This window comes from Chanodichthys erythropterus, chromosome 4 (genome assembly GCF_024489055.1).
Source record: "Chanodichthys erythropterus isolate Z2021 chromosome 4, ASM2448905v1, whole genome shotgun sequence".
Lineage (NCBI taxonomy): Eukaryota > Metazoa > Chordata > Actinopteri > Cypriniformes > Xenocyprididae > Chanodichthys > Chanodichthys erythropterus.
Genome location: NC_090224.1, coordinates 31,678,437 through 31,750,525, shown reverse-complemented (window position 1 = coordinate 31,750,525; position 72,089 = coordinate 31,678,437). Strand labels below are relative to the sequence as shown.

Below are 72,089 nucleotides of genomic sequence, written 5' to 3'. Positions count from 1 at the left end.
ACTAAAGTTAAATATTAGTATAAACATATTTATACTAGGGATAGTTCACATAAAATGATCATATTTTTTCCCAAACCTGTAAAATGTGGTGGTGGAGAGATGCAAAAAACTGTTGAGAAACCGCAGATGAGTCAGCTTTGAATATAGGCCTTCTCTCGAGATTATTGGGTAGATCATTTCATTTCATTTTCTTTATAAACATTCTAAATGTTACAAACAAACTTTGTTAATAAAATTATTTAAACCACTGTGTCATTTCGACATACACCTATAAAACAACCTATATTATTATTATTATTAACAATATTTTATTGTTATTTAATATTTTGCTATCCCTCTGATACACATCTTTACAAATATAATTTGGGAATGATATCAATAGTAATTATATGGATGTGTTTCTTAAAAGAAACAAATATTTTCATAATTTGTTTATCAAGATATTGAAATTCTTTACCAACACATAGATTATGTCTAAAAAAAAACCTGTAAACTTAAAACAGAACATCAAGTTAATATGGTCCTTTGTGTTAAGTATTTCAAAGTATTCCAAAGTATTTAGATTAAGTTACTAAACTTGAGTAATGTAACAAAATATGTTACTGATTACTTTTTAAAGCATGTATTTTGTAATCTGTAGTGAAATACATTCTAAAAGTAACCTTCCCAACCATATTATATATATATATATATATATATATATATATATATATATATATATATATATATATATATATATATATATATACAGAGTTAGTAATTCTTTCACAAATAATCTGCAGTAACATATTGAATTTACAACTTCAAAAAAAACATTTTTTTACTCTCACATATGCAGTTCTTGAACTTACAGTCCAACAGTAATGATAAATTGGCATTGGTCCATACTCTTATTGAAAAATGAAGATTTGTGCTCCAGAGATCTGAGACAATCATGAAAAAGTGTCAGACACCAAAATATAACATACTTGATTGTATGAGAAAAGTATTTTTGTTCACTGTGGAAATAAGAGTCATTAGACGAGTTTAGGGTTTAGATATAGATTTGTTCTGACAAAGTAATGGAGAACTACCTGAACATTAGAACTGAATTTGGTATTTCAGGCAGATAAATTATATGTCTCAGTGCAGAATCAAAATTATAGGTGGGTGCTAGAGAGATACAGCAATTACTGGTGTTTTAGAGAAGTCTGCTTTTAAAAAAGCCATTCTATTTAGATGCCATGATATTGTTTGACATCTAATTTGAGAGTTTATAGTTCTGTATGTGCCGCCTGGAATCATCGTCCAAATAAATAGACAGAAGGATGACAGACTGACCAACTGACCGACCGGCAGTATGTAGTCAGCCGGATGCCCAGTCATCCACTTCACATGCAATAAAAAAAACAGAGTAGGGGAACATTCTGATGAATTCAACAGCTGGCCATCTCCCTAAGTGTCAGGGAGGGAGGGAGTAGAGACCCCTCAATGAAAACACTGCATTTAGAGCATATCTGAACACTGGCGCCTTGCCAAATGTGAAAGCAATGGATGGAATGCACATCTAACATTATATGGGTATACTTTATAGTTCAATTTTAGAATCCCCCAAATTAAGTCAGGGGTATTCTGATGAGTGTTTGTGACAGGATCAGCTTTTAATATGTGCACCACAACTTGATGTCTAAGCAAGTTAATTACACTGTAAAATGTAAAATTAAAAAAAAAAAAAAAAGGACACCCTATTGAATTCTATGGTTATGCGTATCAGGACATCATCTGGTCATTAGCAGGTCTTAAAATTAGGTAAATACAACTTTAAATGAACAACAACACATGACTTATTATACCATGTCATTATTTACTTAACAAAAATAAAGCCGAGATAGAGAAGCCATGGGTGACTAAGTATGCCATATGATTCAATTGCTTGTAGAGCCACTTTTATATGTCACGATCTCAGAGACTTAGGTTAAGTAAAGAATCCTAAAAAGTGACCCCCAATAAGAATCACTAGCTGAAGTGTTGTGAAATACAGACAGATTAAAAGTGACTTTTGAAGGAACAGCACCACATACTCTTCTACCACTGTTTGAAGAGCATATTTTCCAGAATCTGGCAGTAAGTTTTGGGAGTTCATTTTTAGTCCATCTCTACAAAACAGACTTCAGGGTAGGAGATGGACTAAAAATGAACTCCCAAAACGTGCTGCCAGATTCTGGAAGATCATTCTTAACCTAAGTCTCTGAGATCTTGACACCTTGCACTTCTGGAGACTCCAGGCAGGTTGCAGTTCTGGAAAATGGTGGCACAGGAGACTAAAGGGTTCCTGATGGTTTCATACTTAATTCTTCACCTTAATTCTTAATTATTTTGCAGTTAACGTGTATTTTCTTCTCCACCTGTTTTTGTCTTACCCTGCTGACCCAATGAGCATTTCACTGTCCAATTGTCATGCCTTAACTGCAATTTCTAGCATTGCATTAGTACTGCATCCTTCTGATGAGCATTTAATAATTTTTGACTTTTCAGTTTAAGTTAAATGTCTTTTTTGGCTCATTTTATCTGTAAAAGAAAACAAACCTAATAATTATGCACACCTGAATATAAGATGTTTTTCATTTCCAGCCTTTATGAACAATTATATATCACTTATAAAAGATTAAAAATAAATAAATAAATAAATAAATAAATAAATAAATAAATAAATAAATAAATAAATAAATAAATAAATAAATAAATAAATAAATAAATAAATAAATAAAAATAGTCGTTATTAAGATTATTGTGGTTTGCAATCGGTAAGATGTGCCTGGGGGAAAAAAAAATGATCAGAAAATCAATGTACCTAATAATTCTGCACTTTATCAGTCTCTCACGTCATTTTGGAGGAATTTTGGATCACTCTTCTTTACAATGTCGCATCAGTTCATTGAGGTTTGTGGGCATCTGTTTATGCACAGCTTTTTTAAAGTCCCGCCACATCATTTCAATTGTGTTGAGGACTAGACTTTGACTGGGCCATTGCAACACCTTCCTTGATTCTTTTCTTTTTCAGTCATTCTGTTGTAGATTTGCTGGTGTGATTTGGATCATTGTTCTGTTGCAAGACCCAATTTCGGCCAAACTTTAGCTGTCGGACAGAAATCCTCACATTTCACTCTAGAATACTTTTGTATAGAGTGGAGTTCATGGTCGACTCAAGTACTGCAAGATGCCCCAGTCGGTATGTTGGTATGAGGTCTTTGTGCTGATAGGCTGTTTGGTTTTCTTTGGAAAAAGAAGGGGTTATCCTTAAACTGTTCCCACAAAGTTGGGAGCATGAAATTGTCCAAAATGTCATGCTGAAGCATTAATGCTGTATTCACACCAAACGCGAATAGAGCGTCTGGCGCGAATGATTTCAATGTTAAGTCAATGTAAAGACGCGTTTACGCGCGTCTGGAGGTCTCGCGGCGCGAATGAGGCGTTTAGCGCGGCGCGGAAGACGCGAATTCGCCTCATTCGCGCGTCTAGTTCGCGCGAATGTTGCTTTTTGTGCATTTAGCGTTTGACGCGAATTCGCGTCTGACGCCCGAGTTGAAAAATTTGAACTTTGGCCTAAATTCGCGCCGCGTTAACCAATCAGGAGCCTGCTTGCTGCTGTGGCGGCAGGCCCGCCCGGAGTCACTCATTCAAAATGGAGGAACGACTGATATTATCAGTGAGCAGTCACCCAGAGATTTATGACACAAGTTCATACTTCAGACAGGAATAAAAAGGAGCTCGCTTGGAAGAGTGTCGGTGAGGAGATTGGGCTACCTGGTAAGTTGTAAATACACATTTCACTTTTAAATCACGTTACACGTTTATCGACCCGCGGCCTTCCCGCGACGCTGACTCCTACGCCGCTGTTCTGCTCTCCAGAGTAAATACAAAGCAGTGGCTCTCTCGATGAACGCACGATCAACATCAGCCATCTTGCAAACAGACAACCGCCTAGCACTTGCCCCTCCCACTCGCCTCGGACGCGCGTCAATTTCGCTTCAAACTCTTGTTTTTTACACACGTCTATTTCGCTCTAAATGCGCGAATGCATTCAAAATGTTCAAGCGGCAAACTAGGCGCGGTAGACGCGAATTTGACGCTCTATTCGCGTTTGGTGTGAACGCAGCATAAGAGTTCCTTTCACTGGAACTAAGGGGCCAACCCCAACCCCTGAAAAACAACCACACACCATAACCCCCCCTCCACCAAACTTTTCACTTGGCACAATGCAGTCAGGTAAGTACTGTTCTCCTGGCAACCGCCAAACCCAGACTCGTCCATCGGATTGTCAGACAGAAAAGTGTGATTCGTCACTCCAGAGAACACGTCTCCACTGCTCTAGAGTCCAGTGGCGGCGTGCTTTACACCACTGCATCCGATGCTTTGCGTTGCATTTGGTGATGTAAGGCTTGGATGCAGCTGCTCAGCCATGGAAACCCATTCCATGAAGCTCTCGCACTGTTCTTGAGCTAATCTGAAGGCCACATGAAGTTTGGAGGTCTGTAGCTATTGACTCTGGAGAAAGTTAGTGACTTCTGCGCACTGCGTCTCAGCATGCACTGACCCCGCTCTGTGATTTTACGTGGCCCGTTCAAAAGATTTGCTAATGTTTTTGAAATAATTCTTGTATGGTCACCAAGACCAAAAACAAAGAAAAATATAACTGTTTAATATAACTGTTCTCTATTTTATCAGCATCATTACTCCAGTGTTGAGTGTCACGTGATCCTTCAAATATCATTCTAATATTATAATTTAATAATCAAGAAACTTTTCTCATTATTGATGTACAGTTGAGCTTAAAGTTATCTTAAAAGTAAAAATGTAAAACAAACAAATAAATAAAATCCTTCTGACCCCAAACTTTAAAATGGTAGTGTATATTTATGATTTTAAAATGTATGTAGAAATTTGTCTGGCAAAAAACAGAGCATCTGCTGGGCTCTCTTGGAAAAGAAGATAAAGGGTGGAAACTAGATCAGCCGTGTTTGTATTATTACCTAATTTGCCTAATTCCAGAATGATTCTGGTGCTAAAACAACACATGCAAAAAATCTATTAACTTACACAATTCCTTCTGGAGAATTCCCTTCTAAGAGAGAAAAACTAGGGCATGGAGTGTGTAAATGGTGTATTGAGGAGTTTCTATAATCATGGTGTGTTTACACAGGATTAACTCTGGAAGTTCCAGGTAGTGGAAAACTCAGTCTGCTCCAGAGTTAATAAACACGCAGGGGTTCGGCTAAGCCATTTGTGAACAGCTCTTTTGTTCAAAGAAAGACAAAAAGGAACCCCAGACCCATTCAACTGCAATAAAGTTTGCCAGCATCCATTAGGAGCAGCAGGAGGCCATGAGAGCTGCTACATTGGAGCATGGAGCTGAAGGCCGACAGGAAGTGCAGATGATATAGGTTGTCTTATGTAATAGTTGTTAAAGCTGTGCACAGGTAGATCAGAATGAGGGCGGTTTGTGATTAAGTGATCATATTAAACCATCATGAGTCATCTCCGCTCCACAGACAGAGACCTGAGGGACACCACAATTCTTTGTAAGGTATTACTTAGGGCCAAACCATGCAAGTATGGGAATGCAAGCCTTTTTTTCTTTTTTTTACTTGCAATGTGTTGGCCTTTAGATTATGTTTCTGGCCTAAGTCTACACATATACAGGATTTTTGTGAGAATACACAGGTCTATAATTATGAAAGAAGTTTGTGTTGCAAAATGCAGAGTATCTGCAGGGCTCTCTTGTAGAGGAAGATAAAGGGTGGGAAACTAGATCAGCTTACACACCTGAACCAGATCAGGTGACCTGGAGGAAACAAATTCCAATAGTCAAAGATACTAACAGAACAAAAGGGACTTTCCTAATATGTTTTCTTCTTTGCATATACACACTAAGCAAGATGAGAAAAGATACTGGAGGAAAATGAACAGAATTTAAGCAGATTTGCTACTTTGCAACTTAAAAGCAAGTTTTCGATTCAGTCATAAAAGCTGACAAAAGCACATTCAATTAAATTTACTTCAATTAAATTAATTTTATTATTAAATTTACTTTCATGTGTGTATGTTCTTCAATTCAATATCAATATATATATTCAATATCCTTTATTTTTCACCTGTAGTTTAAATACATTAAATACCTTTCCAGAACATATGATATAAAAATAAAGGGAATGCTGGGTTGAAAATGGAGAAACTCATCGATTGGGTTGTTTTAACCCTTCAGTTGGGTTAAATGTTTGCACAACCTGCTGGGTAGCTTTATTTAACTCATCTATTGTTTAAAAATTACTGTATTGCTTGCTTAAAATGAACTCCAAAAAACTTCCAAAAATGTTGGAAATTAACATTTATTAACGAGTTTAATGAATATACAACCCAAATTCCAGAAATGTTGGGACATTTTTTTAAACTTTAATTAAATTAAAACTAAAAGACTTTCAAAATCACATGAGCCAATATTTTATTCACATCAGAACATAGATAACATAAATGTTTAAACTAAGAAATTTTACAATTTATGCAAAAAAAAAAAAAAAAAAAAAAAAAATTCAAATTTGATGCCTGCTACAGGTATCAAAATAGTTGGCATAGGCGCATGTTTACCACGGTGTAGCATGTCCTTTTCTTTTCAAAACAGTTTGAAGACATCTGGGCATCAAGGTTATGAGTTTCTGAGTTTTGGTGTTGAAATTTGGTCCCATTCTTGCCTGAAATAGGTTTCCAACTGCTGAAGAGTTTGTGGTCATCTTTGATTTATTTTTCATTTAATGATGCACCAAATGTTCTCTATAAGTGAAAGATTTGAACTGAACGCTGATAACACGCTGGAAGGTCTCACTCCTTTTTAGCCCGAGGGACACGGCGTCCGTGATTTCCAACAAGAATGTCAAATTTGGACTCATCTGACCATAAAACACTTTTCCACTTTGAAACAGCCTATTTTAAATTAGCCTTGGCCCACATAACATGACAGAGCTTCTGGACCATGTTCACATATGGCTTCCTTTTTGCATGATAGAGATTTAGTTGGCATCTGCAGATGGCACGGTGGATTGGGTTTACCGACAGTGGTTTCTGAAAGTATTCCTGGGCCCATTTAGTAATGTCACTAACACAATCATGCTGATGAGTGATGCAATGCCGTCTGAGGGCCCGAAGACCACGGGCACCAATGAAGGTCTTTGAAAGACCTGTAGAAAGAGCTGTAGCAGCCATCAAATTTCAAATGATCTCATTTAGTGGATAAAAAGAGTACAATTTCTCAGTTTAAACATTTGTTATGTTATCTATGTTCTGTTGTGAATAAAATATTGGCTCATGTGATTTGAAAGTCTTTTCGTTTTTATTTCATTCAAATTTAAAACAAACGTCCCAACATTTATGGAATTCAAGTTGTAATTAAACTATAAACATTTATAAAATAGCTTTTTAAATGTTCACCTTTCGATTATTGTTGCCTTTTATGTGCCTGATTTTTCATTTCCAACTTATTTTTTGTTCATTTTAAGCCAGCCATATAGTAATTTTTAAACAACAGTTGGGACAGGACATTGGGCAAACATGTAACCCAACTGCTAGGTTAAAACAACCCAATCGTTGGGTTTGTCCACTTTCAAACTAGCTTGGGTTGTTTTTAACCCAGTTTTTTTAGAGTGAATAATTACTATAAATATCATAGAAGTAGCACACCAGTTGAAGGGAACATTTCAAGCACATGAAGCACTTGATTTTTTTTTTTTTTTTTTTTTTTTCTCATGTGCAAAAGAATATAGAGTCAAACCATTCCATGTTACATTGTATTCAATGAAATGTTAGATTATGGAATTACGCCTTTAATACGAGGTTTCCTGAATATTTGAAATGTTTTTCATGACTCAAAAGTCAAGGGACATGCTTGTCATCATATTTTGTGAATGGTCTCTCTCTTTCCTCTTTATATTTCCACAGTTTTTATTACATTAACAAATATCAGATTCTCTAAATAGATGGGAGCCATGGAAAGGTCAGTGGCGTTATTAATTCACTGTATGGCCCGTCTGTGCCCATAGAGACAAAGCTGCAGTGTTACTATACCAGTTTTAGACACACAATCCACTCTCCCCGGGGCCGGGAGCATCTATAAATATTTCAGTGACTCAAATGGATGCCATTTAGATCCGATGCAGCCTTGGCATCCACAGGTGGAGAGCAGACCTGCTGGCCTCTCCATACAGGCAACGTGGCTTATTTATGGAGACGGAAGGATTGAATCAATACCCCAACAGGGAGAGTTTTAAATCAAATAAAGATGATTTGTGGTGTACTGTAGTATGAAGAGGTTTTAAAGTGACTAGATTTAATTGTACTCAGAGCAATGCTCAATGAAACTGAAGCTGACAATGAACTTTATGCCTTTTTTTAGGGTGTTTTCACATCTAGTTGAAGCGTCTCAAGCTGAAAGGTTTTCCTTCAGTTTTCCATAACAATAGAAGCTTAAAGGGGTTTAAAGCAGTGAGAAGTGATGAAACAAACAAAACAAAACAAAAGAAATCACTAATATTCCAATAATATATTAATACCAAGAAGATGAATAATTAAAAAAGAACATTTAATATAATATTCTAGTTAAAATCTCAAAATTGTCTGGTATATTTATTGTTACAGTGCTGCTTACTCCAAAAGCTTTTGACGTTCTTCATGTTCTGTTCAATGGTTAGTTCACAGCAGTGAGAGAAATGAACTTGTCCAATAAGTTTATTTTTATTTTATTTTATTTTTTTCTGACCTAAATATCACCTAAATAACTGACCTAAATGACCTAAATAATTTTTTTGAAGTCAAATTGCTCGAATATGATATAAATATAAAAGACAAAAACTTTTTTTTTTTTTTCCCCATTCATTTATTCATTCAAGTTTCAAAACACTGGTTAAAATCATGAAAGTAAATCACAATTATTTTGCTTATTTTTAACAGATTTTAATATATTTTAATGTATTTTTTTTTATACTTTAATACTTTTTGCTTTAAGTACAGTGACAATGTAAAAGTAAAATACATTTTTGGAAACAACATGTTTTTTATATCACACATACTATTTTAGTATACAATATAAATTTCTTCAGACATGGAAATATGTATGTGCTATTATTTATAAATGTATACATGTGTGTGTATGTGTATGTGTACACTCTAAAAAATGCTGGGATGTTTCAACCCAAATTTAGGACAAATATGGACAAACCCAACCATTGAGTTAAAGGGTTAGTTCACCCCCAAAAAAGTTCTGTTCTGACATAGAACCTGGAAGCACTGAAAGTAAACAGCGTACGAGAATGACACATAAAGAGAGATATTGTTGAATAAAGTCAATATTTTTGTTTTGTTTTTGCGCGCGAAAAGTATTCTTGTCACTTCATAAAATTAACATTTAACCCTTGCAGTTACGTGGACTACTTTAACAATGTCTTTAGTACCTTTCTGGACCTTGAAAGTGGTGGTTAAATTGCTGTCTATGAGGAGTCAGAAACCTTGCAGGTTATCAAAAATATCTTAATTTGTGTTTTGAAGATGAACGAAGGTCTTACGGGTTTAGAACAACATGAGGGTGAGTAATTAATGACAGAAATTTCATTTTTGGGTGAACTAACCCTTTAAAAATGTAATTTAATAATTCAACCCAGCGGTTGGGTTTGTCCTTTTGACCCAAACTTTCTGAATGATTATGTAGAGTATGTAGTTTTATTTATGCAGTTAGTTAGTTTTAGTTAGTTTGGTAGTCGTTTGTTTATGGGGTTTTAAATTTGCCATGAACAACATATCTTCCAACCAAAACGCCCATAGGTTGTTTGTCAGGTCCCTGAAATACGACCCACAGGGGCGTTTACTAAAGTTGCACCCCTATCGACAACAGGACACTTTCATTTTAATGCATTTTACCCTTTTATCTGCATCATATTTCGGGTTTTGCATAGCTCAATTGGTAGAGCATTGCAATATACAACAATATGCAATCATGTGATCATGCGATCGTAAGTTCAGGGAACACATGTGCTCATTAAGTGTATATGCACTATAAATCACTAAGGGTAGGTTTAGGGTTGGGGTAGGTGTAGTTGTTAATAAAAAATGGAAATAGGACAAATGGCGGGTAAGGGACCATGTAAAAAGTCCACACATTGCACTTAAATGAACACGCATTTTGATTGTTAATGACGGTCATACGTTATTTCATGATGACAGACGTAACACGACACTCATTATTTTTACGCTAGCTAGTGGGCGCATGAAATTTAAACATAAATATAGGTCATAATAAAGTGCTTGAACAATTATCTATAGGGTCGTTTTTTGGAGGGCAGTCTCCAATTATGCGTGGCTTTAAAAAAAAAAAAAAAAGCAGTCTTAAAAGCAGAAAAGTCCCTACATCATTCATACATACACATCTGATGCTGAGCATTTGTTGATTGAATCACTCCTTAAAGGTGCCCTAGATTCAAAAATTGAATTTACCTCGGCATAGTCAAATAACAAGAGTTCAGTACATTGAAATGACATACAGTGAGTCTCAAACTCCATTGTTTCCTCCTCCTTATATAAATATCATTTGTTTAAAAGACCTCCAAAAAACAGGCGAATCTCAACATAACACTGACTGTTACGTAACAGTCGGGGTGTACGCCCCCAATATTTGCATATGCCAGCCCATGTTCCCAACATTATGAAAGGCATTTAGACAAGGGCAGCCAGTATTAACGTCTGGATCTGTGCACAGCTGAATCATCAGACTAGGTAAGCAAGCAAGGACAATAGCCAAAAATGGCAGATGGAGCAATAATAACTGACATGATTCATGATAACATAATATTTTTAGTGATATTTGTAAATTGTCTTTCTAAATGTTTCGTTAGCATGTTGCTAATGTGCTGTTTAATGTGGTTAAATATTGTATTCACGGAGACAATAGAGCCGTCACTATTTTTCATTTTTAAACACTTGCAGTCTGTATAATGCATAAACACAACTTCATTCTTTATAAATCTCTCCTACAGTGTAGCATTAGCCGTTAGCCACGGAGAATAGCCTCAAACTTATTCAGAATCAATGTAAACATCAAAATAAACACTGTACTTACGCGATTAGACATGCTGCATGACGAACACTTTGTAAAGATCCATTTTGAGGGTTATATTAGCTGTTTGAACATTTTTTATGTTGTTTAAGGCAAGCGCGAGCTCTTGGGGCGTGGAGCATGAGATTTAAAGGGCCACACACCCTAAATCGGCTCATTTCTAATTATGCCCCAAAATAGGCAGTTAAAAAAATGAATTAAAAAAAAAAAAATCTATGGGGTATTTTGAGCTGAAACTTCACAGAAACATTCAGGGGACACTTTAGACTTATATTACATCTTTTTAAAAAAAAGTTCTAGGGCACCTTTAATGATTTTAATACCAGAGACGAGAGCGAGAGAGAAAACAGGGAAAAATATGCCTGAGTTTGGTTCTTTAAAAGAAGACTCAAGTATGTTAACATCCTAAATTTTTTTTTTTTAAAGATGTCATTTAACTCGACAGGATTTACTCGTCATTTTTCTCTCTATTAATTCAGCGCTGTGGGTGGCGAGAGGCTTTTTTAAAGTCTGAATCTGTAGCAGCAGGATTTTATTAATACAGTAGCTGTTCTGACTCTGTCTTATTAGCATGATGATCCCTGACTTCCACACGCTGAATAGATCTCTCAAAAGAAGGCATGCAGAGGGAAGGACGTGTGTGTGCGAACACAAGTCAGTGTATCCACGTTATCGCTGTATCACTATGTCTTATTTCAAACCCTGTCTGGGTAGTTTATGGTTGGGTGAATGAATGCAGGCTCCTGTTTAATCTGATGAGCGTAATTCCTGTTACACAAGGAAACTGTACAGCAAAGCAACGACAGAACAAGAGTGAAAGGTTCGGGTGTGGACAGAAGAGGTATAAGAAGAGCTGTTTTCCTTTTCAGCAGTGTGCCCTGAACAAGTTTACGTTGTACCCAGGCCATATGTCCTCCGTAGGAAATGAGTTTTATTAATTCTGTTACGTACACGTCAGACGGGTGACTTAAGGTCCACGTGTACAAATGTGAGGCTGTATTGTCGGCCACGTTGAGAGTAGAAAAGTGAATAAAAAAGAAGCTGGAAGGAAAAACAAGCTCCCATAGTTTCTTTCAACACAAAAGCATTCTGCTTTCCCTCGTTTGGAGGAAGCGGCCATTTTATTGCCCCTCTGTGGTCCAGGTGTTGTCTTTTAATTGGCCGTTTTGAAAGCAATAAAGCATTTCAGTTACATCGTCTTGTAAAGTGCTTTCACGCCACTTCCAAATGATGTAATTACCCAGCCATTCAACGCACAGGCTTGTGCTAACTGGAACATATAAGACAGGGCCATGGGCTCACAGCAAGAGAGTTGCTGAGGTTTCTCCAAATATGTTTTTCATTTAGGACTCAAAACAGCAGAAAGTAGTTTGCTCCAGAAATTGCAGCTTTCATTCGCTATTTCCACCACAGCCCAGCTTGTGTTTTCTGAGTAGAGTGATGAAAAAAAGGTGCTTGGATATTTTCTTTCATGTGTAAATTAAGCCAATTTATTCAGAAGTGTTTGCCATCAGCAGCTCACCACTGTTTATACACAGTTGTGTGGCTTAATTTTTATATTCATAGTTTTATTATTAGGGGCCAAGCACCGAAGGTGCGTAGGCACCTATTGTAATTGTTGGCGTTCCGTACACTTATTCCGTACGCTTATTCTTCTTCTTCTTCCGCTCTTGAAGTCTATGGCAGCCCATAGAACCGCTTGCGGGAGAGTTGTGAAATTTGGCACACAGTTAGAGGACAGTCTGTCCTTTGTCCATAGCAAATTTGGAGTCTCTAACTCAATCCCTCTAGCGCCACAAACTGTCCAAAGTTGCACTTATGTTTATGCTAATAACTTATGAACCGTAAGGGCTAAAAACACAATTCTTTTTTTTCCCTCTGATTCCTTGGGTCAAGCCGATTATGACGTCATTTTCCGTCATGAAAATGTTTCCGCCATTTTTAATTTTCTGAAAAAAATAACTTTTTCCAACTCCTCCTAGGCCGTTACTCTGATTTTCATGAAAATTGAACCAGATCATCTTCAGACCAAACATGACCATCAATTCAAGTTGATTACTCAAACTGTTTTCGTAAAACACACGAATGAAATGAACGTAGTGCTTGCGAAAATAGACCTAAGGCTGTATCTCTGCAACGCTTTATCGTATTCAGACATATTCTAATCTAATCTAATCTAATCACAAGCATGACCTGAGGCATCATGCAGTGTTTCGGCGCAGCGCCACCTACTGGTGCGGAGATATGAAAAATGGCTATTTTTGCTTATAACTTCTGATGGGTTTGTCCAAAAATCATAAATCATTTGGTCTCATTGGATTTGGGGCATCTTGCCGAGTCGAATGATATCCAGTTTTCCCATATCGGACATTTTGGCCGTCAGCCATTTTGAATTTTGTGCTAAAATGCTGTATTTTACGAATGCATTAGCGTATCTTTACGAAACTCAATGACCTGAAGGATCCTGAGAAGTTTCAGACCAGTGCCACCTTGTGGTCAAAAGTTATAACAAAAATTACAAAAATGCTAATAACTTTTGACTATATTAACCGATTGTAATGAAACTGGTCTCAGTTGATTCCTTGGGTCATGCCGAGAACACAGATATCAAATTTCCCATAGTCGGCTGAACTTCCTGTCCGCCATATTTTTCTTTAAAAACTTACTTTTTTTAACTCCTCCTAGACCGTTGCTCCGATTTTCGCCAAAATCGAACGGTCTCATCTTCAGACCATGCCGACAAAATGTTATGGATTTCAAGTCAATGCGTCAAATCGTTTCATATACCGGAGCAACAAATTTGTAAAATGATCCAAATAGGTCTTTAATTGCTCACTGTTGCAGTTGGTCTGATGCTCACGGCCATGTTGGCTGGCTTGTTGTGCCGCTTTTGTGCTTGGCCCCATAATTGCTGCTTGCATCTATTTTTATTATTATTATTTTTTTTTTTTATTATTTAGGTTTTTTTTTTTTTCTCATTTATTAATACTATCACTTAAAGTACCTCTATATGTTATTTTAAAGGTTCCTAATTTTGTTTTGGAGGTCTCCTAAAATAGGTTTACATGAATCCAAGGTCAAAAAAAACCTTTATTTTTCTCATAATATACATTGCGGCATCACCTCTTATCTGATCAGACAGCCCAGTCTGTTGTGATTGGTCTACTCTGCTCTGATTGGTCCGAATGCCTAGTCAGGACTGTGTTCAGCCCCGACAAAACACTGCAAAACGTTATTTAAATGGAAACGGTGGTGCGTTCAACACCCTGTTCTGATGACACAAGAGTTGCAACAATGGCAGCTGAGAAGTCCATTCTTTGTGTTATTTTTGAAGAATTGATATGCTATATTTTTTTTTTAACTATAAAACTCTTATGACAAACATGTCTTCTAATATATGTTCAATTGTTGCGTATACCGAGCTGCAGTGGACACATTTGTAAACGACTTTACTTGGACCCATTGTACGAGCTGTCTCTTTAATACCGTGTGGTTTATATCCATGTTGCTGCTGACTGGGCTGACATTTTTGACAAACAATAGAAAACGTATCTCAAACCCTGTTGCACATCATTGCACACCTTTTCCAGGAAACATGTCGTTCAACCCAGAAACCATTGCAAAACATTGCGCACCGGTTTGAGCTTGAACGTGCCCCTGTTGTGATTGGCCTACTCTGCTGTGATTGGTCAGATGGCCCAGTCTGTTGAGATTAGTCTAATCTGCTGTGATTGATCCGAATGTCCAGTCTGTTTTGATTGGTCTACTCTGCTCTGATTGGTCAGATGGCCTAGTCTTTTTTAATTGGCATTAAGGCATGTGTCGGAAACAAAACGGCCATTAACATATCTGAATCTCAGCTTCCTTAGTGCTTGATACACAGTGATACAAACAGTAACGATAGAGTGTCATGATCACCAGTTGGAGTGCCCTAGTTAGCCATTAGAGGGCACTCCAACACTCACTACACTTGGCCTTCATTTCCCATCACCCACTTCCCGGACTCATTATCCCGTCATTGCACTCAGCTCAGCTGTTTTGTGTTTGGTCATCAATGTCTGTCTATTTATACCTGGTTTGTTTCTGCTTTTGTTTCATTTATGGTCACTGGTTTCTCTGTTTTGGTTTTCTTTGTTTTGACTGTTCTCTGGATTTTGACCCTGCCTGTTTGGATTACGATTTTGGATTACCCAGTTAAAGCTGCATTTGGATCTTACCCTCTTGTCTCTGTGCCTTCCGTGACATAGAGTCGGTTTTACTGTATCAATTTGAAACCGAACCAACGAGAAAATGCAACATTTTAAAAAATGTAGTCTAGATTTGCAACATTATCAGGAAACCATGTCTGTTTTTTTATGCAGCTAATTATTCATCTAAAAATACATTTTAGAGAGATCATAGGTAGATCTGTAAATAAATCAAGTTTTATCCGCAGGATTAAGCTGATGCTGGATAAACGCAGCTGTATAATTAAAAGCAGTTTATTTTCTTCTGAGACGGACCTCCCAGCCTGTTTACTGCCTCCTGCCATGGCAACAATTGATGTCTGTTCCAACTTTGTGAGCGTCCAATCAGTGTGGTCAGATATCTTGGATGAGGAAAAAACAATCAGCCAAGTAGGCTGCATTGAATTTATTCAACAGATGATGTGGGCGCTGAAAGAGGTATTGCTGTCTCAGAAGTAATAATGGGTTGAGCAGTTCAGAACTTTGTTTTGCCCAAAACAAACTACTGATTACAATGGTGCAAATTCAAAATATAATTGACATGTGAGGATGCTACAGGAAATGTAACAAAACAAAGCAAGTTGTTCACCATGATGGGGTTCCCATGGGAACCAGCCTATGTGTGTGAGTGCGTGTGAGCCATCATAGAACTCTCGTTCAGCTCTGCCGGTGACTCATTCCACATTCCTGGCTGGGGGAAAAGGCACTCCCTCAGATGAGAGCGCTAACCGTGTGAGAGATTAGCCTATTGCACTTGTGAAACTGCCATGAGGGAGGGGGGTGGATATCGAGATTCCTGATATCTTTGCCTCAAGTGCTCACTCAGATATTTCCTGTCACTAAAAGAGGCCACTCTTCCTGCTAGACAGGTGAAGGCATGATAAAAAATAGCCAAGAAAAAAAATCACTAGGACCACTTCAACGAGCCCACTATTTCAAACACAACAAGATTTAATTGGACCTGGCCAAAATTAACGGGGTTCAATTATGCTTTATCTTTTGTGTGTGTGTGTAATATTGCTGTTTGAGCATGAAAAAGGTCTGCTAAGTTACGGAGCAAATATTCACTCCAAAGGGAGTTATTCTCTATATCATGAAGCACTGCTTCCGACCTTCCTGAAACAATTGTAGTCTTGAGTTTTCTTCTGGAGAACATACATGTCACAACATCCCTCATTTAAATCATTCCTGCTCAAGGCACAAGAAAAAAAAAAAGGGGGTGGAGGGTTGTGTCAGTAGTTTGTTGAAACTCTTGGTTATGGTAAGGGGTGTGACATTAGCTAAAAACACTCAAAGCGGCTGACCAATCACAACACACTGATCCAGCCGACCAATCAGACCACATTACAATCTTCGAAAGGAGGGGCTTCATAGAGACAGGAAATAAACAGAGTGTTACTGACAGACTGGCAAGAGAGGTGCTGCAACAATGTAAAATATGTGAAAAATAATGTGTTTGAACATTCAAACATGAAAAAACTATTCTAGTTGACCTTAAAAAACAAAATCAAGACATAATTGGTTCCCTTTATTGTTTTATTATTATTGATTAAATTACTATGCTCAGCACATCCCTGCTCTTAAAGGGTTGGTTCACCTCAAAATTAAAATTATGTCATTCATTACTCACCCTCATTTCGTTCCAAACTCGTAAGACTTTCGTTCATCTTCAGAACACAAATGAAGATCTTTTTGATGACAGAATGCGGTCAGATTTCCTTCCATAGACTGCCTTTGCAACTGACACTTCAAAAAGATCATAGAGAGATTGGAAAACTAATTCATATGAATTGAGGGGTTTAGTCATAAACAGAAGCTCAACCGGTGACACTTTAGTATAGGGAACACAAACTATTAACTATGACCTTTCCCTCAATAAACACCTAATTTACTGCCTTTTAATACTTAGTAAGGTAGTTGTTAAGTTTAGGTACTGGTAGGATTAAGAACCTAAAATAAGGTCATGCTGAATAATGCATTAATATGTGCTTAATAAGTACTAATAAACAGCCAATATTCTAGTAATATGCATGCAAATAAGCAACTAGTTAAAAGACCATAAAATAAAGTGTTACTGCTTAACCTAATCTGAATAATGCACATGAATACGTGACATGAACATGAACGTGCAGCGTGTTTGAGCTTCTCTTTATGAACTTTTTGAAGCGTCAAAGTGTCAGTTGCAAAGGGAGTCTATGGAAGAAAATCTGACAGCTTTCTGTCAAAGATTTGGTTTTCTGAAGATGTGTGGAAGTCTTATGGGTTTGGAACGACATGAGGGTGAGTAATTATGGACAAAATTTTCATTTTGGAGTGAACTAACCATTTAAAAGATTGGTGGATCAGGATTTGACACAAATTTCGGCAATTTACAAATCTGCTCCAATCCAAGATCCAAGTGACAGAAGACTGGGTCGATATTTTTCCATTACCATTTCCCCTTAGGTGCTCTGTACAAATTTAAGCAATAAAAATGTATTAATAATTAAGTGTTCGGCAGACACTTTTATCCAAAGCAATTTGCATTCAAGGTATATTTTATCAGTTCATGCACTGCCTGGGAATCGAACCCATGACCTTGTCAGCGTTATGCTCTACTGTTTGAGCTACAGGAATGCTGAATTACTTATTTTTACTTTCACATGCCACAATTTTTAGGCTTTAGAAGTGTTACCTTATGTGAAAGTGAGCATTTATTAACAAGTCACATGTTCAATAAATTCAACTACTGAATAAAGCTGAAACAGGTTTGATTAATCATAAAAAAAGAACCTTTTTATTTCTTCGGTATAAGCAGTAGACATTACTTTCTAATAACTAGCTTATAATAATAGCTTAATTCATAGCTTGCTCTGTGACGTCACGGAATTTCATCTCTTGCTGGTCAACCCATAAAAACACAATCAACTCAAAGAACAATAATAACATCGTCCACATTGGCTATTCTCTCCATGGTCATGCATCAAGCAGATACAGGAAGATCTCTTGATGTGTGAAAACCTTTTGTTCTCTAAAGAGCAGACTCGGTTATGACCCTTCATTCCGCTGGATCATAAAGCATCATGAACGAAAGCATGTTGTGCTCAGTTAGCAGCTTATTGGATTCCAGCTCGCAAACATAAATCAAATATCACCAAAGCTCATAAGGGTTGAAAGGTCTTACCAACCCTGAGTTATATTTTGCTCTTTACTCAGCAACACACAGCTGGATATAGGCACCACACACACACAAGATATCAGATGGCATTGTTGTTTTATATACAGTGTGTTGCACTACCACAACATAGTATATGATCTAACCCCAATCCAGTTTTTGATATATTCCTCGAAGGACTATTGCTTGAGGGAACTGTGACTGTCCCCTTGCTGGTTCATTCTCCCTGAGCGCTGACATCCTGCGGCATGCCTGACCCCTCACCCTCATAACTCCCGCTTTGTTCGGCGGGACGCGACCCCATGACCTGCTCCTTCTCCTCGAGTCGTCTCTCAGGCTCATTTTCAGAATCTGCCTACCCTCCGAATTCCTGTTCGAGGCTGAAACATGAGCCTGACCCAGTGAGCTCATCGACAGGCGTGGACTTAGAAAATAACTGCGAAAAAGAAAAGAAAGAGTGCGAGAGATGGAATGTAGAAACAAAAGACAGGTTAGACAGCGCTAGACTCGGCTCCTGAGGGGTTAAGTTACAAGCAGCCAAAACATAAGGAAACACAAAGGTGCGTTGTGCTCATGAGCCTCATTCTCGGGACCGACGCCGCACGTCTCAGTGGGAGCTTCTTCTTTTGAGCTCAGGAGTTTCGCTCTCCCCTGCTGGAGTCGGTATCAAAAACATACGTAATTCCAGAAGGCTCCCGTTGCCCTTCTGACCTGCTGAGACTGAGAGGCTTCGGTAGAAGTAAGTGGCTTTCGCTTAAACATCTGAGCTTGGGTTGAAAGAGAAACATCTAGCTGATGCACTGGAGACTTTCGTAACGGAATTATCAAAACTAATTGTGCCAATTACGGAATATGTCATGGGAATGAAAAGTTAGCATGGAAACGGTTATGACAGGACTGCGTAATTCAGAATGATCTGATGCTGTTCATGTGGACAGGCTTTTTAAATTTTAATTCATTGCTGGATAACTGGATATACTTTTATGAATTATTTAGCCATCTTCATGTCTTTTTTCCAGAACACTGACTATTGTATACTGTAAAGCTTTCTACCAGCCAACACTTGTTTGGACATAACATACGTGTGTGTGATGTGTGAACCTGCTCAAGTGTTTATCCGTGTTGTGTGTGTGTAAGAATGTGTGATACAGTTTTAAAAAAGCTGAGATGAAACTTAAATACCAGAGTAAGTACATTATGAAGATTTCAAGAGTTTGAGGAAAATAAATGCTAGTTAAAAAAATGCATCAAAAATATCAGTTTTGCTAATAATTACACATGGAGTGTTTCAGCGCACATCTGGTGTAACTTTAAAGCGCTGCACCATTCATCGTCAAAGTGCAAGTTATTCAGTGAGGGAAAGTCACAAATGACAAGTTAACAAACAAACTATTATGATGCCATTCTATCTATGCTGCAAAGTGCATATGATGAGTCACATGTTATTTAAAACTACGACAAAAATAGAATAGTTAGAAACCAGGTTTAATGCTTGATATGATAATCTAGACTGCAGGGATCATCACTCCAACATTATATTCTGACGTTTTTGTTATTGCGACTGTGTTCCTATCAGCTCAACTGGTAAAGTGTAATGTAACGTGTGATGTGAATCTGCCATAAGGCATGAATGAAAATTTGCTAGACTTACACCTTATTCACCGTGTTCTAAACATCCTCCACTCTTTGAACGTTTATTAAATATTTTGGGGTCATTCTTAGCTCACAAATCCATACCACAGAATTCTGCAGACTTTGACCTAAAAAAGCTTTTTATCAACATGGGCTCAAGTGGATTTTGAGTGAAATAAATAAATGAATAAACTTACTTTCAGTCGCACTTTAGTTTAGGGTACATATTCACTATTAACTATGACTTTTGCCTCAATAACCCCCTAATTTACTGCTTATTAATAGTTAATATGGTAGCTGTAATGGTTTAGGTACTGGGTATTAAGGGATTTAGAATATTGTCATGGGAAATAAGGCATCAATATGTGCTTTATAAGTAATAATATAAACAGCCAATATGCGAGTAGTATGCAAGTTAATAAGAACTAGTTAATCGTGAGAACTGGTCCCCAAACTAAAATGTTACCTTACTTTCTTTAGTTATGTTGGATTACTAATTCAAGTTTTCAGACTGCAAAAAATAATTGTTGGTTTAACTTAAAAAAGTAAGTTACCTGGTTGCCTTTTATAATTTTGAGTTCACTGAAGTTAATACAATGAAGGTGATTGGTTTGATCAACAGAAACTCAAAATATTATGTTATCTGAACCACATTAATTATCTAAGTTGATTTGACAAAAGAAAAAAAAAGAAAAAATGTTTTGATAAACCATGAAAATATATTTTTTTTATAGTGCAGGACTGAACATTGATCTCAAAACATACTTGGATACTGATGGGCTTTGATTGAGTTTCCCTTAGAATTAACTTTACTTTTCTAGCCATTTTTCTTAATGACTTTTAATCAGTTGGTGTAGCAGTTCTCCTCAAGTTCTCACAGGTTTACCACAGGTGTAGTTCATCACATCGACTGAGTGTTTCATTAGCATTTTATGATTTAAACACTGAACATTATTTTTTAATTTTTTTTTAAGGTTTTTTTTTTTTTTTTTTTTTTTTTTTCACTCAATGTTTTATTATATCTGTGCACGGACATTCATTTATTTTTAAATATAGCTTAAGTGCCCATAACTTTTTGGGCCACTGAACACTATTTAATTCAAGTAAATCCAAGGCTTTAAATAAATAAATACATTATTTTACTGTGTGCTTTGATATGCTTTAAACTTGTGCATTACAGTACTTAATATGACATTTCAGCAGTTCATGAATCAGACGTGAAGCAGGACCTGGCCTGAAGGCACGGCTCAAATATGCAAAAGTTCAGAGGGCGATGTCTCATCGCAAAATGCCAGCACAAGCGCTTAACTGTTCTGAAGTCGCACCAGAAATAGTCTCCTACTTCTTTAGAGTCCCCCTTTCAAATACACCCTTAAGATCTCAAGATGACCGCAATCCCTCCCGCAAGAAAAGAAAAAACAAACACGGTTGAGAGAGGGCTAATGTAATTAAGCTAAAGCGTGGGGTAGGGCATTCATTTAATTAAGTCAGCTATGCTTGTTCCTCAACTACCATCAATCATTACAACTGACAGGTCATGTGGCGCTTGGTTTGTTATTCCTCTTAATGCTGAATCACAAAAAAATTAGCCGTTTTTTACAATTCAGAACATTTTGGCTGTATTATGTAGAGGAGAATAGGGACAGCTGTGTTTTTTTCTCACTTTTTTTTTTCAAGAGAAGAGAGATTGTGATGAATACGAGAGGTACATTTGCATATTACAAATGATTACTGTAACACCAAAGGAGAGAGATAAAAACAAACTATCATTAGTTTCAGTTAAACTAAAGAGTTGTTACTCCAATCAAAATAAAAAAGGCATTTTTTTTTTTGCTCCACAGACTGGATATCTCATATAATTCCTAAACAACGCAATGTTACTTTAAAAAGAAGCAATTTAATGAAAAGCATAGTCTGTGGCTTATTTTATAAAAGATTAATTATGACCTTAAAGTACTTCAAATTATAAACAATAATTTAAAACAAGTGATTCCATGATATCATGATAAAAAAAAAAATAAAAAATAAAAAAAAAGTAAAGCATATATCAATATTTGCTCTCAGAGAGATTTGTTGAGGCACTGTACGGACTTCAAGCTTGAATTGCTTGCAAAAATATATATGTACAAGGTCATGGGACATTATTAATCAAAATAAATTTTAATCACATTTTTATTTAATTGCCATAAATTGATGTGTTAAAATGATAGCCATATTATTATTATTTTTAGGGTGTCAACTGAAATAAAAAGTAATCAAAAAATAAAAAATAAAATAATTTGATGACTACATGAATTTGTTGGATCCTACCGTGGAATAGAATTAATAGTGTTTTTTTCCCACAAATCAATTGCACTGTTAAAAGAATAGTCCTAACAGCATTAACAATGACAGCATAATTTATTAATAAAGCTAAATAAAAAAAACAATAACATGAATAATTATTATTTCTTCATTTACATCACTACTGTTCTTTTTTCTGATGATTCCAAAAAAAAAAAAAAAAAAACAACAAAAAAACAACAACAACAACAACAACAACAACAACAACAAACAGTACAGTATGTTGAGTCTCTACACAGTAACACATCCTTATGAATAATATTGAAGAAAGTGAAGAAATATATGCCTCCCTGGTAAAAGTCATCAAGAGAGCTGAGAACGAGAGGGAATAGATAGAACATCAGGTTCAGACCAGTCAAATATTAGTCAGCGGGCATCAAGGGACAAGTTCTATAGCTGGGTCTGGTAAAAGATTGGAACATTCTGGCCAAACAACATAAATTATCTTCGGTTTCAACCCATGCACAGCCTTAGCCTTGAACAATCACTCTTTTCTCTCCCTTATTTATTGATATCTCCATTATTGCATTCTTTATATAGTCTTTTTCCAGTCGTTCTCTCTTTAAGATATAAGATCTGACGTGTATATTATGATATTCTGGAAAAGTTCCAACTGAAGTACCACATCTGCGGCCCTCACCTGTGCACTCTGGGTTTCATTTTAACTGGACAAATTACAATACCATACTCAGCTGATGACCTGGACGTGGTCAGGTCCATGGGCAAGCTGATCCTGTCGCCTCCCCTATGCCCTATGGAGCAGTGGAGTAGAGGGAACTGGCAAACTGCCCCAAAAGGAGGGTGGGGATGTGGGCCACTGCTGTTCTTGGCAACCTCTGCTCATGCTGACCAGCGGGAGTGCCGGTGAAAGCAGACTGAATTCTTCCCAGACACAATACACAGCCTCTCCTATGGGTCCGCAAGTTCTGAGGAACCTCTGTGACGAGATTCAGGGTGAAGACGGGGCATCTATCCCACCTTTCACTCTCTAATTAGACACTTCTTTTGTTTCATTTTTTCCTAGTACTTTTTTTCCCCCTTCAACAACTGCTTCACAGCAGGGTTTTGAGGTGTAACAACATACCACACGTTTCTCCTGGAAAAGAGTAGGCAGCTGTCGGAATAACAACCTCATCAAAGGATATGCCGTGTCAAAGGAGGGCTATTCATATATTTTTGTTGTTAGTCAAATCCAAGTGAAATAAGCAAAGGCAAAATAAGACCTAGCTTAGTGAGGGAATATTGTTTTGATCAAGGCTGAGGGAAAAGACAACCGCGTACCCAAGATGTTGTTCTCATATGGGCATATGGAGGATATTAAGGATTTTTTTGGGGTGTAGATTGACACTGAAACCCTTGTGAAACACGAGTCAAGATGACAGCAGCTTAAGGCCAGAGTCGGTCTTCCCACACATTGTTTCTGAGACACTTTATTTGTCTATCACCTAATAAAACACATGCACACTGTGCTGCATGACCACATGTTGGCCAAAATTGGCTTCTACGTATCTCATGGACTATGTTTGGAGGTACGGTTTGTATTTAAGAAGTTGACCGATAGAACCAGAACCCACTTCTTTGGTGCCAGTGAAGATGTAGGAGAAGAAACCACACAGAGATTGGATTACACTCCGGACTGTTGTGTCCATTTCGTTTGCTCCTGGTCTTAGGCTGAAGTTGTATTAGATTTAGTCTAGATTTCCACTTGTGGTGCAGACAGTCCTTTTTTTTCTGGCTTTATCCAGTTATGTCTGGGTTCAGCTCAGCATGACAAGGGCTGTGGGGCTCTAATGCACATCACTGATGCCACCTGCAGTTTGAACAGAACCGAGTGACTGGCCCGCTGTCAGAACCTACTTCACGGCAATGGGACACTAATTGAAAACAAATTTGGGTTTAAGCTCAGGCAGTTAACACAGCTTTGCAGAAATGTTCACACTGTGCTGACAGTCAAAAGGTTTGGATCCTGTTCTGTTGTTGTTAGACTCTGTTGTTGTTAGACTGTTAAAGGGAATGTCTATATTGGAAAATTGGTTTAGTCAGTGGACTTCAAACTTGTCAGGCCAAGTACCATGGCTGATCAAATCAAAATGACTACCACACCATTTTTTTTTATTTTTTCCCAACATTAAAACAAATTGACATCTCTGAGTGCATGGGACAATCTGTGAGAACGTATTATCCATATAGTCATAAGTATGATCATGGTACATCAAGTATTGGTGGCAACGCATTATAAGTAAAGTGAGTTATGTAATCAAATTACTTTTTTTTCTAGTAACAAATAAAGTAACACCTCACCTTTAAATTCACAACAAAATATCTGAAATACTTTTTCAAATAAGTAGGGGGGGGGATAAACAACCAAGTCCAGTCCTTGTGAGAAAAAGTAACACAAAAATAACGTAACACAACTTTGTATAAAAAGTAACCAAGTAATGCAATTAGTTACTTTTTTGGGGAATAACGCAATATTGCAATACATTTTTTTTTTTTTAAAGTAACTTTCCCCAACGGTAGGTACATCAGTCCCTTTACTAAATTTTTTTTATAGATTTATGGAAGATCAGGACAGCATCTACATTTCAAATTTGGAATTTTTTGCAAGAAAATACTATGTTAGTCTTTCTACTTCAAAACTTCACATTTAATTAATTGTGTTACTTGATGTTTGTAATGTAATAGCAATTTCTGAGTGATGATTGTTTCAAAAGAAGTGCCTACTGCATTTTTTTTTTCAACAAAACAAAACAAAAACAACAAAAAAAGTAACAATTACAAGTCAATCCAATGTAATACATGTATAGTTACAGTGTTAAATGTCTACTACACCTTTAAAAACCTAAATAAAATATCAAAATATATTTTGTAATTTAGGTCAGTGTACTCAATCTAAAAATGTCTAGAAGTGCCTGCAACTCATCTGTCAGATTGGTTGCATTATCAAAACTGTACTCAAAAGCAGGCCACTCTTTTAAGATTGCGACTGTTTGCCTATATTGAACGCCTAAATGCCACTCACAGATTTTTATTTTTAGTTTTCTAAAGTTCCAGAATCATGTCGTGTACCACCTGCAGAGTGGATTGCTCCACAGTTTGAGACCTCTGAGCTGTGTTATTAAGCATATTTGGTTGTTGACGTGCCAAGATCACTATCCTTCATGGTGTGGTCTCTCTTTTTCTCCTTGGTTTGTTTTCTTGAGAATGAGGCTTGCTGTGAAGAAGCGTTGTGGCAGCATTTGTTCAGCTGGGCCGTGGTAGGATCGTATAGCTTTGGCTGTGATCCTCTTTGGGATGGCAGGAGCTCCTTTCTGGATGTAGGCTTCAATTTCAGATCCTCAGCACATTGCCTTGCAATTGTTTCCTATTGCAATCTATTGTGGCAAAATGAAAGATTCCATGAGCAGAGAGTCAGTTTGTGTTGGCCCTGCACAATGTCGGTTGGTTTCAGGCGGCGTGGCAACAGTTAGATCTCCTATTCAATGTCACATTCAATCCTAAAAAGCTGTTACCACTTTCTTTCTTTTTTTTTTTTTTTTTTTTACCCAAACATATCAAGATGACAACTGCATAGAGCCAGTTCATTGTCTCTCGGGTATATAAACTTACCGACACCATACTACAACAACCAGCTTCAAAGAGCAGCACTGTTGCAGGCGACCTAGGATGACATTGTCCTGTCAAACAGATTGTTCTGCATGTGGACAAGAGTTCCATGTAGTTTTCTGAAATGGCTTCCTGCTGTGCCTGCATTCAGATTGTTCCTTGTTTAATTACAATTTGATTTAGAGTGTATTCTAAATGATAAGTAAATTTCTTAAACTGCTCAAAGAAAATATTTTTTTTAACAAAATTTCCAAAATTAAATTATTGTGACTGGCTAGAAAAGCCAGGGTCATTGTGACAAGATAGATTCTGACCGTTTTTGATCCAGACCTCTTTGCCAAATTTCGATAACACAGATGCCATGACAAATTACAAATTATGACTGTGAGGGTCAAGCATTCTCCATTTACGCACATGTAATGCGAACTCAGTAAAACTAAAGGGAATCCTGCTGCTGAACAAAATTCAAAATCACGGCTCCTGTGAACAAGTTCTTTACAATAGTAATAAAATCATGTTTTAGTTTTGAGTTCCACTAACTACTCTGAGAGAAAAACATCCTCAGAAAAACACTCTCTCTGATGCTTTTTTCATACTCCATATGCTGTGATGTCAAAAAGTCTTTGATGTTGTTCAAACTTCAGAGAGAAAATTAGCTAACATAAACAGAAAAAGACAAACTTGCAAAGCTCCCAGCCTACACAAGTCTGTAAACGTACAGAGAGATCTGCCATGTGCAGATTTAACGTTTAGATCAATTTAACTGGACATTTGCCCTTAAAATCACACTGGCATTCCATATCTTCTCAAATACAAGATGTGAATCTATATTTGCTTCAAGAGTCTGTGTGGAAATTACTTCTAGTAACATAGCAACCGCGACAGACAAAGACTCAGTTTATCTGCTAATTAAGCCGCAAATTATAATTTTGGACTCAGAAATGCAAGGCGCATGACATTTTCCTTCAAATGAAGTATCATACATACAAAACATACAGCATATATTATATATAATTTATTGATTTATTTATTGATTGATTGATTGATTGGTTGATTGATTGATTGATTGATTGGAATCTTTAGTGACCTCACAATACCAAAACTATTCTTGTTCTACTTTATTTTTTCCCTTATTAATTAATTAATGAATTAGATTAAAAACAAAAATTCATTAAAACAATTACAACAACACAACAAAATTACAAAAAAACAAAAAACAAACAAACAAACAAAAAAAAATTTAAATGTAACTGGAAATATAAAAATAAAAGCTAATTCAAAATATTAATAAATACCATTATAGTAGAAAGCACCCATCTTTTAATATTTATACTTTCCTTTTTAGTTATTTCTCTGGCAATACCCTTACTACAAGCTTCAAGCCTCGGTGAATGGATACACAAATGGACACACATATACAGAATAGGAGTCAACTGTAAATAAGAAGAGGTGCGAAGGGTTTAAGACTTACTGTACTTACTTACAGACTTAAATACTGTATAACGGTATAGTGGAAACTGTAAAAAAGCCTCCATTTAAATGACCTGAGGCTGAGGAACACCTACACTCTCACACACACACACACACACACACACACACACACACACACACACACACACACACACACACACACACACACACACACACACACACACACACAGGAGGCTTGTGTATATTGAGCTTTTTGGCTGAAAAATAACCAAAGGCTAAAGGAAATAAAAAGATGCCTTTACTGGCTTGTGGGGGAGGACGTGAAAAGGAAAACTTTTCAAGGGACGGGCCAAAAATGAGCTGCTCTGAGGGAATATCTCAGCACTAATATTTGTAGGGAACACCAGTAGAAGCACTAATGTTTTTGTGCACGTTGTGAACCAGCCTTTCATACTTTCGTCTCTGTGCTGCCGTCTTTAATCATAAAAAAACATGGAAAAGAGAAGAAAAACTATGACAAAAGAACACTATGTCTTGATTTAAAAGAAAAAATAAAATAAATAAATAAATAAATAAAAAAATCTGACTGCTACTGAAATGCTGTACTGTATATATATATATATATATATATATATATATATATATATATATATATATATATATATATATATATATATATATATAATTTTTTTTTTTTTTTTTTTTTGTTTAAATCAAGAAATAAAATAAAAAAGAACTATTACAGCCTTAAGTCTTAGGACTTAGGACATAAGATTTACCGAGAGAAGGCATTGCAAAAGTTGCCTTATAGCCTAAGTCTTAAGCCTTAAGGCTATAAGGCAGCTTTTGCAATGCCTTCTCTCGGCAAATCTTATGTATATAGTTCTGGTAAAATGTGATTATTCATAAATATATTTCAGTTAATAATAGTTTCAAGAAAACCGTATCTTGTATTCTATTACTACAACTAATATATTCATCTTTCACCAAAACCCACCGCAGAAGACACCACATTTTGCCCTCAGGGATGGAATTAGTGAAATCTTGCTCTGCCATTCCAGCACCATGAAGTATATCATGTGATTTACGATTCCCTGACACACGCTTTTCAAATGAAAGGATCTTTGCCTATTCAAAAGAAATATGCTACACAACCCCTGAAATTGTGGATGTTACTGCTGCCAAGTCACCCACATATGTATAAATGTGCTCTAATTCATTTCAGGTTTATCCACGCATTTGCATTGTGCGCAGGCTTTAGCAACACAGCAGACACAAAATGTTTCAAATGATTGTCAAATGTTTAAGCAAGGGCTTTGAAAAGAAAAGTGGGTGTTTGAGTGTATGACAGACAGTTGGAATAACAATCAAATGCATCTCAGGTTTACAGAGGCTGAAGCCAAGAACTGATCTTATCATTTAGTTAACAAGCTAACAGACGCATGTGTTTTTTTTTTTGTTTTTTTTTTGTTTTTTTAGAACAATTGAAGAAACATAATCTGAAGGTCAAATGGCTGCTATTTAGCACAACAATATAAAGAATTAGGCCTCTCTTTCAAATGTGTACAGTACAGCATTTCAGTAGCAGTCAGATAATTAAGGAGGGTGACCAGATGTCCTCATTTTCTGTGGACAGTTTTAATGTGCTAAACATTGCATTTTTGTCTAAGACGACATAGCATTATTGCACAGAGCATACAATTTCAATAAGAAACTCATTGACCAGACTTTAACCCTATGTCTGAGGTTCTTAGGTTCATTTAGGCTGTCATCTATCGGTCAAGAAGCCATTTACACTGGCAGAATGCAAAGACAGAACATGATATACAAAAGAGTCAAAATAGTTTTTGCTTACCAGTTTTGGTTTCTCTTTATTGTACTACAGTAGATCCATTGAGTAATAATTCAGTAGAATTTTGACTGATTGCTTGCTTGATTGATTGGTTGCTTGCTTGAAAGAAAGAAAGAAAGAAAGAAAGAAAGAAAGAAAGAAAGAAAGAAAGAAAGAAAGAAAGAAAGAAAGAAAGAAAGAAAGAAAGAAAGAAAGAAAGAAAGAAAGAAAGAAAGAAAGAAAGAAAGAAAGAAAGAAAGAAAGAAAGAAAGAAAGAAAGAAAGAAAGAAAGAAAGAAAGAAAGAAAGAAAGAAAGAAAGAAAGAAAGATGTTCAGAATGATTTTCTGAAGGATCATGTGACACTGAAGACTGGAGTAATTAAGCTGAAAATTCAGCTTTGACTAACACAAGAATAAATAACTTTTAAAACATATATTAAAATGGAAAACAGTTAAACTTTGATCATATTTCACAATCCACAAAACCAGAAAGCCACCTATTTTTTTCTACATTAATTAAAACATAAATCACATGTTAGTGTGGAAGGTACTAAATGGGGGAATTTTTAATTATTTGAAAAGAATCACAATTTGGCCTTAACAAACGTACAATATTTAATGAACAGATATTAAAGTTAAATCATTGTCCACACCACATTAAATTGAAAGCATCGTTAAAAAAAAAAAAAAAAAAAATCTCGTCAGTAAACGGCCACTGTTATGATTTTCTAAGGTCATTGAGTTGGAAACACAATCAATGCCCACTCGCTATTGCACATGAGCAACTGTTTTGAAAACATTATTCATATAAAACCGTCATTTACAGACAAAGCATTGTGAAATAATTTACTTACACTTTGTGATGAAGCAGTCAGATCGAATACTGTTGGCTGATTTTTTTTTTTTTTTTTTTTGAAAACTCTCCATCACACTATGATTTGATTACAAAACAAAATGCTACTAACAAACATATAATCCTCAGACACAATCCAGGATGGTATTAAAATAAATAAATAATCCACTTGTTTCCAATGCTGGTATCCTTCTGAAATCTGTATAGAGACCCAAAAGAGTTGTTTAAACTGGATACATTAAAGCAAACATTCTTTCACTCTTCCATTTGTCCTGTTGTCATCAGACTCAAGTGCGTAGAGTATGTCAGAACCTGAATGCACATCTGTATACTATGTCCAGTGTAGACGGCGTCAGTGATTATAATGGGTTCTATTTGCTTTTGACGTAACGCTCACATCCAGTGTAGGCAAATGTAAGCCGTTTAAGGGACTGAATGCAAGTGGGTAGGGCCTATTTTGCAATGATGTATGAATATTCGGCGATGTCTTGCGCTGGAGGCAGTCATATACAAATTTATTTGCCCGTGTGACATCACAGATCCCGCAAGAACAAAACTTGATTAAAAAAATGCTTTATTTATAATGAGCAGTGTTGGGGTTAATGTATCACAAGTAAATGTGCTTTGTCCAAGTAACTAGTAAAGTAACATTACTTTTCCAATTTACAACAAAATATCTAAGTTACTTTTTCAAATAAGTAACACAAGTTACTTTTTCACATTTATTGACTGACAGCTCTCCCGTCCCCATGTTGAGAGCAATAAAGTGCAGATGTGTATGCTGTGTGAACTTGATGGTTATTGTAGTTCTGGTCTAAATGTGAACATGCATTTACTCATCTCACTTGCACAAAAACATTCAGTATTCCTCAAAATGAATAAAACAGAAATGCAATCTCAGAATTTTATGCAAACCTGTAATAATTAACTATATTAAATTACACAAATATACTTTATGTATTTAATCTCACTTTATTAACCAATGCCTTTGCTGCTGATCTTCAATGTTCTAATTCAACCATATTAAGCAAAATAAGCAAACATTACTTTATATTAGATTTAAATATAAGAATGTTAAACTTCCTTCTTCTGTATCCTATTCTTCTTTAATCCGGAATGGCAGCACAGCAGAAAGGTTTGTTTGAGCTGCGCACTCTACTCTACAGGTGCAAATATGCATTTCCTTCAGCCTGAGGCTTATTCATTTCACTTTTGGTGAGAAAGGGCCTTTACATTTGTCAAAAATAGAACTTTTTTTGTTGTTATTAAAAAAAACAAACAAGTAAGCCCAGCCCAGGTGAGAAAAAGTAATGCAAAAGAAATGTAACACATTACTTTTCATAAAAAAGTAACTAAGTAATGCAATTAAATACTTTTTAAAGGGTAACACAATATTGTAATGCATTACTTTTAAAAGTAACTTTCCCCATCACTGATAATGAGGAGGATAAGCTATGAAACTTGTAGGAAGTTTTAATGGTACAAAGACCTCTTAGATGTCAAAAGATCCAGGCAAATTTGATGTCATGATCCCTTTAATTCACTGACCATATCAGTGGAAGTTTAAAATGTAATACTGACCAATGAACATAAAAAAAAATAAAAAAAATAAATAAATAAAAAAATTAAAAAATCCCTGTTTGTCATTTCAGAAATCTGGTCACCTTATATTGAGTAACAGATAGGCTGGTAATGTGCCGCTTTCACCGGCATTGTGCTATTAAAGCAATTATCGCCCGACTGCTGAATCAAGTCCTGCTTGGCCCATCAGTCTGCATCCCAGTCAAGGCAGGTCACCTCTGCTAAGGTCAGAGAGTGTTGGCCAGTGAGTAATGGTGCAATTGGTCTTTCTGCTGCATGAGTGGAAATGCTGAGCTATGCTGTGCTCAAAAAAAAAAATGGCTGCATTGACAAGACCAAAAGAACATAATTGCTGGGAAGTGGAGGAGTGTGTGTCTGTGTGTGTGAGGTGCGGGAAGAGTTACCTGAAACTGCACTGTTTGTAATTAAATGCTGTCAAAAGGCTTTTATTTTCACCAGGATTTAGCATAAGAGATTAGCCTGTTAAGAAGAGAGCGAGATTGTTTTCTCTCGCCCAAAGCCACGGCTAGCCAAGATAAACCCAGCTGAGGAGAGTGACGGCTTCCTCCCGCCTTTCTCCCGTCGCCCTGACGATCGGGGCAGAGCTCGGCTTGACTGGACGTTCTCGTATTCCACGCCGGAGGAATAATAACAATGACTTTCAGGCCGTGTCACTTAAAGCGCCCTGATTAGAGCCGAGAAGAGCTGTGCTGGTGTCAGCAGTGCTGTTATGCCTGCAGGGCTGTAAGTGTGAGAGTTTGTGTGTCTGTGTACAGAACGAATAAAGGGCCCCATTGATAAGAACAAGTTCTTCTTGTTAACCTATCAGTTCAACTGGCCTGAAGCCAGTGCAGGCAGTCTCGAGGCATGTTCTCACATCGAGAGCAGTTACTGAAACATTACTGCTCGCATCTTGGTGGCCTAATATTACACGGTGGAGTCTGACACGTCGACACACTCCAGGTTTGGTCCAGTGTGTCATCTAAGAGACATTAATCAACTAACTATGATTGCAAACTATTCTCTTTTAATGGATATATAAACAAACATACACACTGTAATAAAAAAAATAAAAAAAGTATATTTTATATATATATATATATATATATATATATATATATATATATATATATATTTCAATCATGACAACTCTCGGAGTGAATAGATTCAACCAGCATTTTATTAGCATGGAGCATGGAATGTACATAGGCTTGATTTTGGCGGACGAGATCTGCTTACGCTGCTGCTGCTGCTGCTGCTGCTGAGCAAATACATAATTGTTCAGCTTAGTCAAATACAAGAAAGGAAAAGCTGCTGCAAAATGATAGAACCCCCGTAGCAGATCTCTACAGGTGGCGCTGGGGAGGAGGTGGGATTAGGAGTTCTCATATTGTGCGGCGTGCTGATCGCAGCTAGGATACGGTATAAATAAAGCCACGTAAATGAGGAAGTACCTCCGATTGGTTGGTGTCGCAGTACTAAAAGAACCAGAGTTTCATGACTGAACTTGTATATATATCAATTGTTTTTTTTTCTTTTGTCAAATCAACTTAAATAATTACTCTGTTTTTTTTTTTTTTGTTTTTTTTTTTGTAAATGAACTCAAAATTTTAAGGCAACCAGTTAACTTACTTTTTTTTTTTTTTTTAAGTTAAACCAATATATTTATATATTGTATTTATTTATTTTTTGTACAGTGCAAATAACTTGCAAAAAATCCCCCTTATTTTAAACTGTTCAGAGTTCAGTTTGCCCATAAGAGAGAGAGAGAGAGAGCGAGAGAGAGAGAGATGATTAGGAGCAGGACTGCAAACTATTCTCATTTCACATGAATAAAACAACAAATAAACAAACTAAGCCTAAAAACATTCTCTCCCCTCATTTTTGAACTGTCTGTAGATCACTTTTCCCTTGAGAAATACCATTGCTTTCCTTGTGGAAACGTGATACTCTCAGAATGAAATGAAATGGAATGATTTTACAGACTCAGGGGTCATTTACACGACACCATTTTCAACAAAAACCTGAAGACTTGTCCGTTTTGGCAGTTTATTTAAACGACAAAAGCATTTCGGCAGCCTGAATATGCAAAATTTTGAAAACAGGTTTCAAAGTGCAAGTTTTTTAGAATGATACTACTATTGTCTCCATGTAAATTACAAAAACATAAATTTGTGAAAACGGTTATCTTATTTTGCATATTATGTGTTCAGTCTATAGGCAGATCCGTGTGAATGGAGATAGATAGATAGATAGATAGATAGATAGATAGATAGATAGATAGATAGATAGATAGATAGATAGATAGATAGATAGATAGATAGATAGATAGATAGATAGATAGATAGATAGATAGATAGATAGATAGATAGATAGATAGATAGATAGATAGATAGATAGATAGATAGATAGATAGATAGATAGATAGATAGATAGATAGATAGATAGATAGATAGATAGATAGAGATCACTTTGATCTGGAGTTCAATTTGTCTGTGAGAAACTCATCTTCCTTGAGGAAATTTGATACTCTAAGAAAAAAAAAAAAAAAAAAAAAACTTGATTAAATGGTTTACATAAGCAAGGAGATTTTTGCGATTCCTTACATTCTTTTGTTTTTTGTTGTCAGATTTTCTCATAACACAAAAACAACAGTGTGTGTGTGTGTGTGTGTGCTTTTGTTTATATTACATTGTGGGGACTAAATGTCCCCATGATGTAATATAAACCTGAGTTCACCTACATCGTGGGGACCAGCCAGCGGTCCCCACAATGTAAATGGGTTTATAAATCATATAGAATGAGTTTTTGTGAAAAAGTAAAAGTTTGCACAGTTTCCTGTGAGGGTTAGGTTTAGGGGTAGGGGCAGGGTAGGGGGATAGAATGTACAGTTTGTTCAGTGTAAAATGCATTGAAGTCTATGGAAAGTCCCCACAATTCACAAAAACAAACATGTGTGTGTGTGTGTGTGTGTTCTTGTATGGTTTATGAGGACATAAATGTGTATAATGGCATGGGTATTACAACGTAAACATGAGGTGCATCCCAATTCGCGTACTTATGCACTATTCTATAACGTTTTTAAGTATAAATAGTGTGATTAGTGCTTTCACACAGAAAATTCCAAAAAGAAAAAGTACACTTTAAATACCCGGATGATGCACTAAATTAACGGAAAAAAGAGAGGATCGGACTCCGTTGTTAAATGACAAAATAACCTTATATAATTCACGCACTACATGGATGAGTGCATAGTGCACAAGTACATAGTGTATAAGTGTGTAGTGTATAGTGCGTCATTTGGGACGTAAATGGCTTAAGAACAACAGTGTTTTGTTTTGTTTTTTTTATTAAAAAAATGCAGTTTCTTGTGATGGGTAGGTTTAGGGGTAGGGGTAGTGCGGTGTATAGAAACCATTACGTCTATGGAGAGTCCCCGTAAACCACATATACAAGTATGTTTGCGTGTGTGTGTGCACTGAGTATCTGTTTTTACAATGGTTGAAACCGAGAGTGGCAGGGAATTTTGACAGCACAGCACCATTTAAATCTCTCTCTACAAACCACCTAATTAATCAAACAATCTCTCTGCACAACGACCTCCCAGTGGAGAATGTTTTTGGCAGATTTGAAAAACCGTGATCCAGAGTTTGAACGTGTGTCACATCAGACAAATCCCTTTATTAAATTCAACTCTTGTCATGCTTCATATGTTTTAGTAGACGACTCATTTATTTATAAAGAAAATGCTAAAGAGGATCAAGTAACATGAAAGGTGATGATAAGCCTGAATGTTTTAAGTATGCATATAACAATTCAAACAGCTTTCATGCTGCATCGTTCGGCATTATTAAACATTTTGCAATTCATTCACATATTTTACTTCATGCTATGTGTTTCGTACTAAATATGAGCGATGGAAATCTGGTGATGACTGATTTAAGTTTAAGTAAGCCTAAGGTCATTGTTTATAACCTCCATTATCACTGGCAAGTAAAAATACACATGAAATGGTGTAATGTATTATGGTATTCCCATAACATCTAGAGGAAATCTGATGTGACAAACCGATGTATTTAACATTTCAGAAGTTCAAGAAAGTTACATGATAACAGTGTCCCTTTGGGCAAACCACAAGACGGAAAATATCAAGACCAATACATCTATGCATGCTAGAAACAAAGAAATCAGGACCTTGGCCAAAGGCATAAATGTTTCAGATCTTAAAGCAGATATGGAAACCCAACTCCATTGTGAAGATTGGTAGCATTCCACATTGTAAGCCAATGCCTTTTGTAATTACATAAAGCTAGAAAGGAATAAAATAAATCGAGTTATCCAGTGTTGTTCTGTAAAGGCAATGACACGCATGTCGTTCTAGTCTTAGCACTGGAGTCGTGACTTCGGCTACCCACTGAAGTAATCATCACAGAATAACATAATACATGCACTATGTCACTTTGGTAAGAAACCGCCTAACGGGAGAATAAATATAAATGTAAATCACTCGTATGGTTTTGCCGTGCCAGGAAATGTCTCACAGAGGACTGATTGCCAAAATGATACGTAGCGTTCAAATGTGAAACATCAAGGCGGAGAGCTGTCAAGCTTCATTATATCATAATTCAGTGATGTATAATTATGGTGCAGTAGGAAAAATCTTAAAAAGAAGAGGAAACTGGTTTCATTTGAAAAATCAGGTTAAATTAAGACTATTTGTTCCAGTGTGTAAATAATGAATATTTCATCAGCTTCATATTTTTTTTCTGCCTAATAATTTCAATCAATTTGAACCTGATTTAACCCAATAACATTCACATCACATTTGATTGCAGAGAGCGGCTCCAAAAAGTATTTAGAGACACACAAAAAAAAAAAAAAAAAGTAAAATATATCTCTCTCTCACACACACACACACACACAGAAAGAGAGAGAGAGAGAAAGAGAGAGAGAGAACTCAACAAAATAGGTATTTTTTTAAGATTTAACAATTTAATCAATAGTAAAATTCCATCAAATTTATTTGAATATCCTTATGTATTATAACTGAATAATTGATTAAAGATTGTTAATTTATTCAATTAAAATATCTAAGGATTATTAAATTCAATTTGGTGGGATTTTACTATCAATTATATTGCATAAAAAAAAAAATAAATAAAAATAAATTAATAAAAACGCTTTTTTGAGTGTGGTTTCCATGTTTTAATGGGGACTTCCCATAGACGTAATGATTTTTATACTGTACAAACTGTGTATTACATCTCCTAACCCAAATCCTAGCCTTAAACCTACCCATCATAGAAAACTTAAATAGGATGAGAAAATAATCCATATTACATATAAAACAACACAAATATTACAAATTATGACATTAAAAAGAGCGCAAGTCACGCATATTTCTTAAGGAACACTGCCCAACAGCGACACCCGTAGGTAAAGATACACAGTGGAGTCATGCCTCCCTTTCCTCATAGGAATCCATAGAAAATCAACAGAACCCCGGCGTGCGGTGGGTTTTGGGGGGGTAATTGACAATGGCTGCATCCGAAACCTGAAAAATGCTGCCTTCCGAGGACACATTTCAAGGTAAGAAGGCATCAAGGCACGTCCGAATCCAATGTTAGCTTCACTTCCTCTCTCATGAGATACCTTCCTCAAATCGATTTTTGAAGGAAGCATGGATGTATCCTTAGCTGCCTTTGATATCCCACAATCCTGTGCTTTCCATTCTGTTACAGTTGAGCTAGAAAAATAAAGATGGCGTCCGAAAGTTGTGTTTGCTGCTCAGTTTGTGAAATGTACAATTTTGATCAACATGTTTCAATTTTGATATAATTTCTATCGAGAAATTACTACTGTAGTAATTAAATATTTGTTTAGTTCTCACCAAAGCTCGCGCTATATTGCTGTAGATCATTAAACTGTTACGCCGCCTCAGAAGTCTGTCCGAAATCAATTTCGTGAGGAACCTTCATGCACAAACGCTGCCATACAAGTCGTTCTCTTATAAGATAGCGAGGCAGCAAGACAGCTACCTAGGTTTTCGGACGCAGCCAATGAATTGGGGAAAGTCACGTGAGAGGAGGCAATGTCTCCATCGCGCTATGATTGGATGTAATTGGTTATGATTGGATATGATTGGTTTGTGCGATAAATCCCGCCTCTCGTTGACGTGCGCTTTCCGCGCGTAGGTTTGACTGAACAAATAATGGCATGAAGACTAACTGAAAAGTAAGTAAACAGGTCACCCAGTTAGATATCACTGCTTTATGTCACGTCAAAATCAAACTTGAAATGGACTGAAATCATGATGACTGTGTTTTTTTTTTAGTGCAATCAGCTTGGTGAAATTAAAAATACAATTCGTGTCTGTGACAGACGGTGTTAATGGAGCATGACTGATGATCCAAAATATTCTAGGTTAAAAAGAAAAACCACAATAAACACATAAAATATATTGTTTAAATTATTATTGCCTTTAGTTATTATTTTGGAATGAATGTAGAAATGCTTAAAACACTTGATGCTTGATGAGATTGACTTAGTTTTGATAAATAGAACATTACATTGTTAATGTAAAATTACAAAATAGAATTGTATTTGGTTTCTTTTTTTTTTTCTTTTTTGATGTACTGTAAAGTAATGTTCATTTAACAAGGAAGATGTGTCAACTTTAAGAGTAATGCACATGAATTTACAATGATTCATTAAAAAAAAAAAAAAAAAAGTGCCTCCTCATTTTAGAACACCACTGCATATCAGTGGCGTTTCCTCCGAGTAGGCAAGGGAGGCAGTGCCTCCTCAAAAAATAGGATAAGAAAATAATCCATATTACATATAAAACAATACAAATATTACAAATTATGACATTAAAAAGAGCGCAAGTCATGCGTATTTCTTAAGGAACACTGCCCAACAGCGACACCCGCAGGTAAAGTTACACAGAGGAGTCATGCTTTACAGTCTATGGAGTCATGCCTCCCTTTCCTCTCATAGGAAACCATAGAAAATCATCAGAACCCCGGCGTGCGGTGGGTTTTGTGGGGGGTAATTGAGAATCGGTGTGTCTCAATCAGTTCCCTAGCTCCCGAGCTCGTGAATCAGTATATCGTGTACACGAATTCGGGCACTGGTAAGGACAGTAAAAGATGCTGGTTCACTACACATTGGGACACTTATGACTCTATTTCCGGCGACGTGACATTATCCTCATTTTACAACATCACTACTGGTATTTATGAACAACAACAGAGCTGATATTTTCTGACATTACTTGTAATGTTATTTAAAGTACATTATGATTAATTATTTGCTTGTTACATATACGTGCAACCTGAATAAATTATAAATGTTAGCTAGATTATGTTCATTACCTGTCTAGCTATGTATGTTTATGCTGAAATATAATAAAATAAGGGTTTGTATTTTTAAAAACATCTATCGCGTATCGTTATGTGTAGTGAGTTGGCTCACGTGATTCAAGTTTCGCGCTTCAGAACTTCCGTTAAGGGAGCATAGTGAGCATCGATGCTCCCTGGTTTTCACGGTGCATTGTGGGACTTTTCAGGGAGCGAACGTTTCAGTGCCCTGGAAGGATTCTGCGATTAAGACAGCCCTAATGTAATGGGGGAAAGTCACGTGAGAGAAGGCAATGTCTCCATCGCGCTGTCATTGGATGTAATTTGTTATGATTGGATATGATTGGTTAGTGCAATAAATCCCGCCTCTCGTTGACGTGCGCGTTCCGCGCGTAGGTTTGACAAATAATGGCGTCAATTGGAAGACTAATTGAAAAGTAAGTAAACAGATCACCCAGTTAGATATCACCGCTTTATCTCACGTCAAAATCAAACTTGAAATGGACTGAAAGCATGATGACTGCGGGGTTTTTAAATCACCAAGGCTGCATTTGTTGTCAAAAATACAGTACAGACTGAGTAACATTGTGATTTTTTTTTTTTTTTCAATTTAAAATAACTTTTCTATTGTAATATATTAAAACAAATATATATTTATTCCTGTAATGGAAAAGCTAAATTTCCAGCATCATTACTCCAGTCTTCAGTGTCACATGATCTTTCAGAAATCATTCTCATATATGCTGATTTGCTGCTCAAAAAACATTTATTATGATCATGAATGTTGAAAACAGTTTTGCTGCTTTAGAATTTTGTTGAAACAGTGAATTTTTTTAGGATTCTTTGATGAACAAAACTCAAAAGAACAGTCTCTTTTTGAAATATAAGTCTTTTGTAACATTATACATGTCTTTACTCTCACTTTCAATCAATTTAATGTGTCCTTGCTGAAAAGTGTTAATTCCTTTTGTACACTATAATGTACATTAAATCATCAAGCTGGTTACATCACAGCAAAAATCATAAAGTGAAGTTCATTGTGAAAATAGATTTAGTACTTTTAATACTAATCATCTTAATTCAGTTAAATCCATTGAATGTGTTGCTGAAGTGTGCAAATACTTGCTTAGGGCCACAGCATATCTACTTATGTGTGAAATTCTAATGCATTAATCCAGTTCTCCAGCAGAGCAATAATAAAGTCTACCTCTGTGTCGAGCCTGACCCTCAGGTTTCACTCAGGTGTTGCTACCTGGCTCGCTCCAGCATCTCTGAATAATGAACGCAGGGTTGCGATCTCTTCATCTTGAGTCGCGGTGGCATGAGGACATGAACGCTGCAGTCCAGCTCTCTGGAACAGTGCAATTTATCTGAGGTGCCACCGTCTGAAGGGAGAGAGAAAAAAAATGAGTTAAATGGAGGATGCAAGGTATAAATTATACAAAGGGCCCAGACACACTCTGACCTTGGCTCCCTTTAATTTTTCCTTGTTCATTTCCTTTCTTATTTTGAGGGATAGCTAGCTAAAGCACAACGTCCCTCTGTGCAGTCGTAAGAAAGAACAGAGGTCATTTCGGCTTCTCTCAAGTGCAGGACGATTAGCAATATGTCATTTGCAGTGTCATGCCTCAGTTGTTCTGAGAGGGGTGGTGGGATTGGACTGGCACTACTAAAAAAAGACTGAGAAAGAGGAAAAGATGAAGGAAAAAAAAAAAAAAAGAGTTTGTCAGAGGACCAACATGCCTCTGAGGTGCTGTGCCGCAGGAGGGGCCGATCGATGCCGTAAATCAATAAACTTTACATCATCACTCGCTGCGGCCCCCTCGGTGCAGTGAGGATCATAACATAACACACTTCCAAGCCACACCGAGTGTGTTTTTAACACCAGTATTAACATATCCCAGCATTCCTGGTGAGTCTCCCTGGGAGATATCCGAGACTCCTCTTTAAAAGTCGGCTCTCTGTGCGCGGAACAGAAGAGAAGCAAACTGTTTTCTGCTAAACCGCAGGGAGCAGATGGAGGTACAGATTGGGATGAAGGGGGTTTTTGCCTGAGCAAAGCCATATGAGGGAAAAATGTTATTTGAGAATCTTTCTTACGTTTTGTAGATGAGGGATGCGATAGCTCTGGATTGTAAACAAACAATCCCATGAGTCCGTGAGGACGCGCAACGAAGCAGGCACCTCCAAAAACCAAAACGTCTTAATCTCGAACGAATCGCATTTGTCTTGAGGCAAGGGGAAGTATTTGGGCAATTTGTAAAATGTAAACAACAAAACTCGGAGTCGGAGGGCTGCCGAAAAACTACGGTCTGACTGGATCAAGCTGTATAAACAATCTCACGTTCGCACCCTTGTTGAGACACTTTCACTCACTGTAAACAATAGCGGCGCAAACACGAAGCAATTACCGTAACAGTGGAACATAATCCTGCGACACTATTAGATTCAGCACATAAATCACTAACTCAGATGATGGGAGTGTCTGAAGCAATAAACTCAAATCAGACATGGCTTTCAGGTGTGAAATTGATTTTTTTAAAGATGTAATCTGAGATTAACAGAATTATTATCCTGCCAAAGTGAATTTTAGTGTGGATGGTTATCAGAAAGGCCAAGTGGCAGTTAATCATCTAAACCCATTCTTAAGGGCTTTACAACAATTGTTTCATCTTTACAGCATCATATGAAAGCTATTACCACACTATGAGAAATAAATACTCAAGTCAGCTAAACCGCTTGCCTTATACTCAAATAAAATGGAAAATAATGAACTGGATTGGAGCTGAAAGTACCAAGTTCTCTAAAGGCATTATTACAGAATGTTATTATATTTTTTTTTAGAATGCTGTGTCATGTGTGAGATGCACTGGACTGTCTAGCTTAAAAAGGCCACTGAAGTGGCTTGAAATGCACAGCATTATTAAATGTGTTGCCGTAATTGTCACTGAAACAGAAAACAGTGCGAGACATATCAAACAGCTCCTCCTCTTTTTTTAAAATAGCCAATAGCGTTTAGTTTGTATGAGAGCTCGGCAAAGCCACAGTTTCCTCCTAAATCTCTAATCATTTAATATCCCCCATTATCGCTTTAGAATACAGCATTCTGTGCAGAATTCAAATTTCTGGTCTGCGCTGACTTGCGCATGTGATCAGCTCTGTGCTCTCGCGTCTCTGGACTGGAGCACACTGTGTGCGAGCTGCAGTGGTTCACGTGACACTAACGTGAAACCAGACTTCATTCGCCCCAATGGAAGGCATATGTACGCTGTCTGAATTGTTCCCTATCCCCTATATAGTGCACCGAGTGCCATTCACCATGTAGAAAATAGTAATTGTGTGAACAAGTAACCGATTTCAGCTGCAGCTTCAGCGTCTATTTATAATGTAGGGGGCGGGATGCTTCAGATTCTAGATTTGATTGGACAGAAAATCTGATGAGAAGCTGAAATGCAGTGTGATGCCATACAAATCAATGATCCATATTGGCAGAAGTGAGAGACTGTACATTTTTAATGCTTATATCTTAGATATGAATATGAAGAGTTTGGTTCCAAAATAAATCCATTTAGATTAATTTAAGTAACTGTTCTGTTTCAAAGTTTCACATAGCATCTTTTGGTTATAAAAACATTACAAATTTTAAAATGTTTATTATAAAAATTGATTATGCAATAAATCAATGATAGTTTTTTTTTTTTCTTTCTTTTCAAAATGCAATTAATCCATCAATATAAATGTTATTTTTTCATATTGAAAACACACAACAAAGTAAGTTGATTCACATATATGACAGCCTCTGAACTTTGTCAATACTGATCTTGTAAACAGGCATTTGACTAAAAATACATTCAGTTGTCGCTCCAAAAATGAATTCAACGGGTCGTCTTGTTAATGTTATAAATTACTTTTGTCTCTGTTTGTCATTACCGATTAGAGTATCTGGCACTTCCGCACGGTTAAAATAAACACATTTGCAGAGTACTTTGGTATTAAAAACAGCATTTAAAAACTGTTCATGATTCAGTTTTGGGGGCCGTGACATAAGTTTGATGCTGTCGTGGAACAAGCAACAGCCGACATTTTTCCTCCTCCTGACTCGAGTGCCTCATCTTCTTTTCTCCTCACGTAAATGATAACATTTCGATGACTTGCATTTCTTCCACCACAGGTTCATCAATGCCGTCAAAATGATTCTTTTTTTCTGTTTTTCTTGATCACAAAGCACAAAACAGATAAGGAAAAGTAATATGCCGGATGTATTCAGAGCACTGCCATTACTGTTTACAATGCGTTAAATGGTGCGCTGTGATTAGTTAAGCAGATATATCGAGTTCTGCAGAGAAGGGAGACTGCCGTTTGTTGCATTTTGGAAAGAAAGGGAGAAAACATGACAGAATAACACAACGGAAATCGCATTTTGCGCAAAATTAATGAATGACTTTTCAATACTGACCAGATACAATACTGATTTACTGAAATACTGAAACTCTTATATACTAATATTATACATAATATATAATATATATATATATATATATATACAGTGCCCTCCACAAATATTGGCACCCTTAGTAAATATGAACAAAGGTGGCTATGAAAAAAAATATGTGTTGTGTATCTTTTTGATCTTTCATTCAAAAAAATCACACAATTCTAACCTTTCATTGAAGGAAAAGAATTAAAAATGGGGGAAAAAGCTCATTATGAAATAAATATTTTTCTCCAATACATGTTTGCCACAATTATTGGCATCCCTAGAAATTCTTCTGAGTAAAATATCTCTGAAGTATATTCCCATTCACATTTACATTTTTTAGCACACCAGGGTGACTAGGAGCATGAAATTGTGCAGCCATGACTTCCTGTTCCACAGGAGTACAAATATGTGTAAACACAAAGGCCAAATCCCCTTAATCATTCATCACAATGAGAAAAACAAATAATATAGTTCTGATGTGCAGCAAAATATTGTTGAGCTTCACAAAATAGAAAATATCAAACATCAACAACCAACACAAAAATGTGTCACCAAGCACGAAATGAAGCTTCTGCCATGGCCATCCCAGTTCCCTCACCTGAATCCTAAAGAAAATGAGTGGAGTGAACTGAAGAGAAGCACCACCAACATGGAGCTGGAATCTAAAGGATCTGGAGAGATTCTGCATGAAGGAATGGTCTCTGATCTCTCCTCAGGTGTTCTCCAAACTCATCAGGCATTATAGAAGAAGACTCAGAGCTGTTATCTTGGGAAAAGGACATTGCAATAATTGGGTGCCAATAATAGTGGCCAACATGAACTAGAGAAAAACATTTATTTCATAATGAGCTTTTCCACCCATTTTCAATTGTTTACTTAAATTAAAGAATGAAAGATCAAAAAGATAAACAATGCAGATTTATTTTCACAGCTGCCTTTGCTCATATTTACTAAGGGTGCCAATATTTGTGGAGGACACTGTATATATATATATATATATATATATATATATATATATATATATATATATATATATATATATATATATATATATATATATATGTGTGTGTGTGTGTGTGTGTGTGTGTCATTGTTTTGGAGCACACTGGCTTATAGAATACAGTAAGGCTAATATATTCATACTGAAAGTAAAAATAAATAAATAAAATAATGGCGACTTTAAATAGAAAAACAATGGAAAAGCAGCAAATTTGAATGCAAAACACATTCTGTGCAATGGCCCCTAATTTGATTGGCATGCAGCCTTCAAAAACTGTATATCATCCACCCTGGTGTGGGTGTAGCATCGCTTTTATACTACAATTCACAAAACAAGGAAGTAGATATTGAGGAAATTACATTTTAGACACGATATTGTATCTATATTTTTGTTCTGCCAAAGAGTTCAAAATGAAGCCACAACAGAATAATCCATTAGTCTCCAATAAAACACTCAAACACACATTAATGTTGTTTTTTCTTTATTAATTAGTTAAGGAGCGAATTGGTTAAAGGATTTGACAATTCACTTGTTTCGTTCCTAAAAGATTCAGTGTTGTTGAATGAATTGGTTCAGTGAATGACGCAAGACTGTCTCTTGTTTCATGACTGTACCCATAGGTGCCGATCCCGTGGGTGCTCAGGGGTTTATGGAGTGGCTTATGGAGTGCGCAGAAATATAAATCGGCCTATACGCCTAGAGGGGAACGCGATTCTGAACGAATTGAGTGAATGAATCAATGATTCAAAGACAGTTGTTGTTCTTCTTGTTGTTCTATTTGTGTTGGTATAATTTCATGTAAGTTGTTTCATTCCTAAAACGAGTGAATCAGTGTTGTTGAATGAATCGATTAAGTACGACTCAATGACTCACTAGTAAAGTCACTTATCGCCACCTACTGGCACCAATGACAGTCCACAGAAAGAGTCATACAGTTGATTCAATTCTGGAGTGATACAAACAGTGAAAAGTAGTGCTGTTGGACTGTATCAGCACTCTTGGAATGCCGCTCAACCAATCAAATGTCCAGATCTGAACTAACTGTAGTATAATATTTATTTAACTGAATAATTACAACCAGATGAACTGCAGTCAAAGTCTCAGTCTAGAGTATTTTTTAATGGTTATTTCTAAATATTCTCTTAGTCAGAAAACTATATATTTGCTTATAGTTTATTTTCTGGATTGATGGTTATTAAAGAAAAGAAAAATGCTGTCAGTCTTTGGATTGACAGCAGATCAAGCTGACATGTGTGGCAGAAACTGACTCCTCTCTGACTCTGCCTGTCAGTCTAACTGAAACAGATTATGTCACAATGGCTTATGCTCTCGCCAAATGATTGCTGGCACATAGTCTGTGAACTTCAGAGATTTTTCATGATGCCCTGCAGTGTATAAATACATTTTTATCTGCACAGCAAACTAAACACCAGCTTACACACAAGCGTCACCACCTTTTGACACACTGCAAGTTACTGTTGTCTTTTTAGGGATCTGAAGGGAAGATGCTGACAAAGCATTGAATGTGAATAATCTCTCTCTCTCTCTTTCATTTTCTCTCCATCATGGTAGGCTGAGCACAGGAGAGCTGTTTTGACAACAAGATTGACCACGAGTGTGAGTGTGTGAGTGTGTGAGTGTGTGAGTGTGTGTGTGTGTGTGTGTGTGTGTGTGTGTGTGTGTGTGTGTGTGTGTGTGTGTGTGCTTTTGTTTATATTACATTGTGGGGACCAAATGTCCCCATGATGTAATATAAACCTGAGTTCACCTACATCGTGGGGACCAGCCAGCGGTCCCCACAATGTAAATGGGTTTATAAATCATATAGAATGAGTTTTTGTGAAAAAGTAAAAGTTTGCACAGTTTCCTGTGAGGGTTAGGTTTAGGGGTAGGGGCAGGGTAGGGGGATAGAATGTACAGTTTGTTCAGTGTAAAATGCATTGAAGTCTATGGAAAGTCCCCACAATTCACAAAAACAAACATGTGTGTGTGTGTGTGTGTGTGTGTGTGTGTGTGTGTGTGTGTGTGTGTGTGTGTGTGTGTGTGTGTGTGTGTGTGTGTGTGTGTGAGACGGGGGGTGGGGGGATGGGGATAGACGGTTGTGCCTCATTTGCACCAAAACCGATTCACCCATTGACTTGTATGCAGACTCATTTTCTCAGTGCTCATTAACTGCTCACACAACTTGATTTTGCATATATTAAACCCCAAAATATATATCCAGAGGTCATTTCTTAAGACTCAAGCAGATACATATATGTGTGAAGAATTACCCATGGGATATTGGATATTGGCCTGGGCCAGTCATAAATAATCGTTCAGTCACGCTAATACCCTGAAGCCACTGCACCTGAGACCTCATATAAGTAAGGTCACCATTAGAGACACCAGGAACATGAGTGCTAACCATAGTTAAGGTCAACCCTGTCACTAAAATCATTGATTATTACCTATTTGATCACACTACTGTTGGCGGAAATACCCATATTTTGCCATATTCACACCTCAGGAACTAGGAATTATTTTAGTTCTAGGAACTTCTTTTGGGGGAACTAAATAAGCTCATATTTCAGAGTAGGGATGTATGTTGATTGGCCGAATGCACACGAAACACCAGCACCCTCCATTTTTTTTTTTTTTTTTTTTTACAAAAAGCTGTGTGTACACACAGTTTATAGCCTATATGTTTTACTCTACAAACTAACTCTAGGAACACAGATAAAAATGGACCTCTCGAGTTAAAGGGTTAGTCCACCCAAAAATTATGCAATTTATTACTCACCCTCATGTCATTCTACACCTGTAAGACCTTCATTCATCTTCAGAACACAAATTAAGATTTTTTTTATGAAATCCAATGGCTCAGTAAGGGCTCTATTCCCAGCATGAAAGGTACTAAAAACATATTTAAAACAGTTCATATGACTACATTTTTGGGTGAACTAACCCTTTAAGGAGAAAATCAAACGCAACTTCGAGGGGACAGAGCGAAACATGCTTATGTATTTCTGCTCAGGACAATGGACATCAACCTAAAAGTTACAACAACAAGCACAGTTTACGTCACTTCATAGTTCCTACTGGCGGTGCAAATGTAACCAGGAAAATGGCCATAGGGGAACTATTAGTTCCCAGGGGAACCACACTGGTGCACCTAGAAGTTCCTAGAACTATCCGGTGTGAATGCCCCAACTGTCCTATGTTTCCAGTAGAGGTGTGAACCTACACTGGTCTCACGGTTCGGTTCGATTACGATTATCAAGCCATCGATTCAGTTCGATTTGATTATCTCGATGCATCACGATGCATTGATGATGCACTGCATCCTTATTTTTCAATTTTGATTCACATGTATACAATTTTGTCAATAAATACAAATACGAAACCCGGGGTTTTCCACTACAGAAAAGGGCCGTATATCATTTGCAATAAAAGATGCCACTGCTCTGGTAATTCTCTGCCCTCTCACTGAGTTTGGCGGCAACGTTGATATAAGTTGATAAATTTTTGGCTGAGCTGGATCCACAATGGCACTGACAGGTGTTTGCAGCTCGGGGTGAAAACGACTGACGTGGTTTCTCATGTTGGTGGTATTACCCCCTGCATATTTTATTTTTGCGTGACATGATTTTCACACAGCGTGTGTCTTGTCAAGGTCGGGCTTATACCGTGTTGTTGATAAAAGCCGAAATGTGCCCAAATGACGGCTTTTAAAATGGTTGGAGCATTTTTTATTGCATGCTCAGGCATTTCGCCTCCCTCTGCCATTGTATGCCGCGACTAAGCATGCGGTGCTGACGTCAGAAATGCGTCAGTACATTAAAACCGATTATGGGCTATTACTGAACCAAAACCGAATCGTCCTCGTCTGCATCGCGATGCACCGTAGAAACGATTAATTTTGACACCCCTAGTTTCCACGTATTTTTATGTAATGATATATTTTTGTATGTCAGCTGAACGACTGCCGCAATTAGTGAAATGTTCTGTAGTTGAAGAAACACCCAAATGTCCTTTATTAGTATCATTACTATTATATTTAATAATCCTTACATGTAATGAACACTATAATGTAAAATGTACAATACAGTGTAATCATACCCACAACGGAGCAACATCGGACATCTGATTGTAGATAAGCACTTCCTCTGAGAACAATAAAACCCTTAGCCGTGTGAATACAGGTCCAGTGCAGGTGACCCAGGATGAGGGTTGAGCTGTATCAGCACCACCAGGGGAAACTCACCCCCCTCAGACTTAAGACTTCCTCCTGCCCAAGCTCGACGGAGGGAAATTCGCAGCAGATGTGACTTCAAACGGCAGAGCTCCCGGCAGGATTAGGGCGCTGGATAAGACCCATCCTCTGGCTGCCTCTCTGACCTCTGTCTCACTGTCTTTCTCCGCCAAGTCGGCAGGAAAAAACAAGGCCTCGCTTGTTGCGAGACCCTGTTTTTACAGCTTGCCGAAGCTGTCTCGCTCGGCTGAGTGAAACATTGCATACTTTGACTGTCCTCTTGTGAAAGACGCTGGGGGCTCATTGAACACTTGTTCTTTGACCATCTTGGAAAGGTGTTTGTAAGTGCAAAGGAAATGAGAAAGAATCAACCCTCAAATAATAAAAAAAAAAAAAAAAAATCAAATCTTATCCTAGTCCTTATGTTTATACAAGTCCTTATGCTAAGCTGCTCACAAATCTCAAGGATAAAAACACTTCAAGCACAGGACAAATACTAAAACCATCATGGATGATATTTCACAAGAGTCATTCTTGGTTAATACTAGTTATATTAATCATTAGACAGACCATATGTAGGCACTGGAAAACACATAAACATGCAAATCCACTAAATCGCATATAATGGAAAAGTGCAATGCATGTTGGTCAGGAAAGTGAGCGGGCATCTTTCTCTCTCTGTAGTGCTCCGATTGTGGATTAGGTCCAGAGGGGTCAGTGAGTGAGGGCTTTGATCCAGATTTTAAGCTTTGCCTCCCAGACACCCACTGAGTGCTCAACCAGCAGAATAAATGTGACCTGAAACCTATTTCCAGTCAAATCTATCAGCAGTGGAACATTTTCATCAGATGATATGATATGAATCAAACATATTTATGTAAGACTGTAGAATATTTCATTTAGAAATAGAGATGCTATCAGCCACAGGGTGTTAGTGTTTACTCTCAGCTACTGTAGTGTATACAGATTATTGTTTTACAGTAAGTATGCGTACATATGTCATATATAAAAGCCTGTCAGTTTGAAAATTGGTGGCAAAACTGCTGGGCATTATGGAGGAACAGTCATAAATTGTGTAAAAAAAATAGATAATTTTCACACAATAAATATCTATATTTACTTGTGATTGGTGGAGATATTGATTCAGTGAGTTGTTTGTTTGAATCCATTTTGAATCAAAAAGATTCATTCAAATTTGTTCACTTGCCCTGTCTGCAGGTTTCGACATGTGACTTATGATGTTATTTTTGGCCACAAGTCTGGAGAAGTGAGTCTTTGAATAATTCACTCAACCGATTGGTAATAAAAACAGTAATTCACGACCAAAACAATTCTTATTATCCTTAAAATGTGTACAGATCTACTACGAGACTCCAAAAAGAGCATTTAAGCATCTTGCACATGGTAAAAAAAAACAGATCTATTTTTTCCCCCTCCATTTTATTCACAATTTATTCACTAAAGAAATTGTTCTAAAATAATGACTCCTTTGTAAATGTAATATCACTGCATGCAGATTGTTTGAGACACAAAAAAGAAAAACATGAATGAATTTCAATGTTACTATTTCAAAATTACACTGAGAATTTACATTATTTGTTGTTTATTTTAGTCATTCTTTATTAATTAAACACACCCTTAGGTGCTTAAAGCCACAAAGTGTTAATGTTTGGTCTCAGCTATTAAATATGTAACACTTAAAAGTTTTGGATATGGACATACTGCAGTAGTGGTACAAAAAGTCTAGGAAAGTTCAAATGTTACTATATTATAGTTTGTTGTATAGGTGGTCTTAAGAAAAAGGATCCGTGCAGCTTTCACAAAGTGATGAGGAATATAAATCACACGTGAGTTTCGGTAGCAGCCCTTTGAACACTTCAGACTAGTAAAACTCCTGTGCGCAATAGATCTGCAAATGTTTGTTTGAGTAGCTGGCTGCTGAAGGGCCATGTGGTTCATTAAAAGCAATAAGAAAATAAAAGAAATTCCTTCACTTGCATAAAAGGAGCTGTAAATTGTGTTCTGCCACTGCTGTATAATGACACTGAAAGGTATGAGCAAATATTTAACAAAACCCTCTGCTGTGTCAGTATTGCATTCTGGTAATGTAGCACTGTGGCTCATTCTGTAGTTCTGTTTGTTGTGAATCAGTATATTATTAACACAAATTCTGGTATTAGCAAGGACACAATCCGCTAAACTAGGGCTGTCAAAAGTACCGGTACTCCAGTACCAAGTTGGTACTGAAATTTTAAAAATGTGACAATATCAGCATTTCTGCACACTGTAAAAATTATTTTAGTTATCACATGTTTTTTTTTCTTTTGTCAAATCAACTTAAATAATGAATGTGGTTCAGATAACACAATATTTTGAGTTTATGTTGATTAAACCAATCACCTTCATTGTATTAAATTAACATTTTTAATTTCAACAAACTCAAATTTAAAGGCAACTAGGTAACTTACTTTTTCAAGTTTTCATAATAGCATAAGCCGACTGGAATGAAGAAAGTGAGCAGCGTGATTGATATTCAAAACGGTAAGCAAACACTGCTTTGTTTACGGTTTGTATATCTGCAGTCCTAGTTTCGGTTTTCCTTTTTGATTGACAATTTATTTATTTATTTTTGTTATGTTCAAACAGATAAAAACATTTAAAATAAAATAGTAAAATAGTTTCAACAGTTTTTGCGATGGTACCGAAATTGGTACAGAGAACCGTGAATTTTTACTAGTATTGGTACACAAAAGAAGATATTTTGTTTAAAGTACAATAAAATACTATTTTAGTTTTTCTACTTCAAAATTAGATTTAATTCAATGTGTTATTTATATTTATTTGTGAAATTTACTAATTTCTGAGTAAAAATTGTATCTACACCTCTTTTTTTTTTCAGTGTTTAGACATAAAAACAAACTTTTTTAGAAGATGTTCTTTTGTGTTCTACAGAAGAAAGAAACGACATGAAAATTGCATGAAAGTTGTCATCATTTACAAACCCTCATTTTTTTATTTTTTTATTTTTTTACCTCTTAAGAATATAAGACAAATTTTGGGATACATGAATGTAGTGCTCAATGGTTTATATGATATATATATATTTTATTTTTTTATTTATTTATTTTTTTTACGGGCTGATTGCCTGGGAAGGATACTTACTATCAAACTAGGGAGCCGATTGAGACACTCCAGGACAGCGTTTTTAAGTAAATGTGATTCTATGTCAAATATGGCAGCCTCTCATTTTACTTCTGCATATTTTTGGGTTCAGTACATAATTCATTGTCTGTACGGCAGACAGATTTATGTTGAAATGAAATTTTGTGGGCTGAAAAGGACGATGCAGTCAATCACTGACATTTAGAAGATAAAAATAAATATAAAAGACATCTGGAAAGTCACTAAAAGGGCTCTTCGCAACATGATACGATGGAACTCGGATACTAGGATCAATTTATTTCCAATAAGGCGGGAGACACTCTCATTTCTCAATGTTCAACGATTATAATTCTCTGCCCTTCCTTGTCATTTAATATAACGATCGCAAATTGATTGCCAAATCATTCGGGTCCTAATAAGTGTGTGGAGTTTTCCCTCCCACTGGATATAGGCCTACGTCAAGCTGTCCCTTCACTGTTAGTCAGCCTCTATTTAAATATCATGTCGCGTTTACAGTAATCTGGCCCTAATTAAAATGTATAGTCTGACAGAGTGCAGTATCGGCACATTCTGTGCGTCTTGCACACCAGTGAGCGAATAGTTAATGAATGCTATGCTTGGAGAGAGGGAGAGAGAAGCTGTATCCGAGAAAAAAAAAAAAAAAAAAACGTAGCTGAAAAAGGCCTTCACTGGCAGAATACGGAAGTAGGAAGACAGCAAGATACATAAGTGTATATATGTTCTTAAATCTCTAAGCTTATTGAATGTGTTGTACATTATTAGACATGACATTATTGGAAAAATCTCTGAAAGCAGTTACCTTAGAAGGTGCTTTCATACAAACACACTGTATGTCAAATCAATGACTAACCGGGCAGAAAGACAGCTGTCTTTGGTTTTCAAACTATATTTAAAAAAAAAAAAAAAAAAAAAAAAAGAGATTCCCTTATGTTTGCCAACTTAGTGTGAATGTAACAGAGACTGAAAAAAACATTAAATAATAATAATTCAGAAGTTGAATTCTTAGAAGAAAACATTTTATAGATTTAGTTTTATTTTATTTATTTAGTTGTTTTTTAGCATAGAAAGTATTACATGCATTTTATCTCCTAGGCTATAGAACATTTTTGGCATAAAAATGTCTTAAAAAGGCATAAAAAGTCGAGAACCCTAGAGTTCTGTATAGAACTCTGTATAGAACTTTGTATAGAATTAGAGTTCAGTACAAATCAAATTGTGAATCATAAGAAAATGTCACCTTATTAAATAGGCTGTTATATTTTCTCACGAGATCGGGTTGTTTCCTCTCAAGCAAAAAAAAAAAAAAAAGTTAGGAACGACACAAGGGGGTTAAATACGAATTTAAGAGCGTAAAATGTATCTTTGAGGCAGGTAACACATTGCCAAATCGTGTCATATGGAATCATTTAATTGAACATTGACGTTAAATGGTAAAATGTAAAATATATCAATACGGAAAGCAAGATCATATTCTTAAAAAGAGATGAGGAACTTAAAATGTAAGTGTCATTCCACCCCAGCCTGTAATCTCTTTACTCAGGACAGTGTGGGAGGACCGACCGAACGAGAGAGAGAGAGAGAGAGAGAGAGAGAGAGAGAGAGAGGACGGAGGTGTGCAGTGAACAGATCATTACCAGCGCAGTTTTCCTCTGTAAACATCTCTCGGAGATAAATCGACGAACTCTTGTGTTTCGCTTTCTCGAAGTATGATGATATGATACGCGGTGACGTGGATGTATTTTGGGGGTTTTCGGCGAGTTTACCGACTCTTGGAGAAAGTGGATTTTGCAAATGTGAATTTGATGTAAATTAAAGGTTTAAACGAGGGCTCAGCCGTGGAAAGGGGAACAGAGGGGATTCGCCTCGGCAAAAAAGTAGTGAGCGCGCGCACTGAGCTCTCCACACGGGAGTCAGTATGCTGTCCGGAGGAGCCACGGGCGGAGAGGAGCTCGGAACCGATTCGGTAGAACAGCATGTTATGGGAATGGCGTTGGGTCTTTACGTCCCGTCCATTTCACCGAGCGCATGAAGAACAAGGATAGGGGGACAAGTGTTCTTTGTGCTTGAAATATACGGATAAAAACATGTTTGATAAGGTAAGCTGATTTTAATGGAAACAAATGTACCCGTCTAAATCCAGGAGTAGGTTATAGTTAACATACACATGTTAAGTTAAAAGTGTAAGAATGACTACTTCTAAGTTGCATTGCCCTTTATAGTTTCCAGGCATTTCGTCCGAAACTATTCTGCCTTCACTATGGGCTTTTACTTTTCCGCAAACTGCTGTGTTCGTTGGTTAGTCTAAGGCAGCATTTCAGCATATCGAATAACATATTTAGGGTAAATAGTGGATAACTAAAGCGGTTTATCTGGTCAAACATCAATGCGCGTCATAGCACCGTTTCTTTTTACTTACGCTCGGCTCTGTGTACCATCTGATTATTCATTCACATCAACAGCTTCTCTGCCCTCTCGAGTTCACCTGATCTGCCTCGAAACGTTTCCTACGATACAAACTTTTATGTTGTTTTGTCTTTGCTTTTTATTATCATTACTATTTATTATTATTAGTGTTATTATTATTATTATTATTATTATTATTATTATTATTATTATTATTATTCTGTGAACATGCGATTTTTCTCAAGATAAGCACTGTTAGCTGTGGTTGTCAGAAATTAAAAACCTGACAACGTTTCAGCCTTTGAGGGATGGCATTTTGGTGACTGCATATTTTACTGATCAACGTATATTTTCTTAACTGATGTAGCAACCAATTGTACAATTTAAATATAGGCCTACTAAATATAAGCACCGTAATAATAAAGGTGTTTAAATGGAAGACCTCACGATGAAACAGCGTTAAGAAAAATGGGCCTTTCCATAAACAATATTCAATAATCATACAGTACAGTGTACCCACACAAACACAAAACACCACCGGGGAAAACATGGTGTGAATAAAGCAGTGAACAGTAACCAAACAGCATACAATTAGTAACATAACATAGCCTACTGCAAATAAATTATTAGAATTGTAAAAATAAATACACTGTTCAAATAATAAATGGTTAAATAAAATATATTCAAATGTGAAACATCACTTCTAGATTTTTTTTTTTTTTTTTTACTGTTTTACTATGTGACTTGTATTTTGATTCATATTATGTGTTATATTTTACTGTAAAAGTTTGTCTTTTTTCACTTCCAAAATATTTTTTTATGGTATTTTACAGTAAAACTACATGTATTAGCTTAAATCAAAGATACTTTTTACTGTATATAATAAGGTAACTTACAGGTAACCAATTAACAGGTTTTTACTGTATCAGATTTTACACTTATGTTTTTTTTTGTTTTGTTTTTTTTGTTTACTTTTTGTAGGCAGTTTGCTGTAAACCTCTTCATACTCACAAATATGCATTTTGATGCAAATTCAAACATATATTTGGTTTTGTTTTCTGGTAATGTATTTCCTGTTTTTTTTTTTTTGTTTTTTGTTTTTTTGTTTTTTGCATATTTAAATTACATCTGTCACAACTTGCTTCTTAGTAAAAATAAGCATTTTCTTGCCAGGCATTGATTGTCTTAACTCTGTTAACAAAGCAGATGGTCAGGTCACAAAAGCAACAATCCAATGCAAAGGTGTTTGAAGGCTCAAGATGCCAAGAAGTATGTTTTTTTTACAGTAACAATGACAGCATACAAAATACAAACAGGACTGACAGAAAAGTTACATGTGCATAAATACTGTTTTTGGTACTGTCAACATATACTGCATTCATATTTCACAAAATGTAAATGTTCAGCCAAAAAAAAAAAAAAAAAAAAACTGTTTTCTGTTCCTCAGGTAAAAAAAAAAAAAAAAAAAAAAAATTCCCAGTCTTGGTGTATAAATACTGTTTTTGGTATTGTCAACATATACTGCTTTCATATTTCACAAAATATAAATGTTCAGCCAAAAAACAAATAAACAAAAAAAACCCCACTGTTTTCTGTTCCTTGGGTTAAAAAAAAAAAAAATCCCCGGTCTTGATTAAAGGACAATTATAAAGAAGTTTATTATGATAAAATTGGTGCAAAGCTTACTTAGACTTTTTTTTTTTTTTTATTTTTTTTTTTTATCCCAGGTAGAGAGGCTAAATTATACCCTAATCCAATTTAATTTGACAGGCAGCATTTGTCACACCTTCCCCCTCAACCCTTTTTTTCCCCTTTGAACTATGCTCAAACGGGATGTGCATACTCTATGATGTGCAATGAAGATGCCATATGATATATAGTAAACAGAGAATATTGCATAAGCAATAGCCATGCACTTGGAAATACTTTTTATAAACACACAGATAAGTCACAGATTGTGCAACCACATATTCTTTGCTTAATGTTTTATTTTTTCCCTTTTTATTTTATCTTTTGACATTATTTTTATTATTATTTATTTATTTACCAAAATTTGTGAAATACATCTCAGTTTTATATCATGTTCTTGAGATTTAATCACTTTCAAGGCATTTATTTTAAAATGTCTGAATGATTATCATTTTACAGAGTCTTTGAAAAAACAAGAATGTATAAGGTTTATTCGCCTACTATGTTTTTGTTGTTAACTTTTTGTATTCTAATTTCTCCTTCTTTTGAAACAGGTCTCTGGACCCAAATGTCACATCTTCCGGAAATAGCCGGGGCTGGGGCCCATCAGCACTTGACAGCAGGCTGGGAGGTGGACAGTGTGGCTCAGTGCTTCAGCACTCTCTCAGTCACACCCTGCTTTTGTCATTCATTGAGCAAAAGCAGTTCTGCAATGATCTGATTCCTCAGCATGGATGGCTTAAGTGAGAGAACCCCTTCACTCTAATGAGACCCCATCTCCAGACAAGGACTAGAAATTATCAAGGGATTACTCCTCAAATTCCTGGTTATCTGCAAACCGCACATTATAGTAATCTTTTAAAGGACTTCATTTTGCTGGATTAGTTACGTTTCCTTTTTACTCCCTCCAACCACTGAGTTTGTCTTGCCATTTCCTTTCCCTCCCTTTTTTTTTTCCATTATGGAGTTTCAAGCTGGATTTTGGAATAATGATTGGACTTCATTTCTTCGCTTTTGGTTGACAGTGTTGTTGAGCTTGCATGTGCAGTTCAGCCCTGTCTCCTCCTGTCCTGAGGAGTGTCGCTGCGATAGAACATTTGTTTACTGTAATGAGCGAAGCCTGACATCTGTGCCTCTGGGGGTGCAAGAGGGTTATAAGACTCTCTTCCTCCACAACAATCAGATCAACAATGCCGGTTTCCCATTGGAGCTACACAATGTTGCCTCTGTAGAAACTGTTTACCTATATGGAAATCAGCTGGATGAATTTCCCCTCAACCTTCCCAGGAACATTCGAGTGCTGCACCTTCAGGAAAACAACATCCAGACTATATCAAGGGCAGCACTTGCCCAGCTACCCATGCTGGAGGAACTCCACCTGGATGACAACTCCATCTCAACTGTAGGGGTAGAGGAGGGGGCTTTCAGAGAAGCTGTCAGCCTCAAGCTTCTTTTCCTTACCAAAAACCACCTGAGCAGCATTCCTATCGGATTACCAGCAGATCTGAAGGAGCTGCGTTTGGATGAGAATCGCATTGCCGACATTGACGAGGATGCCTTCCAGAATGTCACCACCCTGCAGCGGCTGTTGCTGGATGGGAACTTGCTTGAGGATGAGGCCATCGCTCCAGGAACCTTCCAGGATTTGGTCAACCTCAAAGAACTGTCCCTAGCACGCAACTCCCTCACCACTCCACCACCGTTGCTCCCTAGTGCATCCCTGACCAAGCTCAACCTGCAGGAAAACCAGATGGAAACAATTGAAGTGAAATCCTTTGCTGGGCTAAGTAAACTGGAGAAGTTAGATATCTCCAGCAACCAGCTACAGTTTCTTCCATCGGGTGTCTTTGACGGCTTGAGAAACCTGAGGCACCTTAATGCGAGAAACAACCTCTGGCGTTGTGACTGCAGCATTAAGTGGGTCATTGCATGGCTCAGGTCTCTGCCGGCTGCGATAAATGTCCGTGGGTTTACGTGCCAGAGTCCAGAAAGGGTGCGTGGCATGGTAATTCGAGAGCTCACCTTAGATGCCATTGACTGCCCCGCAGGCACTGTGTTGCATCCCTGGCCAACCCATTCATATCCATCTACACTGCCACCACGAAGAACCACCACCATCACCACAACCACCTCTAGAACCACCCACTTCACCACCATTCCACCCACTGCTTTTTATCCTGCCTCAGCCAACCCCACTCCCCCAATTCCACATTTCCCTCCTGGTCCCCTACCTCCTTATGAAGACCCCTTAAAAATCTCCTTTCATGTTGTTAATTCTACCTGCATTGTTGTGAGCTGGGAGTCTTACTTCACTGTGACGGCTTATAAGGTGACTTGGGTCAAGATGGGGCAGAGTTTGATGAGTGACATCCATCGAGAAAGAACAGTCCCAGGATACCAACGAAGACTTAGCCTGTCAAATTTGGAGCCCAGGTCTATCTATCGCATCTGCGTGTACGTTCTGGATACTCTTAACACTTACAGACCGGGCGAGGATACTATCTGTTCTGAGGCTAAGACCAAATCCACATCCACATACTCTGAATCTGAGCAGGCTGCCCAACAAGACAACACCTCAACACTCCTATTAGCTGGAGTGATAGGTGGGGCAGTGTTGGTGGTCTTAGTGACACTTCTAAGCGTGTTTTGCTGGCACATGCACAAGAAAAGCAGGTCGTCATCATCCAAGTGGAAATACAATCGTGGCAGGAGAAAAGATGACTACTGCGAGGCTGGCACCAAAAAGGATAACTCCATCCTGGAAATGACTGAAACAAGCTTTCAGATAGTGTCGCTAAACAATGAGCAGCTTTTAAAAGGGGACTTCAGAATTCAGCCCATCTACACACCTAATGGAGGAATTGGCCTCCGAGACTGTCACCTTAGTAACAATAGCATAGCTTATTGCAAGAGCAGTAACGTTCCCAGTGTGGACTTCTGCCACACATGATGCTTTTCAATGGATGCTACAACCATTTGTTCAAAGAAAATGTAGTTCAATATACTGTACGATACACGTATACATATACATATACATATATATATAAATATATATATATATTTCCAGGTGCAGTCAACATGGTAATTTATACTGTGGACAACTATGTGGAATTCTGCTATATTTTCTATTCTTAGTAAATATGAAATGATTTTGTAATTTGTGAGGCTCAAAGTGGTTTCACTCAAAGACGCTGCAGATGTTTTGAAGCCGTAGACGTTGGCTACCTGCTGCAAGTGCAGTCCACAGGTTTTTGCCTCTCAACCACTTTAAGATCTTGAAAATATTGCTAACCACACAACCAAAATATGCCCTTTGTGCTGAAATACAGCTACCCCTTCACACAACAGTAGTTAAGATAACAGTGGTCAGGAAACCAAAACACAGCTGATTAAGCTGCAGTAGAAAAAAAAAAGGAGCTGAGTTTTTCCTCTTTTTTTTTTTTTTTTTTTTGGAAATGAAGTGCACTTTTAAAATGCAGCAGAGAGCATGAGCAGTCATTCAGGAAATGAGCTTTTGTGGAAATCACATTTGAAGGGAAAAGGACCACTCTTCAACACCCTGCAGTTCTCAGAAGGAGAGGCTGACATCGGTGATCATGGTAGAGAGATGGGTAGAAGGGTTCCTGTGCAAGCATTTTCCAGGGCATGTTTATGTTTCATTTTACCCACCAGGGGGCAGCTTGTTTCAATCCATACAGAGACTAGCAGCTCAATTAGACCACGGACACTCTAGCTTGCTAAATTTCTGACTTTTATGTGAATAGCTTTTGCGCTGGAGCTTTATTTTCAAGCAATTAGCAGCCCAAACATAAAATTAAGTAATATAATAGCTAAACCCCTGAGGTAAACTATTAATATCCTGAGGGAGCTCTGTAATCTGCTTCATTTTTTCTTTAATTATAAATTGTAATACATAAGAAATGCTGAAAAACTTAAAATTTAAGTCTGGATTTTCCTTTTATATACTTAAATTGCCCTTTCTGAACTGTGATTTACAAATTAGGCCAGGGTATTACACAGAGCTCCATCTCTCGATCTATTTCTGTTCTCTGACATGAATGTGATCAGAAACATTCTACAGCGACATCCACATTATTGTCTAGGTTTTCCTTTACTGACCAAAACCCTTTTTAATCATGCATCACATCAGGTGGGATGATGAATGAATGTTTAAACAAAAGCCTTCTCTTCATGGAGAAGAACTGGCACATGCCAGATTCTGTCTTTGAAAGAGTTTCAGATCCCTGCATGAGGGCAATTAGGACTATTTTTTAATGGCGCACCAGTTTTCCAGGACAGAGAGCCGAGTTTGGAATGCAGGCTTGCTGTGGAGAAGTATTTATCATGCGCTGTTACTCACAGACTTTACTTGCTTTGACAAGATTTTATTTTGTGGGCCGAGTTCAAACCCCCACTGCATAATCCCTGGTCCAAGAAGGGGGGGGAAATCAGAGGTTATTTTCACTTGGCAGGAGGATTCTGGGAGGGGGCTTGTAGTTGGGGTGGGGGTCCTAATTGTCGGAGTTAACCATTCATCGCTCTCCGACTTCGCATTAAGGGTTAGACGAGATCGCTGGATACTTGTTTACATCTAAACTGCTTTTGGAATTACTCGAAATCAAACAGATGTTTGATTTCTGTGACTAACAGTCGGTGCTTGCACAGGTTAACTACCAACAAACACACAAGGTTTGCCTCGGTGCGTGGCACAAACAAAACGCTCTCTAAAAGAAAAAAAAGGGCTACTGCACTTCTGTGGCTTTGAAAGTATTTCTCATTAGCATCCCAGCAGGCTGCTCCGACCACCCCGTCCCTACTTTCCTTGAAATCTGGAACATCCTAGGGCTCCATTTCTCAACTGAAGGCTTTTAACTGGTGTACACCATTAACAATTCATTTCAAATCCTGTGGCCACCCGTAACTCTTTTTAACAGACTTCCTCCACACAAGTCCGGTGCGGTTGTCAGGCTCAGGTTCCCCGAGAGGAGGCGGTTGCGGTGGCGCAGACCCAAATGAATCGCTGCAAAGTTAACCCGTTAGTGAGATAAATCTGTCTCGAGCCTCTCTCCGACATATTTTCACAAAGAGAAAAGTTATGGCAGGCTAAGCGGAGGAACTTATTTGTGCCACTATCCAGTACATCATTCCCTCTACCGAAGTCCTCAGGCCTAGCGTGGAGGGTTTTTGCTGGGTCGTTACCATAACCAGAAATTTTTCATTTTAAACACGGACAGTTTTATCTATTGCCTTACTGTAACCCAGCAGTATGTCTTAATGTGGTTCATGTGAGGGATTTGACATCATTTATTCAGAGATCTGTGGATTACAGTGATAGTCACACATTTTGAGGGCAAGGACTGAATGGAAAGCACACATTTTGAAGGGCAATTGCAAACTGCATCCTGACAGACATCAATAGATGACATTGCTAACAAGCCAAGGTCTATCCTCCAGACACGAATTGTGTGTTATGATTCAGAGTGACTCATTGCCTCGCTCGTGTGGTGAACATTGTTCTTTATTTTCTATGGATGAGCTGAAAATCACAGTAGTGGCCCTGTAGTCAAATGGATGTATTACACAAAAGGGACTGTGAGCAATGCCTTGCGTCCGTAATCCTACCCAACAGTCAATCTGTCTCTTGAAAAAGCACATTGATTTGGTTTGGAATAATTACTCTAAATGACTGTGAGGTCAGTCTGAACAAAGCACTACCACATATGTGGCTGAATACGTCTTTAATCTTTGTGTGTCCCTTTCATTATTTTTTAAAAGAATATATTTTTCGTTATATTTTGAAAGTTTTCTCACCTGTGCGATTGAGTTGATATCCACAATTAAAACTTATTTAATACAGACTTCAGCACATCGTTTGACGTGGTTTTGCATTAGGATTTGAATGAAATTGACTCCCAATTGGCTGTTCATTCTAACAGCCATAACTAGCTGAACAACAACCACAAAATGTCATGCGTTATAGCATTCTGGGTCTTTTTTTTTTTTTTCTTTTCGTTTTTTTCATAATGTGGATAGGGAGTGGTTCTACGATTTTTGAAGATATGGTCTCATTTTAAAGATATGGTGATTTGTTTGGTTGGGTTTTGCAATTAGAATCCATTGGGAACCAAAGTAACTTTTGATTGCTACATACATATAATTTCTTTTGTTTCCACTACTAAACTGTTGTTGTTGTCCCATGTATGTGCCTTGAATTGAACTTACAATGTAAAGTCCTTGAAACCTTTAAATGTTTTGCACAAGTTGTAAATAGAGAACCCAAGCTTTTTTTTTTTGAAAATAAAGGAGCCATCAGAATTTACCAGTGATTTTGTCCATTACAGCCAAATCTCACTTTCTTATTTTCCATGATGTGTGATCCATTAACACATTACACCCTTAGACGTCCAACGCTGTTGGCTAGTGATAATATTTTTGTTAATTAATGATGTTAGTTGCTTTGGACAATTTAGTGTGGTCTGGAAGCACATGCATACATATTTTTTGTACCTTTACTTAAATGATCTTTCAAGTAGTTAAAATCTCTCAAAGGATGAAATACCTGAGCAAATTACATCTATATTTTACATGTTTGCACATATAAACATGCATTAAAGTACTGACAGCTAAGCTAAAACGAAAACCTAAGCAATTCACAAGGCATACAAAATACTTTACGAATCCGATTCAGAGAATATGAAATTCATGAAATATGGTTGATTTATTGTTTTTAATTGCTGACATTAACTAAATGTTCAATGCCATCACATTTAATTGTTATTTTGTTTGCACCATACAATTATCATAATCATTCTATTTGTAGTTTTCAGAAACCATATTGCATGAAAGGATAAAACTATAATTTAATTCCTTATATCTATGAGACCAGGGTGAGCAAATTATTATTATTATTTTTTTTTTTTTTTTTTTCTCCTTGAATTCAAGAATATGCAAATGCCCCTTTTGGAAACATGTCTGATCAAGATTTGGAGAAGCCAAAACCAGCCTATGTACAGTATATATACAGCTTTATCAAGACTAGCTTCATTAAGTGGACTAGTTGTTGAGGATTGATGCTACACAATAATGTTTGTGGTTTTGTACATCTTTTGAAATACAAAACACATTTTACAAACATTTGTTCACAAGCCTTTCAAATAGCTAACAATACTTGAACTGTTTTGATAAAGCTTCGCATGTGTCCCCCTCACACTACACACTATACTCAGTATTGTTGTCATTTTCCAATACAAATATCTAAAAGAATAAATAAATAAATAAATAAATAAATAAATAAATAAATAAATAAATAAATAAATAAATAAATAAATAAATAAAATGAAGATACATTTACTTGAGAATACGGAGCCCCATGCATGACATGCAGGAAGAAAAAAAAACAAACAAAAAAAAAAAACGTGTATATCATTTTTAATTTGTTTTAATTAATTCCCTTGTTTTCGTTATATCAAAGCAAGGGAGCAAATTGGTTCAATGTGACCACGATTTACTAAAATGGGGAATTAATTAATAAATAATTTTCCACAATTTATTAAAACGAGAGAAATTCTTAATTTGTGGGGACAAATTATTAGATAGATAGATAGATAGATAGATAGATAGATAGATAGATAGATAGATAGATAGATAGATAGATAGATAGATAGATAGATAGATAGATAGATAGATAGATAGATAGATAGATAGATAGATAGATAGATAGATAGATAGATAGATAGATAGATAGATAGATAGATAGATAGATAGATAGGTAGGGATGGGCAGTACATATATTTCAAATACAAAATATTATATTGTAATTTGTATTTGATAGGGTTGATGAAAATGGCTTTGTATTTTGTATCAAAATACTTTAGTCTTTTGTATTTTTGAGGTGTTAAAATACTGTAAAATACTTTGTAAGAAGTCTTCATGATGACATCATAAAAAATGCAGCCTCTGATTGGTGCCTACTCAGTGGTTTGCCCAGACTTGTTGAGTTCAGAACAGATGTTAAGATTTAGTGTTCATTTTAGTAGCCTAGGCTAAATGGTTTACCAATTTACATTATGTTCTTAAAAACTATTATACCGAGCAGCAGCACCCTATATTTAAGATTAACATCCAATTGATTAATTAGTTATAAACTAGTTGCTATGAATACAGGAGCCATCAGTTGTCTTCTTATGAATGACTTGTTTGTCATCGAGTCAGTGTTGCTGATGCAAAGTAGGCCCTTCGTTACTAAACACCAAGTAACTAAATTAGAATACAATTATGAGTAATTCGCAAACATTATCCTGTTGGTTACTTTAAAACTAACCTTCATCTGGGAAATCACAGGGATATGTGAATATTTGATCTGTTAAAGCCACAATATGTACATTTTTGCCGCTTATTCAGTCACTTATATATTTTGTGGAATCAAGGGATGCATTGTTTTCACGTCAGTGGAAAAGAATCGGGACGGGACTCATGTTCATGGATGAGATTATTAACGTAACTGTAATATGAAGCAGAGCAGGGCGAGTGATGTTAGAGCTGAATGAGACTGCTGGAGAGATTGCTAATGAGAGATGAGCGCGACATGTCTCAAGAGCAGTGGAACTTTTATTATGCCATTACGCCATTTATTATGATAATTACGCTGTTTATCATATTAGATGCATTTGTGTGTTTAAAGTTGTTATAATGCTACTCTGTGCGTTTGCTGAGACACTTGTTGCACACTGCAGTAAGATAGATCAATATTAGTCATGGTAAAACATGGTACTTGCAGTAAATCAAGAAAACGAGATTTAAACAAGAAGCTATATAGCATGATTAGTTTTCAGTCGATGAATAAATAAAACATATATGTTTTATTAGACAGATGAGGAATATATTTGGTGTTTCCATGGTTTCTACAAAATAAAACCAGAAATCGAGGGTAACGCTGTTATGATGTCATTGATAGGCGACGCACGGACACAATCTGTGTCCTGGTTAAAATTGCATTTTTCTCTGGATTTAAAAATTCTTGGAAACATTTGGGATAATGTAAGTACACAAGTCAACAAAATACATAAAACTGTTCTAGTGGTTTTTGGATATTTTAATCCAAAAATCCTACTGTACATATTGTGCCTTTAACTGGTTGCATATGTCAAATTTATTGCATGACTCGGGCAGAGAAAAGCTGTTGCTATCAAACATTGTTTACTTAATCAAGTCAGTGTAATGGTGAAGGGATCGATCAAATAGGCCAATTGATAGAAGGTTTGCGAAGAAATTTCATGCTCCCTTGTAAAAGTATTTTTTTTTTTTAGTATTTTTAAAATACAAAAATACAGTAGTTTATTTTGATACATGGTGTGGCTGCTGTATTTTTAAGTTTGTTTTAATACACTTAAAATTAAGGTATTTGGTATTTTATTTTTAAATACATTTTGATGTACATGTCTGCCCAAACCTGTATTTAATAATATATAGTAAGCAAAGTAAGAAGCAAAATTACTTAAGACATTAAGTCTTGTACACTGAAAAAAAATATCAAAATTAATTTTGTTTATGCTCAAAACAAGAAAATATATCTGCCAGTGAGGTAGGTAAAATAATAATAATAATAAAAAAAAATAATAATAATAATCCTGTTTTCACTTTGACTTTATTTTTCTTACCTCATTGGCAGATATATGTTCTTGTTTTAAGCATAAACTCACATTCCCCTCACATTTCACAGACAAGGCTTAAGCTAGTCTCAGACTAAAATGCATGTTTGAGCTGTTTTAACTGAAAGCAGCTTGCACTGACATATCTTTATTTACAATGAAAACATTCAGCTTCACGGTTATGGTCAATCCATTGTCTTGAGAGCTAGAGATTAGCTAAGTTTCTCTGTTCCACTATGATTGTGAGAACTTTTCACAGCCTTTAGTCGTAAAGGTGCGGATTGTCGCCCTGAATACTGGGGCCCCATAAAATATTAATTTTACTGTTTTGATGATTTGTACCAAGTGGCCTATTATACTTCCCTTAAAAGATGTTCCTCCTTGAAGGGAACAAAAAATGTCTCACACCTACACTTAGCTTCATTTTAAAACAAGTTTAAAAGTTGCCTCGGAGACTTATAGCAGCAAAGTCAGCAGACAGCTGTCTGATTCTACTGATTGCAAAAGACACTTCTCAGTTCCATATTTTTCCTCGAAGCAAAGAAAAGGAAAATGATGTTTTGTCGAAACTATAGTCATCTCTTTTGCTTTCATACTGAGAGAATTCAGAAATGGGTAATATGCTATTTGAAAGGAATTGTGAGGTGGTGTATTTTCTATGAATTGATGCTGGTACCCTGACTCTCTCCTTATTCAGAGCTGAAGGCTAAAATGAGTCTTCCTGCTCTCTGGGGTAATCTGCCAGGTTAGTGGTCCTTTGTCTGGTTGACTTTATTGAACAGGGTCGCAATTATAACGCAGAGCAGAAACCACTATTGATCGTGCGTGATTGTCCTGTTTTAGTAGGAAGCCCTCATATGATGTTTTAGATGCAATTTTATAGGTACATGAAGAATGAGTTCATGTTTTTAAATTTGTCTAGAGCAAAAGTTCATGATTCTGCTCAATCAATCAACATAAGCTTATTTGGAAGTTGGAAATGAGTGGAATCAAACACAGCTGAGCAACCTCAAATCCACAAGACGTTTTTTTTTTTTTTTTTTTTTCCGACCGCTAAGCCTGAAGTTTCTTGACAAATATCTGGGTTGTACTGCACATTAAAATGCAAAACCGTAGTTTTACTTCAAACCATGCCTATTCTGTCGTCTTTTTAACTTATATCACAACTTGTAAATCCGCTGCAGTGTTTGTGTCTGTTTTTACATTTTGAGACAGACAACAAGATGCTGCTGATATGTAGTTTTATTTCATACAACCCAATAAACAATCTTTGAGCAAGTTTCTCTCCTGCATAAACACATTTTTTTTTTCTTGTCTTTTTATTTTTCATATTTATTCTTCCCAAAATGTCTAGAAAATGGATTTTCTTTCCTCCTCCTACTTCTTCTATAAGATACATCTGGAATTTCTATGACAAGGACTGTCTAAATACAGCCTGCCCAGAATTTCACATTGACAAAGTTTGTAACCGATTGTCGAGCTTGTTTAGATGGCTGTTATTCTAAACAAGTCTGTTAGTCTCACCTCAGAGCTGTGAAAACTAGTTAAATATACCTTAAAATGAAATTAGAGGTCAACAATCCTACTCAAGGTAAAATGAAAAAGTGGGGGTGTGCATTTGTCGTTTTCGAGAAAGTAGCCTATACTTTCTCGAAAACAACAAATAATATTACCCAGAATGCATTGGTTTTGCATTGTTTTTATTTTATATTACTGTTTCAATAAAACAAAAAACAAAAACTGTATTTTACTGTGTATTTGTTTTTGTTTTTTTACAGCCATTTTTAGATATTAGTACTTCAATAGGTGGGTAAATTAACATTATATCAGTTTTACCGTAAATTTGCCAGTGAAATAAACAGTTAAGAACCGTAATTATTAAGATATAAACCTTTAATTTATATGATTTTGAACTGTAAAATAGACAGTTAATGAAGTGCTGACCCGTGAAACCAAAAATGTTGCTACCGTATTTTTTATGGTAAAGTTCTAGCAAGCACAATTGCTGTTTTTTTTACTTTTTTTTTTTTTTTTTTTTTTTTTTTCAGTGCATGCTTTTACGGTATATTAGTGTTTCAATAGAAAACGGTATTTTACTGTGTAAAACTGTTTTGTTTTCTTAAGAGTGCAGGTGCCAAAAACACACTTATGAATGATGTAAACGAATGTCCTTTATTGTAGCTTTAGTTTACTAACCATTGCTTCAGAGAAAAGAAATGCCTATTTAATTTGTCAAACTATGTAAAATGTGCTGCTATAGCAAAACAAAGAATCAGAAAATAGTTGGATTTTGGTTTTCTATTAAGAAATATTTGTACATTTATGAAAATTCAATGACAATATATCACAGTCTGATGATTAGATCTGAATATAAACAAAGATGTATCTTGCTACTTATTCAAAGTCATTTTATTATCTTCGTTTTGTTGTTGATAGTAAATTAAGCAAGAAAGGTTAATCCCCTCTCATGATTGTCCTAATGGTACATACATAAGGAGTTTAATCAAGAATCATCATGGACAATTAACGCAGCACGGATCATTTCAAATGATTTAATTTCACCCTGTAGAATATTCCATTTCACCTCTAATGAGCTGCACATTCTAGACCTGCTAGTCGACTTTCTTTGCCATACTGATTAAACAGGAAATAACTAACGCTCTCAACATGTTGTGGGTCTCCAGGTGCAGCAATTAAAATGTCTAATGCTGGTTTAAACATTTAAACTAGGAAAGGTGATAAATGTCTGTTATCTAAATGTGTTAATGAAAATAATTGAAAAATATTGAGGTGTAACTGCAAAGTTGAAACAGGGGAGGCTGAGGGCATTTGTTACTTTTTCATAATGATTTCTTGCCATCTTTTACATGACACAACATGATTTTTTTTGTTTTTTTTTTGTATTTTTGTTAATATTTTAAACTCACCAAAGCTGCATATTTTACAGTAACACTGTAAAATATCCATATAATTTAAAACAACTGTTTTCTATTTGAATATATTTCAAAATGTAATTTATTCCTGTGATCAAAGCCAGATTTTCAGCATCATTACTCCAGTCTTCAGTGTCACACAATCCTTCAGAAATAATTCTACACTGTAAAAAATATTATTATTATATAAAAAAAATATATATATTTTCATGATTTGTTATCACAACATTTTTTTTCTTTTGTCAACTTAAATAATTCATGTGGTTCAGATAACATAATATTCATATTAAATAGAGTTTCTGTTGATTAAAACATTGTATTAACTCAACATTTTTATTTCAATAAACTCAATATTTTAAGGCAACCAGGTAACTTACTTTTAAGTTAAACCAACAATTATTTTTTTTACAGTGTAATATGATAATTTGCTTCATCATCGGAGCTCACTTATTAATAATGGTTCTTCTTATTATTATTAATGTTAACAATAACGTATACAATATTTAAATCATTCCTAACTTTCTGAGGTGGTATTGCATAGAAATAGGAATTTTAAAATGATTATAAAATTTAAAATGATATATATAATCATCTAATAAATCAAGAACAGTCTTGTGGTACTCCGATTAAATATGTGTCCAGTATAGCTTGTTTGTGATCAAATACATTTCAAATAATTGTTGTAATTGCCCCCGTTTCATCTCTATGGCACCGTTTATAGAAAATGCAAAGCTATTCTGTCATGCTGGCAATGATGCGTGAGAAGGAATTATGAAGTTAATAGAAAATAATTTATCTTCGCAACAATTACACATTTATAGTTTTGTTGTCTCACTTCAATTTGCTCTAATGAAAAAGTCATTGCCAGTTTAACGTGATGTGACAAACCATTTAAATCATTAACACACCAGCTGTCAGGGCCCATCGGCACACGGCAATACAAATTTAACTTCTTTCCTCCATACAATACAGTCTGAAACTGCAGACCTCCATATGTGTGAGTAGCAAAAGGGTTTGGGGGGCTGCTGCTCAGGTGGAACCTGCCAGATGTAACCTTCAACAAATCACTCAATGTGAGCAAAACCCATGATGCACCAGAACTCGGATGAAAAGAGGAGGTTAAAGTTCCTCACACTCTAGCCGAAGAAACTGCAGTTACGCTCACAGGCATGCTGGTGTCGGTTTCAGTATCCTCGTGTAATCAGGAAGAAAAAAAAAGAAGAAAAAAACATGATATTTCTTTATTTATTTTTTCCAAGTGCTGTTATCACCCTTACTCTGACAAACAACTTCCATTCAGAGAGAGCTAAAGATGAAACACTTGTTAAAGCAGAGCTTGGTCATTTTCTCTTTGCTTTTCACAGAACTCTTGTTTGTTTGACTTTCTCAAATGGAGCTTGGGAAAATCACAACAGAGCTAATTTTTCAAGTCCTAAGAAAAGACATTTTGCATTTATGTTCTAGGAAGATGCTTTGCATTTACATGAAAATATTTTTATGAGTGGCCATTACTGCATAATGTTTTAAAGAAAACAAGTAGTTTTTAAAGCTAAATGAGAAAATATAAACTCTCTCATTTTTTTTTTTTTTTTTTTTTTTTGTTCTTGCATATTATAATAGAAAAGCAGAAACAGAGATCTAGGACGTTCACTGTTGAGGATGTGTTCAGAGATGTCAACATAAGCAAGTGAGACAAGAACCAGCTTTGGCTGAAACATCGTCCCATGAGAAATGCATAATGGTAAGTTATAGCAGTCAGGGTCAGGAAGAAACATTTGCTTTAACACTCAAGTGTAGAGTCCATACAGTCAGCCAACACATACTTCAGTTTCACACAGCATGAGTTCTTAGGGGCTGTTTCCACGAATCCATTTTTAACTAAAAACAGAACATTTTTAACATGTATTTGCTGTTTATTTACAAAACAGATGCATTTTGGTGGCCTGAGAAAAAAAAAAAAAACTTTTGAAATCGGGTTTCAAAGTGCAAGTTTTTAAAAACTATATCATTACTCCATGTAAAAAGCAAAAACATGAATTTGTGAAAACGTTCACATCATGTGCATATTACGTGTTCAGTCTATAGGAGCGTATTACACTACATGCCTGGCATGCATAAAGCATTTGTAGTTGTTTTTGCGGATCCATGTGAAAGGGGATTGTTTTGATAACGATGTTGTCTGTATGCGAAAAAAACAAAACAAAAACAAAGGAAAAACGTTTCCATTTTTAGTACATCATAGTTGTGTAAACATAAGTGAAATAATGCTTGAAGTTTCAATGAAGCAATTTGATATTGGTGGGAAATCAGTTTTGATCAGTCCAGACATGCTGCGATGAGGATGTAGATATGCTGCTACTGCATGAACATACATACATAAATCCCATAACAGATCTAGGCAGGTGGAGCTAGGGGGAGTGGAAGTCAAAATACCCCACAGATCATTTTTAATAGCATGTTAAATTTGTCACTTTTTGACGGTGGGCAAAAACGCTCAGTTTTTGTGTGTCCCTTTAAATGCAAATGAGCTGCTGCTTTCAAGAAGACGGCGGAGTTAAGAGCTTGTGTAAGCAGCGCCAATTACCTCACGCAGACTCACTGAAAATATCAGAAACTGTTTCAAACCAGGGTCAGACAATTATGGAGAGACTCAAGAAGAAGTGACATGTACTGAATGGTTAATTGTTTAATTTATGTAGCTGATGTGGAATTTACTATCTTAAAGTCATTGATTAGCATATTCTGTGATGATAATCTATAAATTGCTCATGTGGGAACGGTTGCCTACAGAGCCAGAGAATATATGCTGCATGAAGATAGAACAGGTGTAGTTTAGTTTAATTATGGTTATAACTTATGTTGCCATCTTGCTTTTATGGCATGCTATTGCATTTGTGTTGCATACTGTATTGCAATAGCATGGCCTCACCCCTTTGTTTCATGTTCTCGAGGGTTTATGTAAATTTGACGGTTAGTAATGTCACCAACCTGAGAAGAAGCTTGTTCTAGTCCCTTCCAGCTGTTTGTTGTAGTCCTAAAACAAAGAATTCTTTAAACGAAAATATCTCCCTTTGCTTTAAACTTTGAGCGTCCTAACTTTGCAGATGTTGTTTATGTTCAAACAGCAACATTACACACTAACTAAAGTTAAAAAAGTGAAATCATAATCAACTACCCCTTTAAATGTTGAGTATGTAATCTCATTTGCTGCAGGATCAACAGACGCCAATCAGCTTGTGCCATGTGTTAATGATGTGATTACTTGCAGATTCAGACTGCATGTTAAGAATCAGACTGCACCCTGAAGAGTTTCATGTATGACTATATATCGTTAGCCTCATGGCATAATTGCCCAAGTCATTTTTAGGCCAAAT

At 36.4% G+C, this 72,089-nt stretch overlaps 1 protein-coding gene across 2 annotated transcripts; it reads left to right on the top strand.

Moving 5' to 3' along the window:
* Nucleotides 1-19,161: 19,161 nt before the first annotated feature.
* Nucleotides 19,162-62,582, top strand: flrt2 (fibronectin leucine rich transmembrane protein 2). Of its 2 annotated transcripts, none has more exons than XM_067384745.1 (2): nucleotides 19,162-19,247; nucleotides 56,690-62,582. In XM_067384745.1, the coding sequence occupies exon 2, from the start codon at nucleotides 57,097-57,099 to the stop codon at nucleotides 59,083-59,085; it is 1,989 nt and encodes a 662-aa protein (XP_067240846.1). In that variant the 5' UTR covers nucleotides 19,162-19,247; nucleotides 56,690-57,096; the 3' UTR covers nucleotides 59,086-62,582. The 2 variants fall into 2 exon arrangements, with proteins under 2 accessions (XP_067240846.1, XP_067240845.1); XM_067384744.1 differs by lacking the exon at nucleotides 19,162-19,247 and adding an exon at nucleotides 53,691-54,139.
* Nucleotides 62,583-72,089: the final 9,507 nt, after the last annotated feature.

Bases quoted from the DNA above. Each gene is read 5' to 3' on its own strand.
- flrt2 (XM_067384745.1), top strand. From the start codon at position 57,097: ATGGAGTTTCAAGCTGGATTTTGGAATAATGATTGGACTTCATTTCTT.